The sequence below is a fragment of the Lithobates pipiens genome, unplaced genomic scaffold (assembly GCF_037356315.1).
Source record: "Lithobates pipiens isolate NorthernLeopardFrog02 unplaced genomic scaffold, aLitPip1_a1.2 Scaffold_23, whole genome shotgun sequence".
In the NCBI taxonomy this organism is placed as follows: domain Eukaryota; kingdom Metazoa; phylum Chordata; class Amphibia; order Anura; family Ranidae; genus Lithobates; species Lithobates pipiens.
In genome coordinates this window covers 156,256,772-156,328,860 of record NW_027507785.1, presented here as the reverse complement: position 1 = coordinate 156,328,860, position 72,089 = coordinate 156,256,772, and positions in this window count along the sequence as shown.

Genomic DNA, 72,089 nt, shown 5'->3' with positions numbered 1-72,089 from the left:
CCACAAGCCACCTGGGAGACACATCAAACATGTGGAAGAAGGTGCTCTGGTTAGATGAAACCAAAATCAAACCTTTTGCCCACAATGCAAAACTATATGTTTGGCGTAAAAGCAACACAGCTCATCACCCTCAACACACCATCCCCACTGTCAAACATGGTGGTGGCAGCATCATGGTTTGGGCCTGCTTTTCTTCAGCAGAGACAGGGAAGATGGTGAAAATTGAGGGGAGATGGATGCAGTCAAATACAGGACCATTCTGGATGAAAACCTGTTGGAGTCTGCAAAAGACCTGAAACTGGGACGGAGATTTATCTTCCAACAAGACAATGATCCCAAACATACAGCAAAATCTACAAAGGAATGGTTCACAAATAAACGTATCCAGGTGTTAGAATGGCCAAGTCAAAGTCCAGACCTGAATCCAATCGAGAATCTGTGGAAAGAGCTGAAAACTGCTGTTCACAAACGCTCTCCATCCAACCTCACTGAGCTCGAGCTGTTTTGCAAGGAAGAATGGGCAAGAATTTCAGTCTCTCGATGTGCAAAACTGATAGAGACATACCCCAAGCGACTTGCAGCTGTAATCGCAACAAAAGGTGGCTCTACAAAGTATTAATGCATAATAATTTTGCACGCCCCACTTTTCATTTTTTTATTAGTTAAAAAAGTTTCAAAAATCCAATAGATTTCGTTCGACTTCACAATTGTGTCCCACTTGTTGGTGATTCTTCACAAAAAATAAAATTTTTATATCTTTATGTTTGAAGCCTGAAATGTGGCAAAAGGTTGAAAAGTTCAAGGGGGCCGAATACTTTCGCAAGGCACTGTATATTCCAGAAAAGCGTAATGGCCATATGCAGAAATGAAAGAAATATTCTTATTGCGCAGATATCATAAAACTCAAAAAAATTATTCCATAAACCCAATACATGTAAACTCACATTTCATGAATAAATTACAAGCATAAAGATAAGAAAGTGACCAGCACTTCCTACACCAAGATGAAGGCCACTCCCAAACTGCTCAGCTCACTTTTAGCACGTCACTGGTCCCTCAATCAACCCAACGTTTCTTCACCATTGTGCATCTTCAGGGGAGTGGCCATGATGTGCAGTTTGAACCTTATATAGGGAGTAAATTAGAGATAATTACCGGAAATAATACGGGCGGTCCATGCAGCGGGAGCAGGCATCCACATAAACCCCAACTAACGGGCCTCGCATGCGCTCCATTTACCGGAAATTACGCCAAAGCAAACCAAGATAGAGAAAACAGAAATGAATATCTTCTCGCCTCACATCGGCCGGAAATGACCTATACCAAAACAAAATCCTCAACTAGCAATGCCACACCTCGGCAAAGTGGAACGCATAGTGCAATGCGTTCCACAGACAGGAAATAACAATTATACCAAATCAGAGGATTGCATTCTTATCCAAAAAGGGGAAAAAAAAACCTTCCAAGTAAACTCAGACAGGAAGCAATACAATATTAAAATTGAACCCAATATTATACTTAGTTTACTGGATCAATCATATTAATAGTTAAATATCACACTATGAAACCCAAAATGAAGGGCATAATATACTAAATGGGGGGAGGGACTGTGAGTACATCTGGAAGTCGGGAGTGGCGTCCCCTTGTGGTCAAATATCAAAATACAAAAAAATAACAATTTAAAAAATATATATAATTAGGCATACATAAACACACTTAATACATTTACATATGGTTAATATTATCAATGAATAATTCATACTAACATATTATCAACTATTATTGATGAAAGCATTGACATCCCATTCAATATTCATACCAAATGGGGTATAAGTCCGGGTCTTGATATATCCATTTGGTCTCTAGGCGTGAGACTTCCCGAACCATATTACTACCCCTCCAATGTCCACAAAACTTGTCAATGCCAAGGAAGGTAGTCCCTTCTGGGTTCCGATCGTGCTTCAAAGCATAGTGTTTAGAAAGGCTATGTTTAGAAAAGCCCCATTTAATATTTGATATTTTTCATTATATTTTTTATGTCATAGTACTGATTAGAGTAACCCGTGGCAACATTTTTTTTAAAAGAGTCATCTTGCTCTTTCGGTCTAACTACTAACAAGTCATCTCTGTTTCTTTCTAAAGCCTTATGAAATGCTTTGTCAACTTCCTCAACTTGATATCCCTTTTCTAGGAAGCGTGCTCTCAATGATGCTTCGTTATGAAATCATCAAGATTGGTGCAATTCCTCCTCAGCCTCAAAAATTGGCTCTTAGGAATTGATTCCAACCAGGCCTTATGATGGCAGCTTTTAACATCAATGAGCCCATTAAGGTCGGTTTCCTTAAAGTAAGTTGCTGTGACCACCTTATCATTGATAACTCTAATCCTTAGATCAAGAAAATGAATTTCTCTATTACTGGCTTCATGGGTTAGGAGGATACCCCTATTGTTGATATTCAAATCCTGAATGAAACCATTCAAGGATTCCAGGCTACCATCCCACAGGAGGAGGATGTTGTCTATATATCACCTCCAGAGTACCAGCACAGGTTTGGACTCTTGATAGATGACATCCTCCTCCCACTTGGCCATAAAAAGGTTTGCCATGCTTGGAGCAAACTTTGCCCCCATGGCGACACTCCTTCTCTGAACATAATAGGAGCCATCATACCAAAAATAATTTTGTTCCATAGCATAGTCAAGAAGCCTCATGATGAATGATCTTTGTTGAAAATGAAGAGTGTCTTGTTGTAAAAAATACTCCACAGCCTCCCTTCCATGCTGATGTGAAGTTATAGTATACAAAGATGAAACATCAGCAGTTGCCAGTATAAAGGTGTCTTTCCATTCAAGATGTTCAAATAAATTAATTATATATAAAGTTGCGCTGAATATACGTGAAATCTATAGTGTAAAGAGTAATGAAATCCAATATAGATTATATATAAAACATGAATCAAGAAAATACAGCAAATCGACAAATTTATTAGATTAAAAAAATATATACAGCAGACCAGAGGTATGACCCAAAATGGCCAGATTACAACAAATAAAAAAGAAATAAAATAAAAACCGATTAAATTAAGAACAAATATACACCCGTGCTGGGGGATATTCTAAACGTGGTAGTATCAGCATAAACAGCCCGACATGTTTCGTAATACCTTACGTCCTCCACCCCAGGAGGACGTAAGGTATTACGAAACATGTCGGGCTGTTTATGCTAAACAGAGAAAAAGGAAAAGGTCTGGTGTCCCCAGTGACACACTTCCATCCCTGTAACATATAAAAAAACAACAAAGGATTCGACCTGGGACTTTAAATGAAGTGGGTACTGTTTCCGCCAGTAAACATAACAGTAGTAAATATAGTATATGGTTTATTCAAATACAATTGTTTACATGGATAAATAACACCAACGGTTGCCAATTAAAAAAATACATAAAACAAGGAGTATTGGTACATAAATGTAGAAGTAGTACATGGTACACGGGCATCATACTACCCGACTAGTTTCGTGAGATCCAGCTCGCTCTTCAGGGGTGGATGTGTGTAACAATGTACCTAGGATGAACAAAAATATATATGTTTGGCAATATAGCATAGTATTAGTTATAAAGGCACAGGGTAGGAGGGGTTGTAGGCCCCCCCATACTTACCACTGAGCTTGGCCATGGCTCCAGGTATGCGGCCTCGAGACGGCGGCAGCAGATGCCTCCCCAGGGAGCTGAGGGGGCAGAATCAATTGGGACCCCACCCAGGGCCAAACGGAGAGCAGGCATGGCAAAGGTGTAGTGATGTATCCCTAGAGTCCTCATTGGTCGATAAAAGTATAGGCTGTGAACATAAGTATGTTTGTCAGGCATCTAAAGTAGTAGAGTAAAATCAATAGATATTGGTATAAAAATATGTATGCATGCATGAATGAAAGGCCTGAGCCAAAGGTTGTAGGGCCATGAAGATGGTTAGAAACCTAGGACAACAGAGGGGTACTACCAGGTGACAAAATGGACAAAGAAAGAGGGGAAAGAGGTGAACTACAATTGTCTGGGTAGTGATGTATCCCTAGAAACCTCATTAGTCCATAAAGCGTATAAGCTATAAACAAATATGTTTATCAGGCATCTAAAGTAGTAAAGTAAAATCAATGAGTATAGGCATACAGATATGTATAGCCAAGTAAGGCCTGGATCAAGGATGGTAGGGACATGGAGATGGTGGAAAACATAGGATAGCAAGGGGATACTAGCAGGTGACAAGATAAGAAAAGAGAAAGGAGAAAGATGGACTTGGAAGTGAGGTCTGGAAGTGATACTGGCAAAACCAGGAAGGTCTCATCAAACTTTTGAGAAGGACTGATTTCCCTGTTCTCTATTATTTGGGGACTTTAGTTATATCCAGGATTTTTTTCGTATAAGGACTTTTTTGATTGAATTGCTGTATTTTCTTGATTCATGTTTTATATATATGTATATCTTTAGGGGATTGCGCCTCCCACTCACTATTTATACTACCCCCTTCTCAATAGAATATGCTTAATAATACTTATATTCACTAAATAATCACTGTGCCCCCATATTATCCAAAATATATACACAAGACATTAATTTAAAATTGCAAAAAATATAGCGTCCTTATTGTGCGATATTTTAATTCGATTGCTCCAACTGTGCCATCTTAATCACCGATCATCTTCTAATCAAAAGTCCACTTGTGTCAACTAAAATAACCAAAACTGTGCCACCGTCACCAAAGCAGAATGGCCACTCACCAGATGTCCCAAATCAGTAAGCCTTCGGTTCATTCAACGGATAACCAATCCACAACGCACTCCTCCCGTTAGCAATTCCTCAACGTCCATATATTCATACAAAATTAAATGGAACCAATATAGTGTAAAATCGTTTTAACTTTAATGGAAAAATGAATAAAAAACGTATTGCACTCACATTTCAGTGGCACTAACGGTTGGTCTTCCAGGGGGGCAAATAGGATCTTTATGCACCTTTGGTAGGTAATAAATCACTGGCATCCTAGGGGCCACTGGTACCAAGAAGGCCTTTCCTTTTTTAGAGATTATTTTCTTTTGGAAGCCGGCCTCAACTATCTCAACTAATTCCTTCTTATAACCAACAGTGGGATTTCCCCTTAAAGGTAAATAGGTAGTTTGATCAGACAAGAGCCTTCTCATTTTAGTGTTATAGGCCTCCTTATCAAGTATAACAACCCCCCCCTCCCCCACCCTTATCTGCAGGATGAACCATGATGCCATCTCTATTTTTAAGCAACTCTAAACCTTTCTTAAAAGTATATTCTCGCCTATTCTTTTTAATTTGTAACAACTGAGGGAGGGGGTAATAAACGATGAGGACAATATAAACCCTATATCCCTCCTCCGATTACCACACAGAATCGGGTTGGTCCTCTTGGTGGCAGAGAGGGTCCATATACTGATAATAGATATTTTACTGAATATCCCAACAGTTGGGATAATGGTTTTTATCAGGAATATGGTCGGTTTCGTAGGACACCGATTAGGGATAATTGGTGGCAGGAATCTAGGTATTTACCAGCTCCTGGCTTCTCTGGTAGAGAGGGACAAATGGGGGGGGGGGGGGGGGGGTCCGGTAGGGGTACAAAATTTCAAAAGAAGCATAGACCAAAAAGGGGTACCAGAGGGGGAGGTGAATCCACACAAAAAAGGAGGCGTGCTTAAAAGATCCTACCTGAACTTGACAAAGCATTTTAAATGGCTTTGGAAAGAAATAGAGATGACTTATTGGTAGTTAGACCTAAGATGACGCTTTTAAATTTTCTTTTGTCGGGTTACTCTAATCAGTATCATGGCATAAAAAATATAATGGAAAAACACTGGAAGGTTCTCAGGGGTGATCATGTTTTGGGTTCCATTTTATCGGAACGACCTAAAGTCGGGTACTGAGGTGTTCCCCCTTTGAAACTACAGGTTGCGCCCAATAAAGTCAATCCACCTAAACAACTTCCTTTTTTTTCAGAGCATGGGGGGTTTCTGCCCGTGTATAAGGTGTTCAATTTGTAAACTAAATGCAAATACTAATAAAAGGACTGATTCTTTTCAATCAACCTTTACTCAAGAATCTTTTCAAATGAAACCCTTTATCACATGCTCCACTAAGTATGTGGTGTATGTGATAAAATGTACATGTTCAAAACAATACATTGGCAGGACCAAATGCATGCTCCATGTAAGACTTGAAGAGCATGTAGCAAATATTAAAAGGGGCTTTTCTAAACATAGCCTTTCTAAATACTATGCTTTGAAGTACGAACGGAACCCAGAAGGGACTACCTTCCTTGGCATTGACAAGTTTTGTGGACATTGGAGGGGTAGTAATATGGTTCGGGAAGTCTCACGCCTAGAGACCAAATGGATATATCAAGACCCGGACTTATACCCCATTTGGTATGAATATTGAATGGGATGTCAATGCTTTTATCAATAATAGTTGATAATATGTTAGTATGAATTATTCATTGATAATATTAACCATATGTAAATGTATTAAGTGTGTTTATGTATGCCTAATTATATTTAAGAAATGTTTATTTTTATTTTTTTGTATTTTGATATTTGGCCACAAGGGGACGCCACTCCCGACTTCCAGACGTACTCACAGTCCCTCCCCCCATTTAGTATATTATGCCCTTCATTTTGGGCTTCATAGTGTGATATTTAACTATTAATATGATTGATCCGGTAAACTAAGTATAATATTGGGTTCAATCTTATTATTTTGTTGCTTCCTGTCTGAGTTTACTTGGAAGTTTTTTTTTCCCCCTTTTTAGATAAGAATGCATTCCTCTGATTTGGTATAATTGTTATTTCCTGTCTGTGGAACGCATTGCACTATGCGTTCCACTTTGCCGAGGTGCGGCAGAGCTAGTTGAGGATTTTGTTTTGGTATAGGTAATTTCCATCCGATGTGAGGCGATAAGATATTCACTTCCGTTTTCTCCATCTGCGTTCCGGACGTATGTCATGGCGTAATTTCCAGGAATTGGAGCTCCCGCGATGTTGGCTAGCCGCGGTTCATGCGGACGTTTTGCTTTGGTGTCATTTCCTGTAAATGGAGCGCACACGAGAGGCCCGTTAGTTGGGGTTTATGTGGATGCCTGCTCCCGCTGCATGGACTATTATTTCTGGTAATTATCTCTAATTTACACCCTATATAAGGTTCAAACTGCACGTCATGGCCACGCCCCTGAAGATGCACAATGGTGACAAAACGTTGGGTTGATTGAGGGACCAGTGACGTGCTAAAAGTGAGCTGAGGAGTTCGGGAGTGGCCTTCATCTTGGTGTAGGAAGTGCTGGTCACTTTCTTATCTTTATGCTTGTAAGTTATTCATGAAATGTGAGTTTACATGTATTGGGTTTATGGAATAATTTTTTTGACTTTTATGATATCTGTGCAATGAGAATATTTCTTTCATTTCTGCATATGGCCATTACCCTTTTTTGGACTATATCTATTGAGATGTGATTGAGCTGAGATCCGCATACGTGCTATTTGATGATATATTTGGATGAGAGATTCTCTGTTGGATTGTTAAGTCAATCTCAGTGGGAGGAAACCCCGGACCTGAACGTATATGGTTGTGATTTATGTGCATGATTAAATGCACTGATGGTAAAGTCAGTGTGATTGGGTGCTGGTGATGGTCTTCTTCTCTCATCTTTTGGACAAGCACAGATGAACTTTCTTTTAATCGCTGAGATTTCACTGTGAATTAACATATATGAACTTTTTTCTTTATGTTTGTTTTATCTATTTAAGTGCTACACTGAACCTTTTGAATATTTTGTATTGCATCCAACAATATTGTGTTAGCAGCTACTTTCTTTCCTTTAAGCTTTATAGCTCAACAAATTTTCTTCTTTTATTTGCTCACAGTAGTGCCTTGAATTGGGTTTATGGCGATCTATGGTTTCCAACCTTCCATGTTGCCTGACTCATTTGTTCTGTAGAGTATTCCTGCTTTAGAGGAGCATCTCCATAGTCTTCGTTCCACTTGGGCACAGGTCCAGGAGGCTTTGCAACATGCTAATGATAGGTACAGACTCCATGCTGACTGCAGACGCCTGCCTGCTCCTTTCTACCAGGTTTGGGACAGGGTCTGGCCTTCATCTCGCAACCTCTGACTTTGTGTTCACTCTTTGAAGTTTGCACCTCGGTTTATTGGGCCTTTCCGTGTTCTTTACAGTATTAACCCAGTAGCTTACACATTAGACCTTCCTTATAATATTGGTATGGTATTTCAAATGTATTTCATGTCTCCTTATTAAAACCTTTGGACTGCAACAGCTTTACCACCTTGGTGCCTCGACTTCACCCTGTACAGGTTGAGAACCATGAGGAGTATGAAGTACAGTCCATTGTTGACCTCCGTAGGTTCCATGGGCGCATACAGTACCTGGTGCTTTGGAAAGGGTAAGGTCCGGAGGAACGCTCTTGGGTCTCATTCTCGGAAGTACATGCCCCTGTCCTCCTTCTTGGTTTCCATAGACATTTTCTCCTCAAGCCTGGTGGTCCTCTGAGTGGGAGGGTTCCTTCTCAAAGCTGGCCGCTCAGCTGTCGGCTAATTGCCAGCTCCTATCGCTCCACAGTGACTCACTTGTTGTTGATATCCTGCTCGTCAGTCCTGCTTACTTAAGCCATCCAGTCCAGATGATCTCTGCCTTCCCCTTGGTCACATCTCTAGAGAGGCTCTCCTGTGTTCCTATTAAAGATTTTCTTGCCTGACATTCCTTCTGGTCCAGATCCTGCTTTTTGTTCTACTACGCTCATCTCTGGCTCCCTGACATTTTGGCTTGTCTGACTATCCGTTCTGGTTTCTGAACTATGGCTATTTTTTGACTATGTTTACTCTGTTTACCTTTTTTTATTATTATTGAACAAGCGTCATTTAACTGTACTTCTGTCTCTGATTCATGGTTTCTGACACTTATATAGTAGCGCAGAAGTAATTTTCACTTTTTTCTTATATAAGGATCATACTTTGCCTCAAAACTACCCCCCGATTTCCCTACTTAATACAGATTTAAATCTCTGCACTAAAATTCTTGCCAATCTGTTAAAATGTTCCTTCCTTCAATAATTCACCTTGACCAAATGGGATTTATAGTTGGGCATGAGGCCAGGCATAATTCTATTGGGGTGATCCAGCTTGCACATTGGGCCCATATGCACAATCACCTTCCCCACTACATGATACGTTATACCAATGCTGAGAAAACATTTGATTGGAGCTTTCTTAGGGCCATATTGGAGAGATTGAGCCTCAGTCCCCATATGTTTAGCTGGATTATGGCACTAGGCCACTTCCAAGGTTAGTGTCAACATTGCTCTTTCTTCAGTGTTCCCCATCTGGAATGGCACAAGACAGAGGTGTCCTCTTTCACCACTCTTGTTTGCCCTGGCTCTGGAACTGTTGATCTAGAAAATACAAGCTCATCTAAGCATTAAGGGTATTCGAGTGGGCATTGTGGAGCATAAGTTCTCAGCCTATGCTTATGACATTCTTTTTCCTGCCACTTGACCCCCTTGTCTCGCTGCCTAATCTGCTGGTGTAACTAAACGATTATGGCCAGGTGTCCAACTTTAAGATAAATTGCACAAAGTCTGAGATTTGTGGGTGCGTTTTCCTTCACTTGGGCACCTACCTCCCTGAAATACTTGGGAATCCGACTTACAAGTCATCTGAATTCTCTGTATACCCATAATTATGCTCGCTTTGCTTGGTAAAATCCACCATGATTTACAATCTTGGAAGCTATCACTCCGGAGCAGAGGCTAGTTGCCACTTTGCAGTACTTGGCGACGGGGAGAAGCCTTCAGGACCTCACGTTCTCAACAGGCATCTCCCTCCAGGCTCTGGGGATCATTACCCCAGAGACCTGTTCTGCCATCATTCAGGTCCTGCAGAAGGACTATATTAGACCCCTTTCACACTGGGGCGTGTTTCAGGCGTTTTTCCGGTGCTTTAGCGTTAAAAAAAGCGCCTGTAAAGCGCTTGAAAGAAGCCTCATATGCAGTCCCAATGGGAAAGCCCAAGTGCTTTAAGAGCCCTTTCACAATGTCAGCGCCCGAAAAACGCTGGTAAAGCGCCGCTTAAACTAGCAGCGCTTTACCAGCGTTTTTCGAGCGTTATTGGGGCGTTTTTAACCCCTGTTAGTGGCCAAATAAAGGGTTAAAAGCGCCCACAAAACGCTGCTGCCAATAGCGTTTTTCAGGCGTTTTTCAGGCGTTTTACAGGCGCTTCCCATTGATTTCAATGGGAAGGGGCGCTTTAGGAGCGTTGTATTCACCGCTCCAAAAGCGCTGCAAAGAAGCTGCTTGCAGGACTTTTTTTGACGCCCTGCCAGCGCAGCGCCTCAGTGTGAAAGCACTCGGGCTTTTACATTGGGATTGCAGTTGTAGCTTCTTTCAGGCGCTTTTTTTAATGCTAAAGCACCTGAAAAACGCCCCAGTGTGAAAGGAATCTCGGTGTGAAAGCACTCGGGCTTTTACATTGGGATTGCAGTTGCGGCTTCTTTCAGGTGCTTTTTTTAACGCTAAAGCGCATGAAAAACGCCTGAAAAACGCCCCAGTGTGAAAGGGGTCTTAAGGTAAGATTAATCCTTTAAGATCAAATTTTATTGTATTTAATGTTTGCTAATGTATTGTATTTCTTTCCTTAATGAATGTCCCCTTCGTCCTCATGCATGCTGTAATATTTGAATGCTCCTTTTGTGTCCTTCATGCATATTTGCCTTCACTAACTCCATATCCACCTAGTCTAGTCACTTAGGTGTCCGTTTATGAAGCAGTGATCAGCGGTGATCGCCGCTGATCACAGCCCATAAACAGTTTATGAACCAGAGATAATCAGGGGAGAAGTGCTTGAATATGTTCTCCCACCAATTATCTCCGCGCACTGAGAATTCTCATAGACTGACACAGTAACAGCCAGTTTATGAAGCTGCGATCCGAGGGCTTCACTGGTGATCTGTGGCAGAATTCACACTCCCCGATTCACCAACTCAGAGGTGGAGAATCGGGGAGTGAAGAGAGAATCTTCAAACTTAAGGATCATCTGTAGGAATATGGAAAATCTATCCTTCAGAAAAAGGAGAGAAAATACTGGCAGGATAAGAATGCCTTCAGTGAAAATCGGGCATACAAATGGAATACAAATAAAAATAAGAACAATAGTACTAATAAGGGTTTCCCAAAAACTCAAGAGAAAAAAGATTACAATTCTGATACACCCTCCAATGCCTCCTCTTCTTCAGCTTCTTCTCATGTAGAGGGATCACTGTGAAAGAGGAAAGGTCCTTTTGCCAAATTACACGAGCTGGATGGAGAAGTACAACAGGCGACTAAAAAATGCCCTACTGAAGTACAACCATGGCATACATCTCGTGGTGGCAAAAATAGTGGTACACCTAGAAACCCCCGTGGGGATAGTGATTCCACAAGAAGCCACCACCCAGATAAAGGCAAAAATGCAAAAGGTACTAAAGATTTGGGAGCAGTTCCCAAAACTCAGAGACAACTTGATGATTTTTTTAGACAAAACAGTTCCAACACAAGTATCAATTCCATCATCGACACAGGACCCGAATTCGGTGCCACTGCCGGTGAAGGAAAATCTAATATTATTAACCTATCATCACACATACTCACACCAGCTGAAAGTCATGTACTTTCACTTGGATTATCATTCTGTCCTAATAAATCGTGTGACAATTTTGAAATCATTAAGGATATCCACTTATTTGCGAGAAAGTTGCTCTTCAGAAGTATGTATAAAAAACAATCTGCCCAACAGGAAGTTGTTACTCCAAACTTGACCGCGGCCGATTTTAGGGCTTTACATGACCTCAATCAGCTCCTTCAGGAAAATGAGTCCTGTATGGACATTTGGGATAAGGACGTAGATAGTGAGGATAGTACTGAGGATATTCACCAGGAATGTCCTCAACCAAAAAAGGTGTTAAAAAAGAAATCCAATAAATTTCCTCCATTGAATTCCAATCCGGCCCTAGGGCTATTTGTAAAATTAACCACTAGGGAAATTCAAGCAATTCGGAAAGAGAAACATACATGGATCCAAAAATCTGAGTGTTGAACAATTGAATGCATTAAAATCCCTTAAAAATAACGTATAAATAACCATCAAGGGTTCAGATAAAGGTGGAAACATTGTCCTTATGGAGAATTCGATGTATAAAGCCATGTGTTTAAAAATTATGAAGAATCGTAAATGTTACCAGAAAATTTCTGCTCGTATGATTGAGAAATTCAACCAGGATTTCTATGACTTGGTTGATGAAGCCCACATGACTGGAGCCATTACCATATGTTGGAGTACATACGTACTAAACACCCTAGAATCCCTACAATGTATGCATTGCCGAAGGTTCATAAAGATATTTAAAAAAAACAATCATCAGTAATGATTGTAGAAGGTATTTTTTACTATGTCTAAGTTTGTTTTCTCATTGTTGGAGGCAATGTGTGATACCATTGTGGTGCCTGGTTGGTTCAAACACTTCTTCACAAATGTTTTAAATGTTCATGTTCATGTCGATATACTCCAATCCATCTGATGGCAACCAGCAAGATCCTTTGTCTATCGGACCCCAGACAGCTGTGTAGGTCCTTTTATGCCGCATTCCTGTCACAGGGAAGCCCACTGGGGGGAGGGGACTCTGTTTTTTCCCCTCTTTTGCCCCTCCTGGGCGGCCCGTGTTGTGCCACTGTGACAACACTTTGTGTGGTTGTCCCCTGGTTCACCTCGGGTATTTTTTCCTGTGTCAGGTGGTGTTAGTCTGGCCCTGAGGTATGAGCATGACACCAGAATGGTATGTTCTGGAGTGGTATGTCATGCTCTCACCTCAAATGCTCTAATGTATCCCTCATTGGGGTTGGTCCCATGGGGGGTTTTGGCTATCCAAGGGTCTCCTGAATGGAGACTTTACCTCTTAGTGTACATTCTTTCAAGCCCTTGTGAGGTTTTTTTTTTTTTTGGAGGTCCAGCACACAAGTGAGGAGAAGGATATGTATATCCCGAGTTGTCTGGGGTTGGTTCCCCTCCTCCCCCCTGTTTTTGGGATGAGGGAAAATCCATTTGAAAAATAGGGACCACGTCAGGCATCGCCAATGTTTTTTCTCGGCGATGCGGGGTGTTTTGGGTTCCCTTTTAAATAGGGTTTATTACTTTGGTTGAGCCTTAATGGTCACCTTTGGCCCACATATACTCCAAAATGACCGGTTTGGTTTTTTTCCCCCCTCTTCTTTCCAAAATTGGGGGAAGTTTTAGATGTGGGACCCCCACATCGTGTTAACATTGCCCTTTGGTGTGGCGGGGTGTTTGGGTTCTTCTCGATGGGAGGTGGAGTATGTGGGGGGGGGCCTTGGTGGTCACTTTTGGCTTGATCTTTGGCCCTTTTAGTTACAGAAGTCTTTTGGTTGGGTGACACTGCTGTTCCTTTTTTGGTTTGTGCAGAAGAGTGTAACTGTTGGGTCACTTCCGGTTCCGGATGGATTGAGATCACTTCCGGTTCCAGGGAGGCGGGGCAGGGGCTACTTCCGGTCCCGGACGGATGCATCATCCCTGGAATATGGTTGGCCAGATTGTTGGTCACCTGTGTGATGACGCTATGGCCCGGAACGAAGTGTCAGCAATGGTGGTATTCATCCCCCACTGCGGTGACACCTGGGTCTTTTTGGATGTCAGACTAAAAGTGATGCCATCATAAGTGGACGGCTAAGAGTGGTACAGATTTCTTTATTGTTTGAAGGGGTTAATACAATACATATAATTTTCTTTTTTTATATTTTAGGGGTTGCATGTATCCTCTTTGTTGTGGGTGTTTTTTTCCTCCTGAGTCTTCCTACTCACATTTGGTATCTACACAGCTGGCAGGGCTTTGAAGAGGGGTAATTTTTGGCGCCATTTCCCTCCTGGGGCTATTTAAGGCAGACGCCAGAAGCCTGGGAGATGCTGGTCTCACTGATGTTTCTTTTGGGGACATCGATCGATTTGAGGGTCTCCTTTCCTGCACATTAGGCTCTTAATGCCCCGAACTGTAGGATATAATATTCCACACCTCATATAATGTAAGTACTTTTTGGTATAGTCTTGATTATTTGAAATTATTTTTCTCTTTTTTTTTTTTTTTTTTTGATGTAATTTAGAATTTCTTTATTGTTATCATTTTCTAGATCCTATGGGCTCTTCTTGCCTTGATATACGACTGTACATCAGGGTTTGGTGACATCAATAGCGAAACGTTTTTATTCATCTATCAAAGAGTCTTTTTTGACTCGTGGGCTTTTTTTGCAGTATATATCTTGAGAAATCTATATAAAGCTGTCAGATTGGGGTGAGAGACAATTGTGACTGGGACCAGAAGGTGGCTATGTGAGTAGTTTAGCCTGGATATTATGTATGTATTGGTTTTTCTTGATTTATATATTTTTTTCAAGGTGTTGAGTTGATATTTTGTGCTTCCAGAGAGTGGCTTCCCTGATGATAATTTTTGTAACAATCGAAACGCGTTGGTAAAGCCACTCTTTGTTGCTCTACTGTTGTACATATTGCATGTTATATTGTGTTTAACATTTCTGTATAAAGATTTGTGTATTGAAAATCTTTGTGTATTAATAAATATATTGTTTGTCATCATATAATATCTTATGACATTGCCTTTAAAATCCCACCTGCCTGAGGTATTTCAATAGTTTGCATATTTAGGGATGATGGCAATAACATGCCGTTCTAAATGAGTTCATATATTTTTCGTGAAGAGAGAATCTGGGGGGATTTGAGGAGGAAAGAGCAAGATTTTTAACTTCCTTATACCTCGTTCAGACCCCCCAACACTGTAACCACGTCCCCCTGTCATATTTATGTGTATACATATATATATATATATATATATATATATATATATATACATATATACATATATATATATATATATATATATATATATATATATATATTGTGTGTGTGTGTATATACATGTGTATATAATGTGTGTGTGTGTATATGTATGTGTATATGTATATATATATATATAATGTAGGGGACTCTTTATTTTACTAGCATTAACCACGCCGTCTATCAGTGTATTATCACTGCTTAATAAACTGACATCTCTGTGTTTCTGTGATTTTCTAGTACTGTAATCTCGCAAGGTCTCACGAGATTCCAGTATTAGGGGCTGTTCTCCAGTGTTGGAAGCGTTTGTAGATCTCTTCACTCCTCCGAAGGTGAAGCGATCTACTCTGCTTCATAAACAGGCATGCAAAGGAGAAAGATCTCCTCTGTGAATGCCGGAGAATGAAGCAGTAAATAGATTTCACTGCTTCATAAACGGACACCTTAACAATGTATTCTGTCAGCTCCATTGTAGTGCTTAACCCTAACCCCCCCCCCCCCTTAAAATGTGTCCAAATGGTATCTATATCCTTGAATAAATCACTAAAATGTTTCCAAATGGTCTGTGTGTCCTTAAATTTATTTTTAATCCCCCCCTTAAATTGTATCAATGGGCCATCAGAGGGGGTGAGGAATCTAATAAGTGGGCCTTATATTTTAGTCTTTAAATAATACTTAAAAATAAATGTTCTACTGATGTTGGGCAAGAATGTTTTTTGTGTAATGTTCTTGCAATGTTATATGTAAAAGTACTTATATATATATTTTTTTTGTTTGACTCCCCAGTTTCCTTCAACGCCACAGGAATGGCAGACTGTGGCATCCCATTTTGCCACCTGTTGGGACTTTCCCAACTGTGGAGGGGCTATAGATGGGAAGCATGTCCACATTGTGCCACCATCCCATTCGTGGTCATACTATTTTAACTATAAGGGGTTTCATGGTATCGTGTTAATGGTGGTGGTGTCTGGACAATATGAATTTCTGTATGTGGACGTAGGGAAGAATGGCCAGATGGAGATTGGAGGAGTCTTCGCCCAGATGGAGTTCTACCAGTGTCTCCAGAGTGGTGGACTCGGATTGCCACCTGATACGGATAACGTGAAAGGACTCCCCTTTGTCTTCATTGCAGATGAAGCCTTCGGCCTGGACGAGCAAAGTAGATGTGCCTTTCGTAAATAACCTCCAATGTCTAATTCTTTAGTAATAAAAAAATGATCAGATAAAATCTAGAAATGTATTTATTGTTGCTTTTCTTTTTGGCTGTCTACTAGGTTCTCCTAGTGCACTTGTAGTGCCAAGTGTATTTTCCTTTAGTAAATAAGCCCATTGTCACTGTAACCACCAAATTTCAAAACTGGTATTGAGCATTGAAAGAAGAAGCCACACGTTGTTGATTAGCAAACTTTTTAATATGTGCACATTCACATGTGCATTTATACATTTGTTTTATAACAATATATATAGATTTTTTTTTACAAACAGGCATGTTTTAAAACATACACACAACTCTGGAACTTACAAAGTTCAACATCTATAAAATGAAGGCAATATCAGAAATTATAGTGTCAAAAATGTCTTGATATTGCCATAAATCAGATGGGGTGATGTCACCCCTGTAAAAGCCAAATTTTGAAGATGCACACAAATTGGGATTCCAAATGGGTAATATAAACATGTGCTATATCCCATCATGGGGGATCAATGGATGTGTTTTGTGGGTGTAATCCCTTTCTCTCACCTACTAGCGTTATGATGAAGGGGTTGCACCCACAAAACGCATATGGCAGATAGCACATGTTGACACACCCTGTGCATCTTCAAAATTAGCTTTTAAAATGTAAAAAAGTTTATTTTATTTCTAATAATGTAAATTTCTCCATTCCACATCATAATGTCATGGATGAGCCTTTGGGCGCTGTCACTAGTGAAAAGTTCAGCTTGCTGTTCCACAACTAGCACATCACCTAAAAATTGGTTAAAAAACATGTACCGTATATACTCGAGTATAAGCCGAGATTTTCAGCCTCTTTTTTGAGGCTGAAAGTGCCCCCCTCGGCTTATACTCGAGTCATCGCTGTCTGCCTGCTCGATCAGCGTGTCGAGCAGACAGACAGCGGCCATTCTATAATTCAAAAGCCGCGCCTCCAGCTCCGCCTTCGCCTGTGATAGGCGGAACACTGAATTTCCCAGCAGCCTGTGTTCCGCCTATCACGGACATCGTCTCATCCTCGTACTACGGACGAGGATGAGACGATGTCCGTGATAGGCGGAACACAGGCTGCTGGGAAATTCAGTGTTCCGCCTATCACAGGCGAAGGCGGAGGCGCGGCTTTTGAATTTTACAATGGCCGCCGAGGCGCCGACGAAGAGCGGCGATCCTGGCAAGGCACGGGACGGAGGCAAGGCAAGGCACGGCACGGCACGGGACGGGACGGAGGCAAGGCACGACACGGGACGGAGGCAAGGCACGGCACGGCACGGGACGGAGGCAAGGAGGCAAGGCACGGGACGGAGGCTCGGGACACAGGCTCGGGACACAGGTAGGCTGGACACACACACACACACACACACACACACACACACACACACACACACACACACACACACACATGGACACACACACACAGGGATGGATGGATGGAGACACACACACACAGGGATGGATGGATACACACACACAGGGATGGATGGATGGATGGAGACACACACACACAGGGATGGATGGATGGATGGATGGAGACACACACACACAGGGATGGATGGATGGATGGAGACACACACACACAGGGATGGATGGATGGATGGACACACACACACACAGGGATGGATGGATGGATGGACACACACACACACAGGGATGGATGGATGGATGGACACACACACACACAGGGATGGATGGACGGACACACAGGGATGGACGGACACACAGGGATGGACGGACACACAGGGATGGACGGACACACACACAGGGATGGACAGGCATGTCTCACCCTCGGCTTATACACGAGTCAATAAGTTTGCCAGTTTTTTTGGGGGTAAATTGGGGGCCTCGGCTTATATTCGGGTCGGCCTATACTCGAGTATATACGGTATTACAAATTTGCAGGCATACATAGATTACCTGATGATGGGGTGTCAGACACTCACCTGTTTGGGTGACAATCTCACTTCCTCCACCTGTCCTTCCTCCAGATCCTCGTGGGTGCTTGGGCTGATTTTCCCTTCTTGGTGATGTGGGAGGTCCCTGGTGACCTCTGAGTGGTGTCCTCTGAGTCTTTTCTCCCCCATGAGAATGAAACAAAAGGTATACTTAGCACACAGATATTTGAGTCCAGAAATAGGAATATGAAACATTGCTTAGAAGTGGTGTACAATTGTCTGTTTGGGAAGAGATCCAAGTTGAAGACCCTTTTAACCAAGCCGCAATACTTACTTTTTTTTGCCCAAGTTTCACAGATGGAGACACCCCAAGTATCCCCTGGAGCCCTTGTGTGGGTTACCCCAAAAAATGTTCTCTGGTGTCCCACATTAGTGCTCCTGAGTCCAGATGTGTAAACAGCTGCCTAGTGTCCTCTCCTTACGTTCCACTGAATGAAGTTTTCTATTCATTCTAGTTTCAAAGATATCTAGACAACAATGTCCTAAACTTCTTTTAATAAGACAAATTAGAAAAGACAAAAATGTTGTTTAAACCCTGTATCAACTAAATACACCGTATATTTTCAAACACTGTTTCCTACAAACGATTACTGTGTCCATGAACATGAAAATAGCCATTTAAAAGTGTACAATAGTAAAGAAAAGCACATGGAGCAGCATGCAAGTTAATAATCAGAATATGAGCACACGACAAGTACTTACTTTTTTGAAGCACTTTCTTTATTCTTCTGAACTGATCCTGCTCCCCCAGTTTAAGGTCCGACCAGCGTTTCTTTAATTGGTCTTTGGAGCGTTGTACCCAAAAATTCTGATGCAGAGTCTTCACAACTTTTAACATGATTTTGGCCTTGCGCAAATTCGGATGGGTGTACGGTCCATGCTTCCCATCATAATCGATGTGCTCCATCTCCAGCATTTCTTCATCGGCCATATAGGAGGCCTTAAATCCCCTCTTCCCGGATCGGGGCTCTTTGGGCTCTAGGCTTTCCTTGTTACTGGAATAATTTCCAACCACCTGCTGTGTCTCCGCCATGTTGAACATCAGGGGCGGATGACGCAGGCGGAGTTTCACGCATGCGCAGTGTATATAAAGCTAACACACATGCGCCGTATGTGCGCGGAGGAAAGAGGAATGGAAGTTGCGAGCGTCTGAAACTAAGATAATTTTTTAACAATTTTGGAACATCACTGGCCTATATGGCTTAAAGATTGAGGCCTATGTTGGGATAAGATTATGAAAGTTTAGGCTAACATTAGTGTTTTTGTCTTGTGTATTGTCTTACAGAAAATATGAATAATAAGTTTAAGGAACCTGAATTTATGTTCCAATTTATTGACAAGAACAGGGAGATGAGGAATCTGTGGGATGTGAAACACAAGGTTTATTACAACAAACAAGTAAGGAAGGCAACGTTAGAGCAACTTCTGACATTTGTGCAGACTTGGATCCCAGAAGCAACCATGAAGTTTTTGGAAATTAAAATTGTACAGAAAGGAGCACAATAAGATCCAGGCTTCCCTCAGATCAGGAGCATCAGCAGATGATGTATACAGTGCTGGACTTACCATTGGGCTTGACTGGGCTCAAGCCCATGGGCCCGCCCAATAGGGGGCCCCACAGGCCCCGCTGAGATACATAGCCAAGTGTACTTGGCTCAGCTCCACTCACAGTCACGCCCAGTCCCGTCCTAGATGGACATAATACAGGGACTGTGCGTGGCGGTGCCATTTTTAAACTTCAAGACTGCAATGACAAGGCTGCAAATGACAAGGCTGCAAATGACAGTGGGGCAAGGCTGCAAATGACAAGATTACACTGACAAGGCTGCAAATGACACTGACAAGGCTGCAATGACACTGGACAAGGCTGCAGATGGATGGGCAAGGCAGCAGATGAACACTGATAAGGCTGCATTGATGGGCATTTAAATGTAAGTTTTTTCCTTAAACTTCCCTCCTAAACTTGGGGTGCATGTTATACGCCGGCGCATGTTATACACCGATAAATAGGTTATGTATAGAAGGTAAGGCCCAAAAGTGACCACCCTAAGTCCTGCCCTGGATGTATATGTACCCAAGCTGTGGTACTTCCAAAAACTGCATTTTCTTGATGACCAGACTGAAGCCAGGGAATCTCTTTCGACCCTTCCCTCCACCCTTCCCTGCAGCCTTCCCTCCACCTCAGCAGAGGCTGACAAGGGACAACCTGGGCCTTCCATCCAGGAAGAAGCGGACGCGCCCAGCTTGAGCCAGGTATATTATTTTTCTACATATTTAGTGTCCTAATATTAATGATGTTAACTAGATGTTATAATTGATTACCTATTAATGATTTTATCCAAAAAATTATGTATACATATCAGTTGATAGTAGTGGGCAAAAATGTTTGTCACCAGCTTGAAAAAATGCTGGGATCAGAATGAGACTCTTTTATATGTATTAACATTGAATTTTCAAGTCATGAGCTGAAAATTGTGTGTGATTGATGAACCAAAAACTAAAACTATGTCCCTTTTTTATACACAGGATAAGCTCAGCCAGGAGGAAGGGGTGGAAAGTGTCAGGCAGGAGGAGGCTGGGCCCAGTGACAGCCAGGAGGAGACCGTGTCCACGGTGATTATATCTGCTTATACAGGCCAGTCATATAGGTCTCAGCAAGGGATAAGTTGCTATTACAACAGTTTGAGCCAGAATATTCAAAACATGTGGTAGAATCCCTACAGCCTGCTGTGTAGAGCAATCTGTAATCAATCTGCAATCAAGTTCAGAGCCATCCACCATCTTGTGAAAGCACATTGGTCGCACAAGCTTACTGCACTTCATCTGAGAATACTGAGACTGTTTCTCTGCATTGAACTGTGTTGCCCCATCTGTCTGAGCTGCTGTTTGTTTTCTTAAAGAGACCGTAACCATTTTTTGCAAAACTTGAAAAAATGTCTAGACAATGCTCTGAGCACTTCTTCATCACTGAATCTACACAGATACATCATGCCTCTGACCACACAGATGTGCAGAGAGCAGATTCTGCAAATATCGCAGAGCAAAGTGTAAGACTAAAACAAACAGTAATACCAACACAGAAACTTAGATAAAAGTACAAAACCACTAGAAATGAGCTCTCCAGCAATCTGTCAAATCTATGGGACAGATCTACATACCGCATGTCAGTTTTGCCACACTTTAGTGATAAAGCGACTGAATTAAGAGACTGTATAGATCACTTATCTACAGCGTACCAACGCTACCAGCAGCTGTCTGCTAAATACTCAGATTTCTTATGGGACTCTAATATAGAGGGCTCTTTAGCAGAACTAACCAAGACTGATGAACTAAACCAACAAAGAGATCTCTTAGTGCAAGATGCCAAGGATAAGGCAGAACTCCGCATTGCTCAACTGCAAGAGACCAGATCTCATAAATCCACATCTACTAAGCTCACAGCACATTCTTCTAGAACTTCTCGCTGTAGAAGCTTAATATTAAGCGACAAGATAAGAGAGGCTCGTGCAAGTCTGGCAGCAAATAAAATGCGAAATTTCTTTGCCAGAAAGAAAACGGAAGTTCAAAGCAAAATCTTTCAAGCAGAGATAACAGCTTGCCAAGCAGAGATGGAAGCTCAAAGCAAAACCCTTCAAGCAGTGATGACAGCTCGCCAAGCAGAGATGGAAATTCAAAGAAAAGCTCGCCAAGCAGAGATGGATGCTCAAAGCAAAACTCTTGAAGCAGAGATGGCAGCTCACCAAGCAAAGGCAGAATCCCAAATAAAGATTCTGCAAACTGAAAGGGAGGAAGCAGCTGCCCTAGCAAGGCTAAAGGTCCTTGAACAAGAAATGGGAGAAAGTACTAACTCAGACTGTTCTATTCCAGCAGAAGTGGAAGATCCAATTGAACACACCAGTGAATATGTACTAAGGTAGGGTTTTCAATGATACAGAATCATCTCCTGTACCATCTACTAATTTTACTGTTCGAACTCTCAACACAGAGACCTCCAACCTGCACAAGTCTGAGCTTCTTCAAGTCCACAAAACAAGTGCATTCATACAGCAAGGGGTCTCATGAGTTACTTTGGCACCAAAGAGTGAGAGGTCAGACCTGTCTGACTTCACCAGATATATGATTCATTGTAAGCTCATTAACATTGGCCTCTCAAGGTTTTACGACTGTCCAGAGAACTATAGAGCTTGGCGATCAACCTTCAAAGCTTCTATTGCTGATCTCAACCTTACTGCCAAGGAGGAACTTGATTTGCTTATTAAGCGGGTAGGGCCAGAATCTGCAGATTGTGTTAAAAGACTGAGAGCAGTACATGTTGACTACCCAGATACAGGTCTTGCTGCTGCATGAGCAAGACTTGAGCAAACCTATGGTAGCTCTGAAACCATATAAAGCACTCTATTCAAGAGACTGCAAAACTCTCCAAAAATAGTTAGCAAAGATCATCACAAGCTGCAAGAACTAAGCGACCTCCTCACGGAGCTAGAATTGGCAAAGGCAGACCCTCAGCTACCTGGGCTGAGCTATCTAGACCCCGCTCAAGATGTGAATCCAGTGGTGTCTAAACTGCCATACCACCTACAAGAGAAATGGGCACAGCAGGGCTCAAGATATAAAAGAGGCTATAATTTATCTTTCCCTCCATTCTCATATTTTTGCAGGTTCATCAGTGAACGAGAAATGATCCCAGCTTCAGCTTCAGTGAATCTACTTTGCCTGCATCATCATCTTTATCATCAAGGTAAGTAAAACCTTGGACAGAGGGGTGTTGGTGGACGTGGTATACTTGGATTTTGCAAAAGCGTTCGATACAGTTCCGCACACATGGCTCATGTGTAAGGTAAAGTCTTCAGGTTTGGAAATATCAGTTTGTAAATGGATAGAAAACTGGCTAAAAGACAGAATTCAGAGAGTAGTGGTTAATGATTCTTACTCCGAATGGTCTAAGGTTATCAGTGGTGTACCCCAAGGTTCAGTGCTGGGACCCTTACTTTTTAATATCTTTATAAATGATATTGGGTCTGGGATCAAAAGTAACATTTCCGTCTTTGCAGATGACACCAAGCTATGCAGTGGAATAACGTCCTTACAGGATGTCTCCAATTTACAAGCCGACCTCAATGCTCTGTATAATTGGGCGACTATGTGGCAGATGAGGTTTAATGTTGAGAAATGTAAAGTTATGCACTTGGGGGCTAAGACTATGCATGCATCATACATGCTAGGGGGAGTACAACTGGGGGAATCCATAGTAGGAGAAGGATCTGGGGGTTTTGGTAGAGCATAAGCTCAATAATAGCATGCAACGCCAAGCTGCGGTTTCCAAAGCGAGAAAAGTCCTTTCCTGTATTAAGAGAGGTATGGACTCCAGAGAGAGAGCGAGATCATTTTGCCCCTGTTCAAATCATTAGTAAGACCTCATCTGGAATATGCAGTTAAGTTTTGGGCACCAGTTCTCAAAAAGAATATTGGGGAACTGGAGAAAGTGCAGAGAAGGGCAACCAAACTGATAAGAGGCATGGAGGAACTCAGCTATGAGGAGAGATTAGAGGAACTGAATTTATTCACTCTTGATAAGAGGAGATTAAGGGGGGATATGATAAACATGTACAAATATATAAGGGGTCCATATAGTGAACTTGGTGTCGAGTTATTCACTTTACAGTCAACAAAGAGGACAAGGGGGCACTCTTTACGTCTAGAGGGAAAGAGATTTCATCTCCAAATATAGAAAGGTTTCTTCACAGTAAGAGCTGTGAAAATGTGGAATAGACTCCCTGCAGAGGTGGTTCTGGCCAGCTCAGTGGATTACTTTAAGAAAGGCCTGGAATATAATTGGGTACTAACATTTATAGGTAAAGTTGATCTGGGGAAAATCCGATTGCCTCTCGGGGGATCAGGAAGGAATTTTTTTCCCCTGCTTTAGCAAATTGGATCATGCTCTGCTGGGGTTTTTTGCCTTCCTCTGGATCAACTGTGGGTATAGAATTGGATATATGGAATTGTATGATATTATTATATACATTTTTTTTTTGTGGTTGAACTGGATGGACTTGTGTCTTTTTTCAACCTGACTAACTATGTAACTATGTATCTATGTAAGGTATGATAACAAGGCAGCTAAATGTGGAGATTTAATAGAGCAGTATCTGTAAAAAAGATAGACATCTCACCTCCCGGGATCATCTCCCTCCCACCATAGTGATCCTGGTGATAGAGATAAAGATCCAAATCGTCAGTGCCCTATTCACAGAATGTAGTAGTGATAAACACGTTACAGTTATGCATCCTGCTCCACTTCCAGACAGTCCACAGCAGCCATCTACATTGAACCCTGTATCAACTCATGGCGGGGGGGGGGGGGGGGGGATCAACAAAGCCATGCTCCAGCCACTATAATTGTTTCTGGAGCCACAAATGCTGTGCCAAGGTATGTCTAGTCAAATATATCCAAAGGATCAAGCTGAGAAAGCTACCAGGATATATGCCATAATAGATGAGCAGAGCAACAGGTCCCTGGTCAAGCCTGAATTTCTTGAGATCTTTGGTATAAAGGGACATGCAATGCCATATACTCTCAACACCTGTTCTGGTCGTGTAGAAACCTCTGGCAGGGTTCATGATCTCCCATATCAAGGAAAAGAAAGGCATACCCTTACCAACATTAGTTGAGTGTGACCAAATACCAGACAACAGGGAAAAAATTCCTACTCCAGAAGCTGCATATCACTATCCCCACTTAATTCACCTGGTTTCCGAGATTCCTCCAATGGACGTGGATGCTGAAATCTTATTCTTGCTGGGAAGAGACATTCTCAGAGTACATAAAGTGAGGCAGCAGTGCAATGGATCTGACAACGACCCATATGCACAAAGACTTGATTCCTAGATTGTAAGCTGTAACGAGCAGGGCCCTCTGATCCAGGGGCGGATCCAGAGTCTAGTCTCGGGAGGGGCACTTCTATAAAATATGTTTTTTTGGGGGCAATTTTTATGGGAAATGGCTGGTATTGGCACTTCAATCATTACGGCACCATGGCTGTTATGGTGTCAGTATGATTGAAGCGCATTATTTCTATTAATACATTGTAATATAAAATTAAATGGTTCAACTCACCATAATGCAGAATCAATGGGAGCCCTGAGGGTGTCTTTAGCCATGTCGCCTGCCACCAAACGCGGATTGTCACTTGCCACGTCACTTCTCACCAAATGCGGATTGTTACTTGCCACCTCACCTGCCACACATTGCAGATTGCCACTTGCCACATCACTTGTCACCAAATGTGGATTGTTAATTGCCACGTAGCCTGCCACACATTGTGGATTGTCACTTGCGGCGTCACCTGCCACACATTGCGGATTGCCACTTGCCACGTCACCTGCCACCAGATGCGGATTGCCACATAGCCTGCCACACATTGCAGATTGCCACTTGCCACGTAGTCTGCCACACATTGCGGATTGTCACTTGCCACGTCACCTGCCACACATTGCTGATTGTCATTTGCCACGTGGGCTGAGCGGTACGCTACTTATCACCTCGTGTTTGTGGCGGATTCCAGGAGAACGGGTCTGTCCGCGTGCGTCCGGCCGGCGCTACGGACTTAAGGCTTATTTTCTTTTACACACTTGTAAGTGTATTTTTACTTTTTTTATCCTCATAATAAAAGGGTTTTACACTATTTCGAGTTCTATTTTTCCCTTTATGATTTTGATGCCCCTGCCTCTGAGTCCTCCCTCTGGACCTCTGAGTTAAGCGTCCGGGAGTGAGTCTCCTTCCCAAGATCTTTTGGAGCAGTGGAACCAGGAGGACATCGAGGAACCCCCCCTTGGCTGGAAGTGGTGTCTATTTTCATAAGTCTCGTGTGACCCTCTGTAGTGGGGGGTCATGCCTATCTGGTAAGCAGCAAACCTTATCGTATGTTGGTGGTGGATTGAACACAACTTTTTCCATTTTGGACCTAGTGGTGAACCTCTACGAATATTGCGGTTTATCTTTAGAGGATTTTTATTTACAGCTCTACGTCAACCATTCTGGTGGCTCCTATACACGGACTTATTGTTTATACACTGGGTGTTTATGTTTTTCATTTTTTATGTATTTATAGGTTTATGCTATGGAATTTTACTGTATGTGTTAAATTGCAGTGGTTCGATTTTGGGTTTTGAGATATTAACACATGTGTGTTTTATATCACGTATGTATATAGGGCTGCCATACCCTGTATAATATTTATTCCAATATTATTGCACAATTAGTCGTTTGTATTTGTTTAGCGCGGCTTATGATTTTTCGTTTTACCTATTCTGTATTTATGTGACACAGTGAAGCCGCAGCTGAATATCTATACTATACAAGAAATTCACATAATTTTTTATATATCCTTTTTATATATCTTTTTCACCTTAGCGCAGTTTTCCCCCTTTTTTTTCATTTGCCACGTAGCCTGTCACACATTGCTGATTGCCACTTGCCACGTAGCCTGCCACACATTGCGGATTGTCACTTGCCATGTCACCTGCCACACATTGCGGATTGCCACTTGCCACGTCACCTGCCACACATTGAGGATCGTCACTTGCCACGTCACCTGCCACACATTGCAGATTACCACTTGCCACGTCACCTGCCACCAGATGCGGATTGCCACATTGCCTGCCACACATTGCGGATTGCCACTTGCCACGTCACCTGCCACACATTGCAGATTGTCACTTGCCATGTAGCCTGCCACACATTGCGGATTGTCACTTGCCACGTCGCCTGCCACACATTGTGGATTGCCACTTGCCACGTCACCTGCCACACGTTGCGGATTGCCACGTAGCCTGCCACACATTGCGGATTGCCACTTGCCACGTCACCTGCCACACATTGCTGATTGTCACTTGCCACATAGCCTGCCACACATTGCGGATTGTCACTTGCCACCTCGCCTGCCACACATTGCGGATTGCCACTTGCCACGTCACCTGCCACACATTGCGGATTGCCACTTGTCATGTAGCCTGCCACACATTGCGGATTGTCACCTACTGTGTCACTTTTCTGCTAAGGTGTTCTTTTGTTGAGTCCAGAGTGAAGATAGGCAGCAGAGAGATGATGTAATCTCTCTGCTGCACACAGCTTCCCGCACAGTGAGGGCGGAACTGGAGGGATGCAGGGCAGTGAGAGATGATGTAATCTCCCTGCTCCCCTGCCCGCTGGCTTCCTGATTGGCCAACAGCCCTCCTAAGCCACCCAGCTGCCCCCCCTCACCCGTCCACTCAGCGCAGTCACCTGCGGAACCAGCCACACTGGCACCCGCGGAACCAAGCGCGGGTACCCACGGAACCGGCCGCGCTGGTATCCGCAGAACTGGCTGCGCTGGTACCCGTGGAACCGGCCGCTCTGGCACCCGCTGGCCATATTCTCGGAGGGGGAAATTGCCCCGTTGCCCCCCCCGAATCCGCCGCTGCTCTGATCCCTCCTGTATTGTAAGTGTACTGTCTGCCCTCATGTTGTAAAGTGCTGCTCAAACTGTTGGCTCTATATAAATTCTGTATAATAATAATAATAATAATAATAATCTAGCCTGGGTAATAGTGGGTAATGTAGGCTTGAATAGAATGAGCACACCATCTATGATTAACTCCTTCAAGACTCATGTGCTAAAAAATGGGCATGCATCTCACTTTAGACAATGCCCTCATCATTATGAAGTAAAGGAGGAACCTCTTGACATCATCCAGGTATCTGATGTTACTCCCATCCCCTGTGATAACAACTTAGGTAGCACAGTGTTTTGTACTACATGGCGACAGAATAGCCTTATCAGTAGAAGACAGAGAGTTAAGCGCAATAATGGACAGTGAATTCTTCAAATCTAACAGCTGTGTTGCACCTTACCTCTTCGTGCTACAAGAGTCAGACTTTCAAATAATTGTGAACAAGCTTTATCCAGATTCAACTTACTTCAGCGAATACTAAACAACAGGCCTGAAATTAAGGAACATTTCATTGCATTTATTAAAAGGATCTTTAACAATGATTACACCAAGCCAGCTCCACCTCTTCTTGAACAAGACAAGTGCTGGTATCTGCCTTTCTTTGGAGTGTATCATCCATGTAAACCAAAGCAAATCCAGGTAGTGTTTGACTCCAGTGCCAAGCATCAAGCCGTATTCCTGAATGATGTTCTTCTCACTGGTCCTAACCTAACCAATAACCTTGTTGGAGTACTTGTATGGTTCAGAAGAGAGCCAGTTGCCATAACTGCTGAACAAATGTTCCATTGCTTTATAGTATGAGAAGACCATAGGAATGTAGTAAGATGTCTGTGGCACCATGACAACAACATAAACAATGAAGTGATTGAATACCGCATGAAAGTACATGTGTTCAGAAACAGTCCCTCACCTGCTGTTGCAACATATGGTCTACGAAGGACTGCTCTTGATGGTGAAAAGGAATATAGTGCAGATGCTCCAAACTTTGTTGAGAGAGACTTCTACGTGGATGATAGACTCAATTCCTTACCCACAGATGAACAAGCTTTAGACCTGCTCCAAAGGACTCAAGGTATTATTTCTGAGGCTAATCTCAGACTTCATAAGATTGCCTCAAACAGTGCTACTGTGATGAAAGCCTTTCAGCCTGGAGATCATGCTACAGGATTTAAAGATTTAAATCTGGGAATGGACTTGCCTCCTGTTCAGAGAAGTCTGGGTTTACAATGGAACTTATTTAAAGACACCTTTGGCTTTCAAGTCATCTCCGCAGACAAGCCATTCACCAAATGTGGTATTCTGTCAGTGGTGAACAGTCTATCCGATCCACTGGGATTTGTCGCTCCCATCACTATACATGGTAAATTTTTATTAGGATAGCTATAAGAGACTATTCAAGATTGGGATGCTTCACTACCATCAGACAAAAAGTCAAGGTTGGAGTCCTGGAATCAATCTCTAAGAGACTCTCTCAATCAAGCCCATATAGGGTTTCTGTTTTACAAAGCTAAGTTAGCACATAAGCCTGAGTACACAATTCCCAGGCTTGAACTTTGTGGGACTGTGCTAGCTGTAAAAAAATTGCAGATTATATACTGCGTGAGCTAGACATTCAAATAGAGGACATCAAATTCTACACAGATAGCAAAGTTGTTTTGGGCTACATATACAATCCGGCAATGTGCTTTTATGTCTATGTCAGCAACCGTGTAGAAAGAATCAGAAAATCCTCAAGGCCTGAACCATGGCATCATGTTCCATCAGAACTTATTCCTGCAGATCATGCCACCAGACCTATGCCTGCAAGTGTCTTTGCAAATTCTTCTTGGTTAACAGGACCTGAATTCCTGCTGGAAGGTCTTCAGTCTTCTAGATCCTGACACGATTCGCTCTGAATTTAAGACTATTGTCACCAGATTTGAACAAAGATTCATCTTGAGTTCTCAACGCTTTGAACGTTTCTCCAAGTGGACAAGGCTTGTATGCACCATTGCAAGGTTAGTCCATATTGCTTGCTGTTATCATCTATGCTGCCCAACTGCATCCGATGCGGCGAACTAAGAGGGAAACATCAGCAAATGTCAGATTTGGCAGCTGATCGATTAAGTACTGAACCACCTTTCACTCACGTTGGTCTAGATGTTTTTGGGCCATATATGGTAACAGCATGCAGAACCCGAGGTGGCAAAGCAAATAGCAAATGATGGGCAGTGCTGGTCACCTACATGAGTGTGCATGCGGTACAGATTGTATCCTCTTCATTCTTTCCACATGGGTGGTTCATGGGAGAGAATGATAGTCATTACACGTAGGATACTGGACCCTATGTTGATGGACTTGAACTCCACAAGTCTTACTCATGAGAGTTTAACCATCTTTCTGGCAGAAGTGTCTGCCATAATCAATTCAAGACCAATTGTTCCAATGTCTACAGATTCAGAGTCCCCAACCATCTTTACTCCAGTTACCCTTCTTATCCAGAATATTGGGTCTGTTCTGATTCCACCTGGAGACTTTAAAGCAGGGAGCCTATACCATGAGCAATGGAAGCGAGTACAACATCTTGCCAACTGCTTATGGAATCGTTGGAAGATGGAGTATCTTTCTCTTCTGCAAGGATGTAGAAAATGGCAACATCTGAACCCTAACCTCCAAGTTGGAGACCTCGTTCTGCTCAAGGGCCAGCAAGCCAAAAGAATCAAGTGGCCCATTGGACTCATCGTAAAGACCCTCCCTAGTGATGATGGTATGGTACATAAGGTAGAGGTGAAGTTTGCCAGATATCATAGTTATGTTAATGTTAATATATTTGGTTATTATACTGACATCTTGTGGTTATTTTGGTTGTAGCATTATCCTTTTCTTTATTTCCTGTGTCCCCTCCCACATTATGATGCACTTCCTTTTCCTGTTCCTTCACTGTCTTGGTAGAACAGAGATGGCCGCTTCTGTATAGGCCACATCCAATCTGCTCGCATCATGGAACACATTGTGTCACGTACCTGCTATCAGAGCCAATCGTAGATGGAGACCTCTGTAAGCTCTTGTACATACAGTCGGATATTCCGACGGAAAATGTCCGATTGGACCATGTTGTCAGATAATCCGACCGTGTGTGGGCTCCATCGGACTGTTATCCGACCGACAAAGTTTGAGAGCTGGCTATAAAATTTTCCGACAACATGATCCGATGCATGTCAGTTCCAATCGTGTGTAGCCTAGTCCAATGGACAAGGTGCCACGCATGCTCAGAATAAATTCTGAGACGGAAGTGTTCGGTCAGGTAAAACTACCGTTTGTAATAGATATAGCACATTCGTCACGCTGCAATGTTAAAAATTCTTTAATGCAGCGCATTCTCTTTTTCTTTAGAATGCTACAAGAATGAAGTTGTTTTGCTGGTCATATTCACACACACTTCTCCAAAACCTATTTCTTTATTCTTTTTCCTCATTTCATGAATACAATATTTTAATTCGTCACATCTCCCCAATCATTTTTTTTTCTTTTTTAAATTTTGTGGTTGGTTTTTTTAATCAAGATCTCCTTTTTTGACAGTTTGCTCATCTTCGTAGTTTTTGTTGGTGTGTTTTGTGTGTCAACTTACCACAACACCATTATTATCTTTTTATTTTATTGTTTTCTTTTTTAATCTCTAGGAGGTTGTTTGGTGTTGGTTCCCCTTGTTATTAATTTGACTTTGTCTTTTTGAAATGTCCCTACCTACTCACAAATAAACTGTCCTTTTTGAAGTAAAACACATAGGCAAGTATTTCTTGAACCCAAAAAAACTTTATTTAGGTGTCAGAAACAAATAAAGAGGGATGCAGCGCTGGAGAAACTGGGGAAATTAGCGAAGCCTGATGCCGCGTACACACGAGCGGACTGTATGGCGTACTTAGTCCGCCAAAACACATTTCAGCGGACAGTCCGCTCGTGTGTGGGCTTCAGCAGACTTTTTCAGCGTGCAGTCCGGCGTACTAAGAATTTCGTTTTTTTCGAAATTCTGTCCGTCGTACTCGCATTTCGGCGGACAATCCGGCCGTGTGTATGCCAGTCCGCCGTACTTTTGAGTACGCCCGGAGAAAAGTCCGCTCATTTCGAGCGGGTCTCCAGGTAGGCGGGGCCCGCGAAGGAGACGTCGCTGGCCCCGCCGCCTGGTATGGAAAAAATCGAAAAAAAATCGAAAAAAAATCGGCGTGGGGGTCCCCCCCAAGTCCACAACAGACCCTTGTCCGAGCACGCTACCCGGCCGGCCAGGAAAGGGGGCGAGCGAGCGCGGCCCCCCCACCCCAAAGCACCTTGTCCCCATGTTGATGAGGACAAGGGCCTCTTCCCGACAACCCTGGCTGTTGGTTGTCGGGGTCTGCGGGCGGGGGGCTTATCGTTTGCTCGCCCCCCTTTCCTGGCCGGCCGGGTAGCGTGCTCAGGCAAAGTCTGTTGTGGACTTTGGGGGGGATCCCCACGCCGATTTTTTTCGGCGTTGGGATTCCCCTTTAAGTCCATACCAGGCGGCGGGGCCAGCGACGTTTCCTTCGCGGGCCCCGCCTACCTGGAGACCCGCTCGAAATGAGCGGACTTTCCTCCGCGTGTGTGGGCGAGTCCGTTCATTTCAAAAGTAGGGTGGATAGTACGGCGGACTTAGTACGCCGTATTAGTCCGCTCAAAAAGTGGTGTGTGTGGGCAAGTAGCCCTGCTCGGAAAGTCCGACGGACAGTCTGGTGTACTTTTCGGCCAGACTAAGTACGTCATACAGTTTGACCGTGTGTACGCGGCATGAGGAGTACATATTTAAGGGAGAACAATCTGGTCCTGAAGTCCAAGAAATCCGGAACAGCAGCAGATGATATCTATGTCCCCAGGCTGTGGTCCTACAAGAGCATGCATCTTCTGTCAGACCAGACTGAACCCAGGCCATCACTCTCTGGTCTTCCTTCCATGCTTCCCTCCAGGCTGTGGCTGTGATGCTGGAGGTGTGGCAGAAGGAGGAGGAGCATGGTCCAAATCAGACAAGTGTGTTATTTGTGTGATTTGGCCCTTCAACCCCTTATTGAGTGTGTGGATAATAAGCTCCTCGCACATGAGGTGTTGCCCCTCCTCCATTTGCTGGAGTTTGCATGCAGCCAAGGCGGAAAAGGCCTCTTGATATGTGGGGGTGGCTTCGAGGGCCGCTGAAGCCTCCACCATTAAGTTCAGAGCCGACTCCTCCTCATCCCCCCCCCTTTCTGGTCCTTTTGGGTGGAAGGCGGAGGGGAGGGACCTGGGATTGAGTCAGGCTCCTAGACCTGCCCACCTCTTGGCTGCCACTTACCCCTGCCTCCTCCTGGCTGCCATGTTCCACAGTCACCTCCTGGCTGCTGCATTCCACACCCTCCTCCTGGCTGAGTATGAAAAAGGGACCTAGTTTTAGTTTTTGGTTCATCAAACACACACAATTTTCAGCTCTTGACTGTTGCAAATTGTTAACAAATAGAAAAAACTATCATTCTGAGCCCATTCTTGGCCCAAATGTTTTGGCCACTACTGTCTATTGATATGTGAAACACTTTCTAAAATCAGCAATTATTGAGCAAAAATCAAGTTAACATCATTCATTTTTACTCCAAAAATATGTAGAACAATACTATACCTGGCGCAAGCTGTGCTCCTCCAGTTCTTCCTGCCTGGAAGGCCCAGGTTGGGCATCGGAAGACTCAGCAGGGGTGGAATGAAGCGTAGAAGGAAGTGTGGAAGGAAGAGTAGAGAGGGATTCCCTGACCACAGCCTGCTCTGATAGAAAATGCATCCTCTCATAGTACCACAGCTTGGGGACATAAACTTCATCTGTTGCTGTTCCAGTTTGCATGGACTTCAGCACCTTCTTGCGCTCCCTCAGATATGTACTCCTCAGGGTATCCAATTTTATTTTTTAAATAGGTGATGTCTGCCCTGGGGACCACCGGCTTCACAAACTCCATCAGTTTCTCCATCGCTGCCTGCCTCTTTAATTTGTTACTGTAGTGGGGATGTGTAGCTTGCCACAGACAGGGCAGCTTCCTGTACTTGTCAATGAACAGGGGGAGAAAGCTGTGGTCGTTAAACCAATCCATATTATCTGCAAGACACAACACAAGACAAACCCTAAAGTCAGGCTAAACTCTCCTAATCTTGTCCCAATACAGGCCTCAATCTAGAAGCAGTATAGGCTTGTGATGTACTAAGTTTAAAATTGTACCTTCGTTTGAACAACCGGCGCATCAGCTTCTCCCTCTGCTCACAGATCATACGCACGACACACGCGTGTTGTGTTTTATATACAGTGCGCATGCGTGAAACTCCGCCCGACGTTCTTTCTAGTCTATTCCCCACCCATTCTCTTTTGGCGCAGTGGGGAGAGCACATGGCGGAGATACAGCAGCGGCATGATCAGAATTCTACTAACGAGGAGGAGGATGAGTAAAGCCTGGAGCCTGAAACGTCCCGATCCCGGAGAAGATTTTAGGCCTCAAATATGTCTTTTGGAGAGATGTTGGAGATGGTGGACATATTGAAGAGGAACGACTATGATGGGAAGTATGGACCTTACTCAAACCCAAATGTCAGAAAGGCCAAGATCATGACTAAAGTTGTGAAGAGTCTTCAGAAGAATTTTGGGGTACGGCGATCCAAGGGCCAACTAAGGAAATGCTGGTTAGACCTGAAACTGAGGGAGCACGATCAGTACAGAAGGATCAAGCGAGTTCTTCAAAAAAATAAGTAGTTGTGGTGTTTTCATATTATTATTATTCCTTGCATACTGCTCCATGTGCTTTGATTTAATGTTGTACAATTTAAAATGGGCACTTTCATGTTCATGTGTTCAATCGTTCATAATAAACATTGTTCGTTAGCCCACTCTAAAAACGATGTTTTGCCAAGTTGCACTTGACTACATTTGTTCACACAACAGTTAAGTATTCCAGCTTTAGAAAGTGCAGGCATACATTGATTAGCTTCAGGTAAGCTAATTAATGTATGTCTGCATATTTATAATACATGGTGTGTTGTTTTTGGTTTCTTTTTAGGTGATGTGGATGTTGTGGAAGAAGAATTGCATTTTACCAGTGAAAGTGCCCAGATCCTCATTGGGGAGATAATGGGGTGCAATCGCAATTTAGAGAATATCCAGAAAAACATCAATGATGGTAAGCAAAAAATGAAGAACATCATTGATGTTTTAGGGAGAGTCTAAAACACCCAAAACTAGCTAGCATCCATTTTAATTTTTCAAAAACACTTTTATATTTTTAGAAAAGCCAAATTTGGAAGATGCACACAGTGTGTCAACATGTACTATCTCCCATCATGGGGGATCAATGTACGCGTTTTGTGGGTGCAACCCCTTCCTTGCTACTAAAGTGGCTGAGATGAAGGGGTTGCACCAACAAAACACGTACATTGATACCCCATGATGGGACATAGCACATGTTAACATTAGGCATGGGAACAGGAGGAAACTGGCCACTTTTTGATTCTCAATTTGTGTGCATCTTCCAAATTTGGATTTTCCAGGGGTGACACCACATCCGATGAAGGCAATATCAGCACAGTTTGTACATACTCATGTCTGATATTGTCTTCACTTTTCAAAGTTGAACTTTGTAATTTCCTGTGTTCTGTATGTTATGCTTTAAAATACATGCCTGTTTACACAAAAACGGCAAGTTAGAAAAATGTTACCAAAAATAATGTTTTATATACACCAAATATGTTGGTTTGTTGTTAAACCCTTTTCTAAATGCACATGTGAATGTGCTTTAAGTAAAAAGTTAAATTATCAACAATGTGTGGCTTCCCTTTTCAATGCGCAAAAGCAGTATTTATAGTAAAATTGTTGTTTTCTGTGGCAATGGGTGGTATTTACTAAAGGCAAATCCACTTTGCACTCCAAGTGCAGTTTCAGGTGCACTTTTGCAGTGCAGTTGTAGTACATAGTGGATTTGCCTTTAGTAAATAACACCCACAGTGATTGTCACGTACCTAGTAGTTGAGCCTGGAATGCAGGGAGCGGCCCCTCGTATCCCCTGGCTAATGAACCCCTGGAGATGGAGAAAGGTATTCAAAAGTTCAGGGGGCACAAGTGCCTGGCGGATTAAGACCGGTCCGGATAAGCAGCAGGGCACCGACAGCGAGTAGGTAGAGCTGATGGTACTTGACTGTAGCAGGCAGGCACAAGTGGGTAGACTGGCAGGCAGGTGGACGTCAGGAAATACAGGAACCCCAACAGGTAAGCAGGAACAGCAGGGTCAGGTGCAGGCCGGGTCAGCAGGAATCGATCAGCAAGGTACAAGAGGATGAGGCAGAGACGTGGTCAGACAAGCAGAGGTCGTAGGCAGGCAGCAACGGATCAGGGTCAAGGAACAAGCCGGGTATCAGGAACCAAAGTAACAGGTACAGGTACAGGAAGCAAGGTCACGGACACGCTGTAGACTGGACAGCACAGATGGAAGGGAGCAAGTGCCTTAAGAAGACCTTAGGGCGCCAAAACGGTCGTACGACGGGTCAGCGCGCCCCCCGCGAGTAGACGTGCGCCCGTTCGTGACCCCACGTGCGTGCATGCGTGCGCTCGTTCATGTTGACGCGAGTGCGTTCGTTAGCTTTAGCGCGCGTCAAGGGGAAACGACGGGTTCTCCACGGCAGGTTTCTACGGGTAAGTCTCCTGTGTACGGCCGAAACGCCAGAGTGATCGTGACATTGCCCCCCCCCAAGGGGCAGCCTCCGGATGCCCAACTGAGCCAACTTATTCGGGTGGGAATTCTTGAAGGCACGGATGAGTCTCTTGGCATGAATGTTAGCTTCTGGCTCCCAGGAGTTTTCCTCGGGTCCGTACCCCTTCCACTTGACTAAGAATTGGACCTGGTTCTTTCTCTTCCTACAGTCCAGAATGGCCTCGATTTCAAACTCAATCTCCCCATTGACCAACACGGGTTCCGGGGGACTGGAGATCCTGTCAGCGAAGAGGTCCGTGACTGCGGGTTTGAGAAGCGATACATGGAACACTGGATGAATTCGGAAAGATTCAGGAAGTTTGAGTTCAAACGCCACGTCATTTAATTTCCTCTTGATCGGGAAGGGACCCACGAATTTCGGGCCCAACTTCTTGGAGGGACAGGACAGTCTAAGATTCAAGGTGGACAACCAGACCCGATCCCCAACCTTAAGATCCAGCTCCCCTCTTCTCCTTCTGTCGAAGACTTCCTTGTTATGCTCCTGTGACTTGGCCAGGGTTTCTTGTAAGAGCTTGTTATTTTCTTCAAAGAAGTTAAGTTTCTTCTGAACCGCTGGTACCGAACACTCGGGAAGACTGCCAGACAAAAACAACGGGTGGAACCCGAAGTTCGCATAAAAAGGGGACTGCTTGGTGGCCGAGTGGATTGTGTTATTGTAAGCGAACTCAGCCATCGGTAATAGAGAGACCCAGTCGTCTTGGGAGAAGGACGAAAAACAGCGAAGGTACTGTTCCAGTGTCTGATTCGTCCTCTCGGTCTGACCGTTGGTCTGCGGGTGGTAGGCTGAGGACATGCAAAGATCGATCTTCAGAGTTCCACAGAGCGCCCTCCAAAATCTTGAGGTGAACTGCACCCCCCTATCAGATGTGATGTTGGCGGGAATGCCATGAAGTCTCACAATTTCTTTAACAAAGGCGTTAGCTGTCTCTGCGGCTGAGGGGGTGCCCTTCATGGGCAAGAAGTGAGCCATCTTAGTGAGTCTGTCGACTACGACAAAGATCGTTGAATGGTTCTCCGAAGGGGGGAGTTCGACGATAAAATCCATGGAGATCATCCTCCATGGTCTATCAGGAACAGGTAGCGGTCTTAGTAGACCCCAGGATCTTGACTTGTCGCCCTTACTCCGAATACAGGTGGCACAGGCCTGTACATACCTCTTGCAGTCGTCCTTCATCCGTGGCCACCAGAATGTACGCCTGAGTAATTCCAGGGTTTTGAATACCCCAAAGTGGCCAGCCAGAGGATGGTCATGACAGGAGGCCAGAACCAGGGTCCGAACTGTCTGGGGGACAAAGATCCTGTTCCCATGCCACAGAAGGTCATCGTTGGAGGACAACGGGGCACCGGGTGGAGGTGTAGCGCCTATGGAGGCCCGCTTGACCTGAGACACCACATCTCCCTGGAGTAGAAGAAAGTTCCCAGCAGAAAGGATGGTATCGGTAGGTGGCGAGTTTTCCGGCTGACTAAACATGCGGGATAAAGCGTCTGGCTTAGTATTCTTGGATCCGGGACGGTAAGTGATGTGGAATACAAATCTTGAGAAAAAGAGTGCCCACCTGGCCTGACGAGGCTTCAATCTCTTAGCTGTCTTTAAATATTCCAAGTTTTTGTGGTCGGTATAGACCAGGATTGGATGGATAGCCCCCTCCAGCAGGTAGCGCCACTCCTCGAGTGCAGACTTAATTGCTAAAAGCTCACGATCACCGACGTCGTAATTTCTTTCGGCCTCTGACAATTTGCGAGAGAAGAAAGCAACCGGATGGAGTAAGGACTTGGGTCCCTGCCTCTGGGAAAGTATAGCTCCGACTGCTATTTCTGAAGCGTCAACTTCGAGGGTATACGGTAGAGCGGGATCGGGGTGCTTCAGGACCGAGGCCGAGACAAACAAATCCTTCAGAGTCTTGAAGGCCTCTTGTGCTTCGGGGGTCCAACGGAACCTTTGGCCCTGCTTGGTCAGCCCGGTAATGGGGGCGATAATAGAAGAGAATCCCTTTATGAACTTACAAAAGAAGTTAGCGAAGCCCACAAATCGCTGAACTCCCTTCCTATCGGAGGGGGCAGGCCAGTCCTGGATTGCGGAGATCTTCTGGGGATCCATCTCTACCCCTCTAACCGAGATGACCAGGCCGAGGAACTGAATACTCTCCTGCTCGAAAAAACATTTTTCGGGCTTGGCGTACAAACCGTGGAGGCGGAGACGGGTCAGAACCTTCTTAACATGTTCCCGGTGGATGGCTAGAGTGGAGGAAAAGATTAAGATGTCATCCAGGTAAATAATTACAAACAAATCAAGATAATCTCTAAAAATGTCATTGACAAAATGCTGGAACGTGGCTGGGGCATTACACAACCCGAATGGCATCACTAAGTATTCGTAGTGCCCGAAGCGGGTACGGAAGGCTGTTTTCCATTCATCACTCTTTCTGATACGGACGAGGTTGTAGGCACCCCGAAGATCCAGCTTTGTGAACAACTTGGCGGAACCCAGTCTTTGAAAAAGTTCAGGTACTAACGGCAGGGGGTAGCGATTTTTAATGGTGATCTTGTTTAGAGCCCGATAGTCCACACATGGGCGCAGGGAGTGGTCTTTCTTTTCCACGAAGAAAATCCCAGCGCCAGCTGGGGAGGTAGAGGGTCGGATAAATCCTTTTTCAAGGTTATCATCCAAGTAGGACTTCAGGGTACTCAGTTCAGACTCGGATAGAGGGAAGATTCTTCCGAAGGGGATTTCTGCCCCCGGGAGCAGTTCTATAGGGCAATCATATGGCCTATGGGGAGGAAGAGTCTCTGCCCCCTTCTTGCTGAAGACATCTAGAAAAGCATGGTATTCCTTAGGTACAGCTTGTCGGGTTTCATCATCCGATTCCAGACAGAGAAGGGCCGAGGAGTCCCCGTTGGGAGTCGGGCAGCAATGCTGGAGACAGTAGTCCGAGGGGAATTCAATTATTCCGGTGGCCCAATCAATGCGTGGGTTGTGTGCCTTCAACCAAGGCATACCTAGAATGATGGGGAACAGAGGAGACTGGATGACGTCTAGGCAAAGGAGTTCTTGGTGAGTTCCGGCGATGACAGCGGATAGGGGGCTAGTCTCCCGGGTCACTGGTCCTGATCCCAAGGTAGACCCGTCAGCCAGGTATACCGAGAGCCCCTTCTCTCTCGGTCTAAGGGGAATCCTGTTCTTTCGGGCGAAGGACGAGTCTACCAAGCCACTGCATGCCCCGGAGTCAATAACTGCGTGGGTTGAAACAGTCCTTCCTGGAAGCTGTAAAAGAACAGGAACAGCCAGATGAGAGGTGTTATCAGACAACACAGGTGAGGGAACAGGTGGAACAAGGAGGCACTTACGCATCTTAGCTGGGCAAGAGCGAACAAAGTGCCCTGGTTCTCCGCAGTACAGACAGAGATTGTTGACCCGGCGACGTTGACGTTCTTCTGGAGTCAGAGGTGGACGGAGTAGCCCCAGCTGCATAGGTTCCGGGGTGTCCAATGTGGATGCGACTGGAACAGGAGGAGTTGGGTGACTAGGCACCCGTGGTAGCATCCAGATCGGGCGAGTAGTTGTGGAAGAACGTTCTTGGCGGCGCTCCCTCAAACGCCGGTCAATTTGGACAGAGGTGTCTATCAGGGCTTCCAGAGTCTCAGGGACACCCACATGTGCCAACTCATCCTTCAGAGCCTCGGAGAGGCCCATGCGGAACTGATACCGCAGGGCCGCGTTGTTCCAGTCTGTGTCTGCGCTCCATCGTCGGAACTCTGAGACGTAGTCCTCCACAGGCCTGCGGCCTTGTTGCAGGGCATGTAAGGCTGCTTCTGCGGTTGCAGCGAGTTGGGGATCCTCATAGAGTCTGGACATTGCCTGGAAGAAGGTATTCATGGAGTCTAAGGATGGGTCCTTCCGTTCCAACAAACGGTGTGCCCAGGCCTGGGGTTCATCTGTTAGCAGTGAGATGACAAATCCCACCTTCGTCGCCTCAAGGGAGAAGGTCCTAGGTTGCAGGGCGAAATAGAGTTCGCAGGAGTTGCGGAAGGCCCTGAACTTGTTCCGGTCTCCCGCGAATCATTCCGGAGTTGGGACCCTGGGTTCGGGTGGCAACATCACGACTGACAGTGGAGCATGGGCCCCTGGAGCAACTGGTGCAGAAGCGGATAGCGCCCGGACTTGTTCCTCCAGTCTACCGTAGCCTTCCTGTAAACTCTTAACTGCCTGAGTAAGGCCGGCCAGGTGGTGGCAGAGCTCGTCCATGGGGGAGGCTCCCTGCGCAGGCTCGGACATGGCTGTCCAGTACTTTCACGTACCTAGTAGTTGAGCCTGGAATGCAGGGAGCGGCCCCTCGTATCCCCTGGCTAATGAACCCCTGGAGATGGAGACAGGTATTCAAAAGTTCAGTTCTAAATGCACATGTGAATGTGCTTTAAGTAAAAAGTTAAATTATCAACAATGTGTGGCTTCCTTTTTCAATGCGCAAAAGCAGTATTTATAGTAAAATTGTTGTTTTCTGTGGCAATGGGTGGTATTTACTAAAGGCAAATCCACTTTGCACTCCAAGTGCAGTTTCAGGTGCACTTTTGCAGTGCAGTTGTAGTACATAGTGGATTTGCCTTTAGTAAATAACACCCACAGTGATTGTCACGTACCTAGTAGTTGAGCCTGGAATGCAGGGAGCGGCCCCTCGTATCCCCTGGCTAATGAACCCCTGGAGATGGAGACAGGTATTCAAAAGTTCAGGGGGCACAAGTGCCTGGCGGATTAAGACCGGTCCGGATAAGCAGCAGGGCACCGACAGCGAGTAGGTAGAGCTGATGGTACTTGACTGTAGCAGGCAGGCACAAGTGGGTAGACTGGCAGGCAGGTGGACGTCAGGAAATACAGGAACCCCAACAGGTAAGCAGGAACAGCAGGGTCAGGTGCAGGCCGGGTCAGCAGGAATCGATCAGCAAGGTACAAGAGGATGAGGCAGAGACGTGGTCAGACAAGCAGAGGTCGTAGGCAGGCAGCAACGGATCAGGGTCAAGGAACAAGCCGGGTATCAGGAACCAAAGTAACAGGTACAGGTACAGGAAGCAAGGTCACGGACACGCTGTAGACTGGACAGCACGGATGGAAGGGAGCAAGTGCCTTAAGAAGACCTTAGGGCGCCAAAACGGTCGTACGACGGGTCAGCGCGCCCCCGCGAGTAGACGTGCGCCCGTTCGTGACCCCACGTGCGTGCGTGCGCTCATTCATGTTGACGCGAGTGCGTTCGTTAGCTTTAGCGCGCGTCAAGGGGAAACGACGGGTTCTCCACGACAGGTTTCTACGGGTAAGTCTCCTGTGTACGGCCGAAACGCCAGAGTGATCGTGACAGTGATGTTTAAATTTCCCCAATCATGCCATTTTCATGACCCCACATATTGCTGCCATGGTGCTGAAAATGAGCAATATTTTTGTCAGTAATGTACTACATACATTAACAACAAAAACAAGATGTGTGTGTGTAGCAGACCCACAACATAATAAGATTATCTGAAGAAGAGTCTGTCACCTCATCTCACTCTGAAATTGGGTTTGCACTGTTGTAGAAAAAGGCCCCAAAAAAAACACAAATGAAACCTAGGAGACACCTAAAACAAAGCCAAGCAGTGAGTGAAAACAAAGATTATTGGAGTTTCAAAGAAAAATGTATTAAAAAAATGCCTCTCAGACACTGTCTGGCATATCAATGGCCCCCCTACCCACAAAGTACTCCACATAGCTTGATCTGACCTCGCCGGCGCTTTGGGGGGGGGGGGGGCAAGCCAGGACGACCAGCTTCAAGGGCCATCAGGTTGATATTTTCCAGCAAGTCTGCATCAGGCCCAACTGAGGCCACATAGTTTGCTGAGTTTTTTTTTCAAATTGTGCAGAATGCAGCACAAAAGCACAATATGATTGAGTTTATATTCCGCCATGTGGATTGGAGTCAAAAATAGGCAGAACCGGCTGGCCATTATCCCGAAAGTGTTCTCCACTACTCTTCTGGCTCTGGCCAGCTGCAAATTAAAGATCCTCTGATCCGGGGTGAGGGTCCTCATTGGGAAAGGCTGCATCAGATAGTTTGCCAGAGCAAACGCCTCATCCGCGACAAAAACAAAGGGGAGTCCTTCAACATTCTCCTCTGGAGGTGGTAAGCCCAGACTGCCACTCTGGAGATGCCAGTAGAACTCCGTCCGCGCGAACACTCCACCATCCAACATACGGCCATTTTTCCCCACGTCCACATACAGGAAGTCATATGTCGCTGACACCACCGCCAGCATCACGATACTATTAAACCCCTTGTAATTATAATAGTAGGACCCCGAGTTGGGGGGTGGGACGACGTGGACACGTTTCCCATCAATTGCACCCCCCACAATTGGGAAAGTCACAACGGCTGGCAAAGTGGGAAGCCACAGTCTGCCATTTCTGTGGCATTGAAGGAAACTGTGGAGTCAAACAAGAAAAAAAAATTTGTCATTTTGCACATCAACATTGCAAGCAAATTAGACACAAACATTTTTGGCCAAGATCAGTATAACATTTTTGGAAATTAGTATTTAAAGCCAAAAGTATAAGGTACCCTTATCAGATTCCTCACCCCCCCCCCCCCATCTGTTGGCCCATTGCAAAAAATTAGGGGGGGGGGGAATGTTTTAGACAGGTAACCCTCTCCACTTCATTGAGAGCTGAATGCATAAAAAATGTGTGATACTTTGGCCAGCCCCTCCTTACTTAGCCCACCGGACAGGTAAGAAGTGTCATAATACAAAAAAAAGGAACAAATGGAAGCACATTTTGACATTCTGCTATTACCTATCAAGATAATAAGAGGAGAAAAAAAACTTTAAACTGTAGCATTTGAAAGTACTGAGGTAGTCCCTTGCACTACATGCTTTGGTAAATTCATCCATAAATCTGACCAGAAAAAAGGTAGGTATAGTGTGTATTGGGTTTGGCAGAGTCAGCAGATAGAGGATTGCTATCAGCTGGCCTAGCAGTTGGGGGGAGGAACTCTGCATGAATTTAAGCACACACATAACATTTGTACACATTTTAGGGGAAAGCAATACTATGGAGATCAGCAGAAAAAGCCCAAAGGGTTCCGCACGTGGTCCTGAACTTCCCTTTTCTAGTCCCGTTGTACGCAGTTTTCATCACCGTGTTCTTGTCGACCGGAAATTCTGAAACTTTGTCCGACCGTGTGGATGCAACACCACTTCCGGACTAAATCCGTCTGAATTTATCAGACGGATTTTGTGGTCGAAATGTCGGACCGTGTGTAAAAGGGCTTACAGCTCTGGCTTGGGGACCACTGGGGTTGTAACAGTGGTATAGGAGTGCAGCGAGGTAGAAGTGCTTGTATGATCCGTGGTAGCTGGTACAGATGAGTAGAGAAGATCCACCGGATGGACTGTACTGTAGAGGCAGTAGGAAGCGGTGGCAACAGGTGTGGGCCAGCGACCCCTCGATCTAGGCAGGAACTGGATCAGGACTAGACTGGAGCTAGGTGAAACAAGCCGGGTCAAACACAGGTAATCAGGTAGTAATACAACAGGCAGAGAGTAGTCAGTAGGCAAGCAGTGGTTCGGCAACAAAGGGTCAGCAGGTTCAGGAATAACAGAATCAAGGCAGGCTGGGTCACGAGAGGAGAAGGCAGTAGTAGTCAGACGAAGCAGGATCAGATAACAGCAGGTACAGGATCGGACTCAGGTAAAGCTGCAGATCAGACAGCACTGTACTGGAGCAGCTGTTGTCTTTTTAAATTGGAACTGGCGCCAAGCTGAGTTTCTGCATGCGCGCGCCTGCCACGTGCTTCTGCGCATGTTCACGCGCCGCTGCCCAGTGCGGCTCTTTATCGCAGGAACACATGTGCGCACGCACGCCCGTGCACCTGCCTTGTCACAGGGTATGCCTTACATTGCCCCCCCCCAAGGGCAGCCTCTGGATGCCCAACAGGCCCTTCTTTTCAGGGTGAGCGAGAAAAAAGGCACAAACTAACCTTCTTGCATGGATATTGCATGCAGATTCCCAAGAATTATCCTCCAGGCCATATCCTTTCCATTTAACCAGAAATTGAACCTGATTTTGCCTTCTCCTGCAATCCAGGATAGCCTCCACTTCAAACTTCTCATTCCCATCAATCAGAACAGGTTCCGGTGGCTTAAGTCCTCTTTCAGGGAAGAGATCAGGTACTGCAGATTTTAGTAGTGAAACATGAAATATAGGGTGTATTTTAAAGGTGTCAGGTAAAGAAAATTCATATGATACCTCATTTAACCTCCTCTTCATCGGGAAGGGACCAGTAAATTTGGGTGCCAACTTTTTTGACTGACATTTTAACTTAAGATTGGTTGTAGAAAGCCATACCTGATCACCCAGCTATAGATTCAGTTCTCCTCTCCTTTTCTTGTCAAAAGCCTTCTTGTTATCAGCTTGTGCTTTGGTCATTGCTTCCTGCAAGATCCTGTTGTTGTGGTTGAGGAAATCCATGGTATCTTGCACTGCCGGAACTGTAGACTCTGAAATGAAATCAGGCAGAAATGATAAATGGAAACCATAATTAGAAAAGAAAAGGGATTGACCTGTAGTTGAGTGACTGGCATTGTAGGCAAATTCTGCTAGTGGCAGTAAAGAAACCCAATCATCCTGAGCAAAGGATGTGAAACACTGAATGTACTGTTCGAGCGTTTGGTTAGTCCTCTCTGTTTGCCCAGTGGTTTGGGGATGGTATGCTGAGGATAATGTCAACTCAATTTTCAATGCTTCACATAAGGCTTTCCAGAAATGTGAGGTGAATTGTACACCATGATCAGACGTGATGTTTGCAGGGACCCCATGCAACCTAACAATCTCCTTAATGAACACTCGCCGTCTCCATGGCAGATAGGGTACTCTTTAAGGGCAAGAAATGGGCCATCTTGGTTAATCGGTCCACTACTACAAAGATTGCCGTGCATCCCTCGGCAGGTGGAAGTTCCAATATAAAGTCCATGGAGATCATCCGCCATGGTTTATCAGGAATGGGTAGTGGTTTCAGCTGTCTTGTTCTGAAGGCAGAGTATGAGTTCACATATTTTTTACAGAATGCTTCTAGATCAGGCCACCAAAATGTACGTTGTACAAGTTCAAGAATCTTATGTATGCCGAAATGACCTGTCAGCGGATGGTCATGAAACATCTTCAAGACTCCTATTTGCACACTCTCAGGAACAAAAAATTTGTTTTCTCTCCAAAGCAGACCATCTCTAGAGGTTAGCATGACTCCAGGGGGACTGAGGATGTTCATGGAAGCTTGTTTGATTTGAGACAGTTTGCAAAAGGAGGAAGTTCCCTGTAGGTAGGATGGTATCCAGTGTTGATAAGTCCTTGGGATCAACGTACATACAGGAAAGTACGTCCAGTTTTGTGTAGTTTGATCCAGGTCAGTATGTTATATGGAAGGAAAAACTAGTGAAAAACATGGCCCATCGAGCTTTCTTTCTATGGCCATTATATATTAGTATGGGATGGTTAGCACCCTCCAACAAATATCTCCACTCCTTCAGTGCTGTTTTGATGGCCAATAGTTCACAATCTCCTACATCATAATTTCTCTCTGCCGGAGAAAGTTTCAGTGAGAAGAAGGCCATAGGGTGCATTAAGGCCTTAATTCCTTGACGTTGGGAGACTGCCCCCACTGCTGTTTCGGAGGCGTCTACTTTGAGGATATAGGGTAAGGACAGATTAGGATGGCTGAGGATAGGAGCCGAGGTGAAGAGTTTCTTTAGCGTTTTGAAGGCGCTCTGATTATGGCTCTGATTATGGCAGAGAACCCTTTAATGAATTTTCTATAAAAGTTCACAAAACCTACAAAGCGTTGTACCCATTTTTTGTCTGTGGGTACAGGCCATTCCAGTATGGCAAATACTTTTTGGGGATCCATTTCAATTCCTGCTGTAGAAATTACTAATCCCAAGAACCGAATGCTCTGCCACTCAAATTCACTCTTCTCCGGTTTTGCATACTGCTTGTGTTGACCGAGTCGGTCTAGAAGAATACTGACATGCTCTCGATGTTGATCATGGGAACCAGAGAAGATTAAGATATCATCCAAGTAGACAATTGCGAAGATACCCAGTCATTAATAAAATGTTGGAAGGTGGCAGGGGCATTGCAAAGCCCAAAGGGCATGACCAGATACTCGAAGTGCCCGAATCTGGTGCGAAAGGCCATCTTCCACTCCTCACCCTTTCGAATACGTAAAAAGTTATAGGCACCTCTTAAGTCCAGTTTGGTAAAAATAAGTGCAGATCTCAGTCTCTGGAATAACTCAGTCATTAGGGGCAGAGGATAGCGGTTCTTCACCGTAATTTTATTTAATTCCCTATAATCCACACAAGGATGGAGAGAGGGGTCTTTCTTGGATATGAAGAATATCCCTGCTCCTGCCAGGGAGGTGGATGGGTGGATAAACCCTTTCTTGAGGTTATCATTAACATATTCTTTCAAAGCCTCTTGTTCCAGTTCTGATAATGGGAATACATGTCCAAACGGAATCGCAGCTCTGGGCAAAAGGTCAATAGGACAGTCATATGGGCGGTGGAATGGTAAGTTATCTGCTCCTTGTTTGCTAAAGACATCAGGGTACTGATGATAGGCTTTAAGTACAGATTGAAGAACATCTTGATCAGAGTCCACACAGAGTAGGGTTGCCGGTATGCTTACAGGTTCTGGCAGGCAATGCCTTTGATAATATGTTTAGAAGAGCTTGATCTCCCTGGACAACCAGTTAGTCTGGGGGTTATGGGCCTGGAGCCAAGGTAGACCCAGGATGACAGAAAACAAGGGGGAAGTGATAGCATCAAGGCTCAATAGTTCCTTATGTTGGGATGAAGAAGTAATGGGCAAAGGAGATGTTTCTTGTGTTAATGGTCCAGATCTGATACGTGAGCCGTCAGCTAAAAAGACAGACAGTGCATGCGTTTTTGGTCGCAAAGGAATATGCTGCTGAGAGTCCACAATAGCATTAACGGGAACAGTTCTTCCTGGAAGCTGGACCAACAGAGGAAGAGTAAGGTGGTTTGCCTGGGAAGGTGTGTGTGGAGTGTGTGGCAACCGAGGTGAGCCAGGAGGGGACTGACCAGGTAACCGATGCTCGAGTGCCTGTCTGTGCTGAGTACAAACCTGTAGACCAGAGCCCCAGGGCATACTGGGGCAATTAGCTGAAGTCTGGTATGGCCTACATAGGAATGTTGCGGTCTGTAGACGGTGATGTATGCTCGGCCTGCTAACGTTTGCACTGTCAGCAAACTCAACGTTTTAGTGACCTTGTCTGCATAGGTGAAGGGTAGTTCTTTGAAGACATAGTGTAATGCAGAGACACATATGACAGTAACTAACGCCTGGTAAGCATGTCAAATTATGTACATGAAGTAAACGTATAATGAAGGGGGTGCTGTAGAATGATTTGACAGAACAACCCGTTAACTACACGCCCTAGTAGTGAGGTCCTGGTATGGATCGAGACTTGGTGAGGGTGACATAAGTGTACCATGTATATTCCTTTTACCTGAAACAAACTGTCTCACCCTTGTCATGCAACTGGCCCTGGTGAAGATGTGAACTCTATTGTTCTCACTTTTTTAATTTATTTTTTTACCTGGGGGGATAACATCCAACCTGGTGCAGGATGGAACCTGAAATTGAAAATAATGAGTGGCTTGCATGCCACTGGAGATGAATGGCCAACTGAGTGCTGCTACATGTTTGTGTGGCTGACTGTGTGCCACTGTATTGTAGTTGCAATGATTTCAAGAAGTTAAGCTTGTATGTGTGCCTTGCACATAGGTGTGTGCCACAAGATGTTTTGTGCTACTGGAGACGTGGTTGCGAGGTGGCAAGTGTCTCAATGAATTGCAAGTGTCTGTGCTGCAAGAGACGTGGATACAGAAACTGCAAGTGTCCATGCTGCAGGAGATGTGGTAGGAATGGGTTACAAGTGTCAGGGTTGCTGGAGACATGGTTGCGTGGTTGCAAGTGTCTCAATGGTTTACAAGTGCCTGTACGGCAGGAGACGTGGTCACATAGAGTGCAAGTATCTGTGTTGATATGAACAAATAAGCAATTTCTCCTGCACTCGTGAAGGCGGTGTTGGTATAGAATGGTAATACTTTCAAGTGATGGAAAATAGAGAATGATCATGCGTGTCCCACTGCCTAAACTGACCAGGGGTGGTCTGAAGAAGGCTAAGTGATCTAACACTTGAATCAAGATGATATCATTTATTCATATTAAAAATAGATGGATACATACAAAAAACTTTCTACATAATCATAAAAACTGGGTTACAAAATATACACATTAAAAGTTAAAATTTAGACATGCCCATGCAAGGGCAAGTGCTCAAAGGTAGGCTGACATGTTTCAAGGGGTTCCCTCCTCATCAGAGCCTTGGAAAACGAGAAAGAGCCTGTACAATGTGGTAGACCAACATAGAGTAGAATGGCTAATTGGGAGGTGTATCAAATGGTAAGTGATGGATTCTCCTTTGCTCTACAACTGTCCACATCCAAGTGCTCTAGATAGAATAAACACCAAACATATGTATGGTGAAGAGCGCATATATAGAAAGTGTTGCAATTGTATACTACACAATGCAGACCAGAGACATATAATTAAAGTGTTAAATTGTAAAACGGTTAAAATGTTAAAATATGAAATAATTGAAGTTTTAAAAACATTAGACAATAAAGCCCTAAAACACCATTACAAGCCATTATAATTGTTAAAATTTGTAGTTTTTCTTAAGGTATTAAATTGTTGGAAAGGAGTTCACCAGGCACAGTTGCAGTTTGAGCGTAAGTGTAAATAAACAATATACAAATGCACAAACACACACGTAAATGCATGTGTATACACGTATACACAGCACACAGCATATACAGACAAATGCGTATGCACACAAATACACATACATGTACATGTATACACACATGTAGAAAACACGCATATTCTACAGGATGAAAGTAGCCAGTGTACATTTGGTGGTGACAGTGTACATTTGGTGCTGTAAGAAGTGTTTAAATGAAAGTGTGGGCGTGTTTGAGAGCCAAAGGTGGGCGAGTCCATACAATATTAGACCTAGGAGGTGGGTGGATCTCTCTATGTAGGTGTGGCAGTGCATTCCAGAGGCCATTCATGTGCCCAGTGCTGGCCTAGCCGGACGGTGGTCCACAGGGAGCCTGGCCACTGATAGCTGGTTTGACTGTGCACGTGAGAGATGGGCTGCACTGAATGGCGATCATATGATTAGTGTGTAAGAACCAGGAAGCAACCATGTCACTCCCTGGAACGCACACCATCACTGATGTCGGTGGGGCCATGAATGACACTTGAGAAGGTGACCAACCCAGTCAGTGGTGCATAGCCTGAAGTTTCCCCTGCCAGAATAATGATAGCCTGCTGGGTGCAAATGCAATTGGCAACTGAGGGAAAAATGGAAAATGCAAACAAATAAATAATGAGTGTTAGTAATAAAAAGAGTAAGGTGACCAGATTTTCAAAATGACATTCGGGGACATATTTTTTATTTATTTTTTATTGGCAAATGGTAAACTATTTTATAAGCATATTTTCCTCAAATTATATATGCAGTGTATGTGTATGTGGTATGTGTATGTGTATGGGTATGATATATACAATATTTCTCACATTTTGTCCATGAGATAAAAAAAAGAAATACTTCATACCACTGTCTAGGGCACTGTGCATTACAGGGCTCCATTCATACCACCCTCCAGAGCACTGTGTACTTTACAGGCCTCCTCTCAGAGCACTGTGTAGCCCCCCAGTCTGCACAATCCCCCCCCCCGCATAGTCTGCACGATCCCCCCTGCCCAGTCTGCAAAATTTCTCCCCCCATCAACACAACCCCCTCCGCCCCCAGTCAGCACAATCCCCCCTCCCCCAGTCTGCACAATCCCCCCAGTCTGCACAATCCCTCCCCAGTCTGCACAATCCTCCCCAATCTGCACAACCCCCCACCCCCCAGTCTGCAGAACTCCCCCCAGTCAGCACAATCCCCCCAGTCTGCACAACCCAATTAGTCTGCACAACCCCCCCCCCCCAGTCTGCACAATCCTCCCCAGTCTGCACAACCCCCCCCCCCCCCCCAGTCAGCACAATCCCCCCTAGTCAGCACAATGCCCCCAGTCTGCACAATCCCCCCTCAGTCTGCACAACCCCCCAGTCAGCACAATCTCCCCCCCAGTATGCACAATTCCCCCCCCCCCTGCCAGGTCTGCAAAATCTCCCCCATCAGCACAATCCCCCCATCAGTACAATCCACCCCCAGTCTGCACAATGCCCCTCCAGACTGCACAACACCCCCCAGTTAGCACAATCCCACCAGTCTGCACCGCCCCCACCAGTCTGCACAACCCCTGCCAGTCAGTCAGAACAAACCCCCCATCAGCACAATCCCCCCCCCCCCAATCTGCACAATCCCCCCCAGTCTGCACAATCCCCCTCCCCAGTCTGCACAATCCCCCTCCCCAGTCTGCACAGTACCCCCCCTGTCTGCACAATCCCCCCCAGTCAGCACAACCCTCCCAGTCTGCACAGGGAGGAAAACAAAATGAGAAGGGAAAGAAGCAAAGAGGTCTGGTGAGAGCTGTTTATGGAGAGGATGGCTCACTCACCAATTATGCCCCCCCGGCTGGTTTTCACAAGTAGGCTGAGCACAGTAGAGCAGAGTGTGGGCGGGGTTGGGCGGACACCAATTCGAGGCGGGTTGTCTGATTGGACAGGCGGTGGAGTGAGGGAGGAGCCAGGAAGTGCTGATGGGATGGGTAACAGGCGCTACAGCACGACTCCCAGAGCTAAAATGCAGAAGCGCCTTAGACTAAGCAGCCGAAAATAGTGCCATGGCTGCTGCCATGCCAATCCGGGGACAAAACTGGGGACATTGGTAATATATTGGAATGGGGTAATTGGCGCTACCTGATAAATAATCCTATATCTTAAATTGTAAACTGTTTTAGTTAAACACAGTGGAAATTAAGGGTTCCAGGGACTCATCTACTTGTTGTTATACAGTATAATACCTTCATATACCTATACTATGTCTGTATCACAATGGTCATTTATATAGAGAAGATCAGTGATATTCAATTGTGTATAATAAATTTTTGTGATTGATTATAATTAATATTCCATAATAAAGTGCATTGTAATAATAAAGTGCTCAATAAAAAAGTGCAATGAGTGCTTATGTACCCTGTATGTGCTACAGTATAGTGCGCCCTATTGGACCATTAGTAATAGAACGACCAAAATATTTTGGTTAAGATAAATGAAAATAAAAATAAAAATAAAGGTAAAAAAAGGGGGAAATCAAAAAACAAGTTGTACAAAAGAAAAAAATCAAGCCTTACGAAAAATACAATAATAAAAAATCAGCAAACAGGACAATTTAAATGAAGTTAATGCCCACAGAAAACATGTAGTTCTTTGATTGTGCAAATCCAGCAGAGAATATTTTCATAAAGTGACTTTCGTGCTCATATAATCTTCAAGTGACTCGTGTGTTCCCCCACAAGGGTCCCCACTCACCAAATATCCACACCCCTGCAGGGGTAATGTGCATATAAATCAATTCCTTTAGGTATATCACAGCTCCAAATACCATGCGATTCCAGGAGTCAGACCCAAGAGAGGTATGTTCCTTCTTTATAAATCTCACTCTCAATGATCTCCAATATTTTTCCTCATAAAAAACAATAAAAAATGGCTTCCATAGTGTAGTAATTGGAACAAAGCATTTTTATTAAAGTGGTTGTAAACCCTTACAAACCACTTTGACCTACAGGTAAGCCTAGATTAAGGCTTACCTGTAGGTCCAAGCAATATCTCCTAAACCTATATGGTTTAGGAGATATTTGCCCGAAAACGGGCACCACTGTCTACGGTGCATGCGCCGTAGACAGCGGCACGCAGGCGCACTGAGCGCGGCAGTTCCAAGAATGGAGCTGCCGCATTTGTCGACTCCCGTGCGCATGCGCGGGAGTGACGTCATCGCGGCTTCGCCGAATGACAGCGGCGGAGCTGCGAGACGCCACCAGCAAGATGGATGCGGCGGACTACAGGGGACAGTGGCGACTTCGCTGGCTCCTGTGTTAGGTAAGTGACACATAATGGGCTACTATGCGATGCATAGTAGTCCATTATGCTTTACCTTTGCAGGGAAAAAAAGAGGAAGTAAACTCATCAGGGTTTACTTCCTCTTTAAGCGTAATCACAAAAAACTAATTCAGCAGCAAAAATTAAAAAATAAATAAAAATAGAACAGTCCAGATATTTCAATATTGAAAGTTGGTGAAACAATAAGTTTCCATATATAAAATTATATTTTAAAGCCAAAAAGAAATATAAAAATTATAAAAAATAAGAATTAAAAAACACTCTCCTCTTATACAGGAAAAAAAAGAGAAATCGTTCCCTCAGCTCATATGTTCATTTTAATGGAAAGGCACTATTTATTCCAGTATAGCAATCCAGATACTTTATATATCCATAATGAGCGGGGCCATAAAATTCCAAGTTTCCCAAACAGAGGAGAAAAAAACACAGTAGTCACCTTGACTAGTGTATCTATTCAGAGCCGGCCGGTGGATACACAGCGTGCGCTTCAGCTGCGTTCCACACGCTCGAGCTACCCAGGAGTGACGTAGTGTGCGTGACACCATTGTTACTGGGGACATATTCAGTCTGGGGAGAGCGTCTCCAATCCGGGGACTGTCCTCGGAAAACGGAGACGTCTGGTCAGTCTAAAAAAGATGGAATGATGGATATAGCCGCAGATGGATATGAAAATTATGGACACTGCTGGACTATTTTAAGATATATCTTTTAGTGGTGATGATATAATTCAAATGTAATTTATTAATGGTGATTACTGGAATAAAAAAGAGATGCATGAAGTGTATCGGGCTTCATGAGCATGTAACTACTGGAAACACAGATAGATTTAGATGTATATAAATCAATGATGCAAAGATACATATAAATGTAAATATAAGTGTAGGAAAAGCATATATAACTGACCAATGGTGGGCTAAATGGGGGGGGTTAAAGAAAGACAGAGAGAGAGGGGGGAAGGGAAAGAGAATGTTTGATGTTAGAGACAGAAGCACTGCCCTGCCGTCAATATGCTGTATGCCGGGGCAGAAAGTGGTTAAATACCGACCGGGGTTCTCCCATAATTTCAGGCCACCATATTGGCCTTATTATATATATATATATATATATATATATATATATATATATATATACAGTATCGGTGTACAGTATATAATACAGTACAAACAGTGTACAGTATTACAGTGCAAGCAGTGTACAGTATTACAGTGCAAGCAGTGTACAGTATATAATAAATTGCACTCAGTGCACAGTATATAATACAGTGCAGTCTGTGTTGTACTGTATATAGTACAGTGCAGTCAGTGTAGAATATATAAGTGCAGGCAGTGTACAGTATATAATACAGTGCAGTCGGTGTTGTACAGTATATAATACAGTGCAGTCGGTCTACAGCAGGCATGTCCAAAGTCCGGCCCGCGGTCCGGTTTTGAACGGCCCGGCTGGTTATTTAAACATATACATCTTTTGTGGCCCCCGGAGATCTTCCAGTACCTGGGCCACAAAAGATATATAGTCCGGCTGCCTCGGAGGGAGGAGGGAGGACGAGTGCCATGCACACAGGAGGAGAATTTCCTGTTTACACGGCAGCTGTAATAGGAAGTCTCATCTCTGCCATTGGACGACTGTTCTGTCCATCAGAGGAGGCGGGACTTTCTCTTAAAGAGGTCGTTGTGTAAACAGGAAATTCTCCTGCAGGATGTCTTTGGCGCTCGTCCTGCCCTCCATGGCTGCACTGATGGTAATGGTGGCTGCATTCCTGGCAATTGCAATTGTGGGGCTGCATTCCTGGCAATGGTGAGTACATTCCTGTCAATGGTGGCTGCATTCCTGGCAATGGTAGGGCTGCATTCCTGGCAATGGTGGCTGCATTCCTGGCAATGGTGGGGCTGCATTCCTGGCAATGGTGGCTGCATTCCTGGCAATGGTGGGTGCATTCCTGGCAATGGTGGGTGCATTCTTGGCAATGGTGGGTGCATTCCTGGCAATGGTGGGGCTGCATTCCTGGCAATGGTGACTGAATTCCTGACAATGGTGGGCGCTGCGTTCCTGGCAATTGTGGGTCTGCAGATGGGCACTGACCCTTATTTTGCTTCACAGTTCTTTATTTAAAAAAATTTTTTCCTGAAGCTTCCCTCTTAAAGTGAAGGTGCGTGTTATACGCCAATAAATACGGTGTATCCAAATAATACACTTGAGTTCATCTCTTCACCACACACAGCCACAAAGGCAAGAGAATTCTTGTTGGGCAGTGTGACCGAATTTGAATGGTTCAAAGAATGTCAGGCAAAATGGTCAGCCCTCACGCATGTTCAGTTCATCAAATCTGGCCCTCTTTGAAAAAAGTTTGGACACAGGGACAGTGTCACTGATGCATGCACTGTCACTGCTCACCATCCTTGTGGCCTCCTCAAATGGTGACAGGGCAGTGGATGCATCCCTGATCATGGCCCACTGGCGTGGGGAAAAAAACCAAGCTCCCCTGACCCTGTCCAGGTGCCGTATTCGCACAGGTACTCATTGATGGCCCTCTGCTGCATGTGCAGCCACTGCAGCATGGCCAATGTTGAGATCCACCTGGTGGGCATGCCACAAATGAGGCGGTTCTTGGGCAGGTTGCATTCATTTTGGAGTCAGCCAGCTGAGCACTGCCATTATATGACCAGCGGAAATGCACACAGTTTTTCCTGGCCTGCCTCGGGACATCCTGTAAGCCTGGGCACCTGCTCAAGAACCACTGCACCACCAAGTTAAGGACGTGAGCCACACAGGGCACATCGGTCAGCTGTCCCTGTCAGAGGGCGGAGAGGAGGTTGGTGCCATTGTCACAAACCACCATTCCTGGCTTAAGCTGGCGGGGCGCCAACCACCTCTCAGCCTGCCCTTTCAGAGCTGACAGAATTTCTGCCCCAGTGTGGCTCCTGTCCCCCAAGCATACCAGCGCAAGCACTGCATGCCATCTTTTTGCCTGCGTACTTGCGTAGCCCCTTGAACGCCTACGGAGCACCGCTGGTTCCAAGGACAAAGCACAGGAAGAGGCCATGGAGGAAGAAGAAGAGGAGGGGTGGAAGAGAGAGGTGTGTCAGAATCACCAGTAGTAGCATTTTGGAGCCGTGGTGGTGGAGCAACCTCCAACACTACTGCACCTTGTCCTGCATACTTCCCAGCTGCCAGAAGAGTCACCCAATGCGCCGTGAAATATAGGTAATGTCCCTGTCCATGCCTGCTGGACCATGAGTAATATGCACATTACCACTGACTGCCCTGTCCAGCGAGGCCAAGACATTGCCTTCCACATGCCGGTAGAGAGCCGGAATCGCCTTCCATGCAAAAAATGGCATTTGGGAACCTGTCACTGAGGTACCGCACATTCCACAAACTCATGGAAGGGGGCATAGTCTACCAAATGAAAAGGCAGCAGTTGAAGTGCTAGCAATTTAGCCAAGATAGCATTCAACCACTGGGGCAAGTGGATGGCTGGGAGTGAACTTCTTTTGACGGTGCAGCAGCTGGGGCAGGGAAATTTGCCTGGTACAATCGGACACCGGTGTACCGATAGCAGTTTGCCCGCAAGTGCTTGGCTGTGACACACCTAATTCTACACCTTCATTCCTCTCAGTGCAGGTTTCAGAGAGGACTGAAGGTATAGTGGGGTTGGAGATCCCAGCTGATGAGGAGCAAGGAGAAGTCCGTTTTGTTCTTTGGTGTGGGTCTTTTAGGTACGCTTACCAACAAACTGCATGGAAGGTTGACATATGTCTGGTCAAACATGTGGTGCCCAAGCGGCTGATGTTTTGGCCATGCGAGATACGCTTGAGACATATGTTGCAAATAGCAGCTGCACTCATCTCAAAAAAGGCCCACACCAAAGAACTTTTGAAATAATGTGCAGAGGCAGCGTCTTGCACATGCGGAGCTCTGCGGTGTGATGCAGTTTGTATGCTGCCCTTAAGCTGGCCTCTGGAGGGAATCCTGCCTCGTTGGAGATGTGCCTCCTCCTCCTCTCTCCTATCAGGCACCCACCTAAAGTCAGTGACCTCATTATCCCCTCCCTCCTCATCACTGGAGCAAACCTGGCAGGATGCTGCAGCTGGGGGAACATGACTGCCAGATTGCTGTCCTTCTTGGGCATCTCCTCTCTCTGGGATTACGTTACTGCCTTCCTCTAGCTGGGTATCATCATCAGAGCCTTCAAAACGCTGGGCATCCTCATGGAGCATGTAGTATTATTAGTATGAGAACACCAGCAATTGGGGTAGCTTTATGTGCACACTGTGCAGAGTACACAGTACACCAACTGTAATTACTGCAGCTGCCTGCGGTATAGGATCAGCAGAACACCAGCAATTGGGGTAGCTTTAGGCGCACACTGTGCAGATGACACAATACACCGACTGTAATTACTGCAGCTGCCTGCCTGAGGTATAGGGTCTGCAGCACAACAGCAATTGGGTTAGCTTTAAGTGCACACTGTGCAGATGACACAGTACACTGACTGTAATTACTGCAGCTGCCTGCGGTATAGGATCAGCAGAACACCAGCAATTGGGGTGAAAGAACCCAATGTCTCCCTTTCTGGCTGTTTGTTGACCTCCCGTAATAGGTGGTCAATGCTCTCTGGTAAGGGCACATCTTGATTACTGGTGGTGGTCTCAAAAGGTGGAGGAAGTTGGTGACACAGCAGTCAAAATTCACTTATTTATGTCACGTTTGTGACTCCTTGGATTCACTTGATGTTTCATTTTCATCTTATTATTTGCGTTTTATTTAGCGCAACATATTTTTTATTCATTGGTGTACAGTATATAATACAGTGCAGATGGTGTACACAGTATATGCATCCCACCCTCTGCTTGAGTACTTTTGTCATACACCGCTTCTGGACCTTCAGATATCAGATATTACAGCCCATATATTTTAAGAGCCAGACGAGACTAATTACACAGCTTAAACATGAACTATTTTATTTGAGATATCATACAAATTTATACACCAGGATGACAATACAACCTCTAACCAGAAACCTAATTAACCTGAGCTAATTAACGAATCGTTTAACCAGACTTTGTGACTCAGAGCAATGTTAGCCTTGTCATCACCTAGCTCCCTGACTATACAATACATATTATCATAAATATAAACACAGGACACCTTCTCCTAATACCTAATAACTATCCGCCTCCTACATTGTACAGAAGCCAACGTGATCAGCTCTTTCAATTAACATGTCCATTTAAAAAAAAAAGAAATAACAGGAATAGTCATTATATATATCATGGGAGATATTGTGGATAAATATTACTGTTCCATTTTAAGATCCGTATAATTATAAATATAAAAGCTACTGTCCAGTAGAACAAAGGAAAGCATTTAAAACCAGGAGCTCTGTATCCAGGGCTGCCATCGGTGAAGGACAGAATCCATGTTCCAAAGTCTGTGAAAAAAAGCAAAGGAAGAGGCGCCTCTGGGTGTAGAGACAACATACACTTTAATTATAAAAATGTATTTAATACAGGCAACTCACATTTTGGATGTGATCTATGAGCATTCAGTCACTTTAAAAGCTGAGCATGGATGTGGTCATCTGATAGTCCGTCAAGCTGAGGCGCTGTAGCCGCTAGCGGGCAGGAAGTGGCACAGACGCCGGCCGTGGAGCGCAGTTCAAAGCAGAACGAAGTCTGGAGCGCCGGCGGAGAGAGATGACATCATGAGGTGGGTGCGACCGGGTTCGTGAGCGTACAGGCTGAGGTTGTTTGACAGCTGCAGGAGATGTGGTTTCCTTTTCACTATTGCTAATCTGTTTGGTGGGAAGGAATTATTCTGGTCTCAGATCTATCCTTGTGTGGTGCCCCCTTATACCTGATTCAGTGGTTCATCAGCACCTACCCAGCAATGTCCTGAGTAAGCATTTTGCGAAACGAGTTAACAAGAGCGCATGGAGAAGTTCATGAACTCTACCCATTGATATATTGTGTACAGTATTTTGTGTCCACATGGATTTTATCTATATCTATATCTCCATGCCTATCCCATTTGGTATCTGTTGATCCTGGCAGTCAGTAGAGTGTTCTTGTTTGTCAAATGTAATTTTAACTAGTATATTTGTAATAAAGATTTATATTTTTTAACATATTACTGCCTCATGTTGTGCCCACAAAAGCCGCCTTGTTTTTAATAGAGTTGCTTCAACTCATTCAATCTTTTTTACACATTCCATTGTGATTGGCTTATCTGCGTTATCAGTGTGGAATAAAAATCTGCGCTCTCTTCCTGATACTTACTGGTACTGGCAAAGTGGTTTATAGAAGTTGGGAAATGTCTTCAAAGTTAAAAAAAATTTTTTTAAATGTAACTAGCTACCAAATTCTATAGCCTGATATCTACTGTATATGCTGTTGCTGAGTCTGTCTATGAAAATCATACTGTTCCATAATACCAGCACCTGGAAGGGACCAGCCCTGATTTTATGTAGCACAGGCAAATTTCTGCATCCCCAGCAGCCCTCTAGATGTGAGATATAAAAAATTAGATGGAAGTTTAAAAAAAGTAATTCCTGCAGTTTTGCTTTAAAGCAGACCTGTGGTTTTCCCATGTGTGACAAGGTTTGTGTTAATTTACCAAAATATATAGCCTTTACTTTCTCACCAATCAGTTTAGCTGTGGGAAATGCAAAAAACACCCAATGCTTGCAACCACTTTAAGGTTTAAGCCCCATACACACTATCAGATTGTCTGCTGATTTTTTCCATCAGATTTACCAAAACCATATAATATGAGGTCAAACCTTAGGGGTTTCAATGTGTATGCAATCAGGCAGGCCCTTGTACTACATGGTTTTGGTAAACCTGAAGGAAAAAATCAGCACACAATCTGATAGTGTGTATGGGGCTTTAGAAGCACTTTAAGGCCTCATGCACACAGGACCTATTTTTTTAACTCTCATAGGAGCCAGCAGCGTTTTTGTTGAAAAAATGCATGACCCTTGTAAAAGGGTCAAACGCTTTTATAAGCTTTTAGGAGCTTTTACAGGCATCAAGCTCTTGGGCTTTTATATTTTCTGGCCAATGAAATTAATGATTGATTCTGGCCATTGAAATTAATTAATTCTCAAGCATTAGCGTTTAGGTGCATTTAGCAGCTTCTAGCAGCTTTTAGTAGCGTCAAACATTTTTTCTGCCCAAACTCTGCTGCTCCTGGATGCACTGGCAGTGGGGTTTTTTTCATGCTCCTGCCACTAAACACTGCTAAAAACCTATGTGTGCATGACCACATAGGCTAACATGGAAGGGAATTTAGAGGCAGGAATAACGCCCCTAGAAGCAGCTGTAAAAAATATCCAGTGTGGAAGAGGCCTAAAGTGTCTGTAAACCAGTACATATACCCAGTGATATGACTAGCATTAGGTGATACATAGATATGGAATAGGGATGAGCTTCCTGTTCGGGTCAAACATGGGTTTGACTCGAATATTATCTGTTCACTCGTTCGTGCAAAAACGAACATTATGGCCCGTTCGTGCCAAATTTGAGCAGCGCGTAACAGGCCATAATGTACTGCGGGAGTGCAGTGCATTGCTGTCTGATGATTGGCCAAGCATGCACTATGACCCGCATGCTTTGGTCAATCACAGTGCCATCAGCAAAGAGAGCCATAATTGGCCAAAGGCAGGGTGCCTTTGGCCAATTATGGCTCAGGAGGTTAAGTCCCCGCCCCACACTATATAAGGCCGCCTGCACGTCGGCCCTGTGTAGTGTGTTGCTAGTGTTGACTGAGAGAGTGTCATTTAATTTAGATTGAGCAGGCAGATTATTCAGTTAGCTGTAGTGTATTTATTATATATATACATCCAGGCTTGTATATATATATATATATATATATATATATATATATATATATATATATATATATATATATATATGGCGCTGATATTTTTGCCAACTAATGCTTTAATATGTAAACCTATGGACGGGTACCCATGATCACCCTGTACTAAATTGCATGCTGGGTAGGCTATAAATGGACACACACGGACATTTTCTCTTCTGGACACATGGCCTGCCTGTAAGGAGGAGGGCTCCAGAGAGCGCGACCTACAGACACTGCGGAGCGCAGCAAATACAGGCTCTGTTATTCATCTGATTGATGGAGAGACTGAGTGACCGGATTGGACCCATTCCATCTTGCAGAGCGGAGCGGTGTGATGGGGGCTGACCGGCTAGAAGCAAGACAGAGCACACCAGTGCTAAGCTGTACATCTCTTCAGATCCAGTTTGGTGAGAGAACTGTTGCCCACCGTTTATTACGCACTTGCACACACTTAGACTTCTACATGGTGTTGCTGGGACCTCTAGTCCCACAGAGGGAGATCTAAATAAGACTGAGCTCAGGCAGGCCTAAAGCCTACACCTTACCTCACCTTAACACTGTGTTGTGCTAGAGGCAATTACAAGTGGATTACCTTGTAAGAAAAGTTTTCAGCATTTCCTTCAAGTTAACCCTTACTACTCCACTATTGGATTACAAATTGTTACAAACACTAAAAGCTAGCAGAAGAAAGAAGATCAAAGACTGCATCTAGTACTGCAAGGCCTTGCATCTTTATTAACCACTTGCTTGCTGGGCACTTAAACCCCCCTCAGTCCCAGACCAATTTTCAGCTTTCAGCGCTGATGCACTTTGAATGACAATTGCGCGGGCATACAACACTGTACCCAAATGAAATTTTTATCATTTTTTTCCCACAAATAGAGCTTTCTTTTGGTGGTATTTAGTTACAGCTCGGAGTTTTATTTTTTGCTAAACAAACAAAAAAAGATGCAAAAAAAAAATCATGTTTTAATAGTTTGTTATAAAATTTTGCAAACGGGTCATTTTTCTCCTTCATTGAAGTGCGCTGATTAGGCGGCACTGATAGGCTGCATTGGTGGGCACTGATGGGCTGCATTGGTGGGCACTGATAGGCTGCATTGGTGGGCACTGATAGGCAGCACTGGTGGGCACTGATAGGCATAGTTAAGGCGGCACTAATAGGCACAGATAAGGCGGCACCGATGGGTACAGATAAGGCGGCACTGATGGGCAAAGATGGGCACAGATAAGATGGCACGAATGGGTGGCACGGATAAGTGGCACGGATGGGTGGCACGGATGGGCACTGATAGGTACCACTGATAGATGGGACTGATGGGCACTGATAGGTGGCACTGATAGGTGGCTCTGATAGGTGGCACTGCTGGGCACTGATGGGCGGCACTGCTGGGCACTGATGGGCGGCACTGGGGTGCAGCACCTTTGAGGCAGATTGTGGGCACTGTGGGTGGCACTGTTGGTGGCACTGTGGGTGGCACTGCTGGGTGGCACTGTGGGTGGCACTGTGGGTGGCACTGTGGGCACTATGGGCACTGCTGGGTGGCACTGACGGGGGGCACTTACTTTTATTCAGGATGGCACTGCAGGGGGCAGGTGGGCACTGGCAGGGGGCAGGTGGTCGCTTGCATTGCTGACTGATGTCCCGATCACGGCCGCCAGTGATCGGCTTTTTTTTTCTCCTCGCGCTGTCAGCGCGAGGAGGAATACTAGCCGATTACCGGCTCCGTTATATCACATGATCAGCTGTCATTGGCTGACAGCTGATCACGTGATAAGGGGTCGGGATCGACCCCTTGCACGGATCGGTGGACTTGCCGATCACAGAACGCGCCACGCGCGCCCCTCAGGGGGCGCGCAGGCCGCTCGTACACGGGACTATGTCTATTGACGTCGTCCCGGAAAAGGAGATCCGCGCTGTAGCCGTCATTTGGCTATAGCGCGGATCTCAAGTGGTTAAAGTAGAGGGAGCTCCCTTGTGGTTGTGTTGTGCCATATTTATCTACTGTCTGAACCTTCTGTACTGTCATGTTATGTTGATGTGATAGTGTAACTGCTGTAATAATTACTTTAAGCATAACCATTATAAAGATACTTTTTTTGGTTAAGTACTTTGGTATGGAATATTGATCATTTTCCAGCAGGTGGAACCATAGGATGTCCAGGTAATAACAAAGGTATACTGTTATTATATTGTATATTGTGGGATTATATTTCACCATTAGCTTCACACCAACTTTGCACCACAGCTGTGTTAAGGGGACTGAGCCAAGTCAGTGGGGGTTCACTAGCAGATTCAACAAATTCCAATTCAAATTCACCAGCTCCTCCTATATACATATATATATATATATATATACAGTCAGTCTCGTATATACAGTGGTGTGAAAAAGTGTTTGCCCCCTTCCTCATTTCCTGTTCCTTTGCATGTTTGTCACACTTAAGTGTTTTGGAACATCAAACCAATTTAAACAATAGTCAAGGACAACACAAGTAAACACAAAATGCAATTTGTAAATGAAGGTGTTTATTATTAAAGGTGAAAAAAAATCCAAACCATCATGGCCCTGTGTGAAAAAGTGATTGCCCCCTAAACCTAATAACTGGTTGGGCCACCCTTAGCAGCAACAACTGCAACCAAGCGTTTGCGATAACGTGCAATGAGGCTTTTACAGCGTCCTGGAGGAATTTTGGCCCACTCATCTTTGCAGAATTGTCCTAATTCAGTTACATTAGAGGGTTTTCGAGCATGAACGGCCTTTTTAAGGTCATACCACAACATCTCAATAGGATTCAGGTCAGGACTTTGGCTAGGCCACTCCAAAGTCTTCATTTTGTTTTTCTTCAGCCATTCGGTGGTGGACTTGCTGGTGTGTTTAGGATCATTGTCCTGCTGCAGAACCCAAGTTCGTTTCAGCTTGAGTACACGAACAGATGGTCGGACATTCTCCTTCAGGATCTCTTGGTAGACAGCAGAATTCATAGTTCCTTTTATCACGGCAAGTCTTCCAGGTCCTGAAGCAGCAAAACAGCCCCAGACCATCACACTACCACCACCATATTTTACTGTTGGTATAATGTTCTTTTTATGAAATGCAGTGTTCCTTCTACGCCAGATATACTTGGACACACACCTTCCAAAGAGTTCCACTTTTGTCTCATCGGTCCATAGAATGTTGTCCCAAAAGTCTTGGGGATCATCAAGATGTGTTGTGGAGAAATTGAGATGAGCTTTGATGTTCTTTTTGCTCAGCAGTGGTTTTCTCCTTGGAACTCTGCCATGCAGGCCATTTTTGCCCAGTCTTTTCCTGATGGTGGAGGCATGAACGCTGACCTTAACTGAGGCAAGTGAGGCCTGCAGTTCCTTGGACGTTGTTGTGGGGTCTTTTGTGACCTCTTGGATGAGTCGTCGCTGCGCTCTTGGGGTAATTTTGGGCGGCCGGCCACTCCTGGGAAGGTTCACCACTGTTCCATGTCTTCGCCATTTGTGGATAATGGCTCTCACTGTGGTTCGCTGGATTCCCAAAGCTTTGGAAATGGCTTTATAACCCTTTCCAGACTGATAGATCTCAATTACTTTCTTTCTCAATTCTTCCTGAATTTCTTTGGGTCTCGGCATGATGTGTAGCTTTTAAGGATCTTCTGGTGGACCTTACTGTGTCAAGCAGCTCCTATTTAAGTGATGCCTTGATTGTGAACAGGTGTGGCAATAATCAGGCCTGGGTGTGGCTAGAGAAATTGAACTCAGGTGTGGACAACCACAGTTATAGTATGTTTTAACAAGGGGGGCAATCACTTTTTCACACAGGGCCATGATGGTTTGGATTTTTTTTCACCTTTAATAATAAACACCTTCATTTACAAATTGCATTTTGTGTTTACTTGTGTTGTCCTTGACTATTGTTTAAATTGGTTTGATGTTCCGAAACACTTAAGTGTGACAAACATGCAAAGGAACAGGAAATGAGGAAGGGGGCAAACACTTTTTCACACCACTGTATATATATATATATATATATATATATATATATATATATATATATATATATATATCCACTGTATCCAGTTTAGCTATGACAGTTCATTCAGTTCATTTCTGGCTTAATGTTACTAATGTACTTTCAGGCAGACAGGTCATTCAGTGAGCTGCAGTACATAAACTATATATAAAGTCTCCTACATATATATCCACTGCATTCTAGTCTACCCAAGCCTATATCTGACTGCAGGCCATTGTTGGTGTACGTTTTCAAATATACTTTCAGGCAGGCAGGTGATTCAGTGATCTACAGTGCATAAAATATATATAAAGTCTCTAACATATATATCCACTGCATTCTAGTCTAGCCAAGCCTATATTGACTGCAGGCCATTGCTGGTATATGTTTTTAAATACACTTTCAGGCAGGCAGGTGATTCTGTGATCTGCAGTGCATTAAATATGTATACAGTCTCCTACATATATATATCCACTGCATTCTAGTCTAGCTAAGCCTATATCTGACTGCAGGCCATTCCTGGTATACGTTTTCAAATACACTTTCAGGCAGGTAGGCGATTCAGTGATCTGCAGTGCATAAAATATATACAGTCTCCTACATATATATCCACTGCATTCTAGTCTAGCCAAGCCTATATTGACTGCAGGCCATTGCTGGTGTATGTTTTCAAATACACTTTCAGGCAGGCAGGTGATTCCGTGATCTGCAGTGCATTAAATATGTATACAGTCTCCTACATATATATATATCCACTGCATTCTAGTCTAGCCAAGCCTATATCTGACTGCAGGCCTTGTGTACTTTTTCTAGTAAACTTCAGGCGGTGTTTTGCTAATAATATTTTACAGCATGTCTGGAAGGCCACCAAGGAGAGGCAGACGCTAACAGGCCACTAAAAGAGGGCAAGCAGGCTCTGTGTCTACAGTCAACAGTGCTGGTCATGGACACGGTGCATCCTCAGCACGTGGCCGTGGGGCATGCTTGACCTTTTTTCTGCAGCTGACCATGTTGATCCACAACATGCAGAAGAGTTGGTAGATTGGATAACTAATCCGTCCTCATCCTCCTCATCCTCTCTCACCCAGGTTCAGAGAAGTTTGCCTGCCAATGCAGCTGCCAAAATGGCCTATTCCATTGGCTCAATGTCATCAGTCACTTCTTCCCTAGCCCCACCATCATTCACAGAGGAGTCCCCCGAACCGTTAGACCACAGTATCGGGTACATGCTGCAGGAGGATGCGCAGTGTTTTGAAGGTACCATCCGATGATGGTACCCAGGTTGAGGAAGGCAGTAATGTGAGCCCAGAGAGAGGGGGTGCCCAAGAAGGACAAGAAACTGGCAGTCATGTTCCCCCAGCTGCAGCATACGGCAGCTTAAGGGCAGCCACCCGACTGCATCACACAGCATGTGCAGGGAGCTGTTAACTCCCTGCATATTTTGAAAAGTTCTTTGGTGTGGGCTTTTTTAATACGTGTGCAGCAGATTGCACCATTGCTGTTTGCAAAATATACAAACTGGATACACACTTCAAAATTCGCCAACTATGTGTATCATCACTGCGCCATATACAACCCTACCCCAGCTGCTACTTAAATATATGAATAAATAAACCAGAAGGTGAATAAAAAAATATATAAATGATCACATAAACCACCTTGTAGCGCTCGACTTGTAGAAAAAAATAATATATACAACAAAAAATATCATTAATTGCAATATTGTGTTTTCCCAAAGTCTATATAAATTCGCATATACAAAATCACTTATAATCAAAAAGCAAATAAATATAAATGCAAATGTGAAACAAAATAGTCCATAAGAAAAAATCTAAAGTGAAAAAAACTTTTCCTTGTGTGAAAATCAGTGTCCATATAATGAAAGCCTTCACCACACCCTCGGTGTTCGTGACCCCCCTCGTTGGAGCACTCACCAGCTGCAGCACTCAGCACTCTCGTGTTGAGCTAAATAAGCGTTTTAGATCTTTTTAGTGATGTCAGCAGATGTTCAGCAATCACTTGCAGTATAATTCCCTTAAGGTATCACTGGAATTCCCCCTCAAACCACCTCAGAGAAAAAGAGAGACTTTCCATAGTGTAACACTGTAAAAATCTTTTAATCTTGATAAAAGCCACTCATTATTGCACTCACATGAACATAACTTGAACGAAAGCACTTCAAAATCACTTCAATCCTCAGCAACAGGTTACTTTCCTCCAAGGCACTGGTGGTCACACTAGATACTGGCAGAATTAGCAGCACAAATACTGTCTCTAACTCTTACTTTCTGCTGTTTGGTACCTGACAGCGAAGCATAAAGTTTGAATCCAGCGCCACAATCTCCCAGTCCTCTCTCCTGTGTCAACTCCACCCTCCGCCTCAGGGGGCGTGGCTATCTGGCAACTATCTTTTGACATACTAAGCGTTACAGCTGAATGGTGGTTTGCGACAATGGCACCAACCTCCTCTCCACCCTCCAACAGGGACACTTGACCCATGTTCCCTATTTAGCTCACGTCCTTAATTTGGTGGTGCAGCAGTCCTTGTGCAGGTACCCAGGCTTACAGGATCTCCTGAGGCAGGCCAGGAAAGTCTGTGGGCATTTCTGCTGGTCATATAATGCCAGTGGTCAGCTGACTGACCTTCAAAAGGAATGCAACCTGCCCAAGAACTGCCTCATTTGTGGCATGCCCACCAGGTGGATCTCAACATTGGCCATGGTGCAGTGGCTGCACATGCAGCAGAGGGCCATCAATTAGTACCTGTGTGAGTATGGCACCAGAACAGGGTCAGAGGAGCTTGGCTTTTTTTCACCATGCCAGTGGCTACTGATCAAGGATGCATGCACTGTCCTGTCACCATTTGAGGAGGCCACGAGGATGGTGAGCAGTGACACTGCATGCATCAGTGATACTGTCCCTCTTGTCTTCCTGTTGGAGCACACGCTTCGTGGAATAAGGACAGGACACTTGGGGCAGAACAGAGGGAGGAAGAGGAGGATTTCCTTACCTCTCAAGGCCCCCTTTATCCAGACAGTATGCCTGTGGGCCCGCCGATCACACAGGAAGAGGAGAAGGAGGATGAGGATTGTGTCAGCATGGAGGTGGAGTCTGGCACTCAGAATCAGTAGCAGTCTTCAAGGGATCGTTTTCAGTCTCCAAAAATCCATGGACTTGTACCTGGCTGGGAGGAGGTGGCTGTGGATTGTGTCATCCTTAGAGACCCAGAGGACTTCGAATCGAATGTCTCAGCAAACCTTCGCTGCATGGCCTCCCTGATTCTGCAAAGCCTGTGAAAGGACCCTTGGATTCGTGGTATCAAGGAGAGGGATCATTACTGGCTGCCAACCCTTCTTGATCCACGTTACAAGGGTAAGGTTGCGGAACTTATCCAGCCTTCACAGAGGGAGTAGAGGATGAAACAACTTCAGGAGGCCTTGCAAAAAGGTTTGTGCAATGTGTTTCCAGAGCCTGGGAGGTTACAATTTCCTGGTCCTCCTGGGCAGTGTGTTGCTGAGGCTTCTGTCAGTCACAGAAGTGGTGGAGAAGGTGGCCATCTGACCGATGCGTTCAGACAATTCTTTAGTCTGCAGCCCCAAGGCCTGATCGGTTCCAGCAACCATTGCTAGCGTCTTATTTACATGTTGCAGGAATACCTAGGGGCAAGATCAGACTTGGAGACCTTTCCAACCGAAAATCCACTGGGTTACTGGGTCTTGAAGATGGATCACTGGCCAAAGCTTGCAGAATATGCAATTGAGCTGCTGGCGTTCTTTCTGAATGCACATTCAGTGCTTCTGGAGGCTTTTTTTACCGATCACAGAGTGTGCCTGTGCACAGACTCGGTTGATCGGCTCACCTTCATAAAAATGAATCAGTCTTGGATCACCAGCTACCAAGCACCTGATGCTGATGTAACCGATAAATTTTTCTATGAATGTGAGATCCCTTGAAGACTGCCTATGCTGAGTGACTATCCTGTTATGCTGAGTGACTATCCTATTACTCCTCAATAGGGATGAGCTTTGTGTTCGAGTCAAACACATGTTCGACTCAAACAGCGGCTGTTCACCTGTTCGGCGAAGCCAGAACTCTGTGGGCCGTTCGTGCCAAATTCGTGTGGGGCTCATGGCCCACAATGCACTGCGCCATCGCAGTGCATTGCTTGCTCATGATTGGCCAAGCATGCACTGTGACCCCGCATGCTTGGCCAATCACAGCACCGGCAGCTAGGAGAGCCATAATTGGCCACAGGCAGGATGCCTGTGGCCAATTATAGCTCAGAGTGTTTAGTACACGCCCAACACTATATAAGGCCGCCAGCATGGCGTCCTTGTGCAGTGTTCCAGCGTCTGCAGGAGTTAGTGGGTGTTGTGTGCCTTTAGCGCAGTATAAACCTGTATCTACCCTTTATTGCTGTTCTCCAATAGAGCCATCTTCAGGAGTTAGTGGGTGTTGTGTGCCTCCAGCGCAGTATACACCTGTATCTACCCTTTATTGCTGTTCTCTAGCCATCTGCAAGAGTTAGTGGGTGTTGTGTGCCTCCAGCGCAGTATACACCTGTATCTACCCTTTATTGCTGATTTTCTCTAATAGAGCCATCTGCAGGAGTTAGTGGGTGCTGTGTGCCTCCAGCGCAGTATACCCCTGTGTCTACCCTTTATTGCTGTTCTCTAATAGAGCCATCTGCAGGAGTTAGTATGTGTTGTGTGCCTCCAGCACAGCACAATATACACCTGTACCTACCCTTTATTGCTGGAGTTCTCTAATACAGCCATCTGCAGGAGTTAGTGGGTGTTGTGTGCCTCTTGCACAGCACAATATACACCTGTATCTACCCTTTATTGCTGTTCTCTAATAGAGCCATCTGCAGGAGTTAGTGGGTGTTGTGTGCCTCCAGCACAGCACAATATACACCTGCATCTACCCTTTATTGCTGGTGTTCTCTAATACAACCATCTGCAGGAGATAGTGGGTGTTATGTGCCTCCAGCGCAGTATACACCTGCATCTACCCTTTATTGCTGGTGTTCTCTAATACAGCCATCTGTAGGAGTTAGTGGGTGTTGTGTGCCTCCAGCACAGCACAGTATACACCTGTATCTACCCTTTATTGCTGGTGTAATCTAATATAGCCATCTGCAGGAGTTAGTGGGTGTTGTGTGCCTCCAGCACAGTATACACCTGTATCTACCCTTTATTGCTGGTGTTCTATCATACAGGCATCTGCAGGAGTTAGTGGGTGTTGTGTGCCTCCAGCACAATATACACTATCCAATTGCTGGTTTTCCCATCTCCCTGCAGGCCATTACTATGTCTGGAAGGCCAACAAGGAGAGGCAGACAGTCACAAGCCAATAAAAGAGGGCAAGCAGGCTCTGTGTCTAGAGACAACAGTGCTGGTCGTGGATGCAGTGCATTGTCATCAGCACGTGGCCATGGGACACGCTTGTCCTTCTTTTCGGCAGCTGGACATGTTGAACCACAACATGCCAACGACTTGGTAGAGTGGATGACCAAGCCCTCTTCATCCTCCTCATCCTCTCTCACCCAGTCTCAGGGTACTAGCAAAGCAGCTGCCAACGCATCGTCTTCCCTCGTCTCAATGTCATCATCAGTGACTCCTTCCCTAGACCCACCACGTCCTCCTGAGGAGTCTCCTGAACTCTTTGAGCACAGTGTTGGGTACATGCTCCAGGAGGATGCCCAGTGTTTTGTAGGCTCTGATGATGACACTCAGCTAGAGGAAGGCAGTAGCGTGAATGCAGAGAGAGGGGATGCTCAAGAAGGACAGCAATCTGGCAGTCATGTTCCACAAGCTGCAGCATAATGCCAGGTTTGCTAAAGCGATGAAGAGGGAGGGGATGATGAGGGCATTGACTCCACGTGGGTGCCTGGTAGGAGAGAGGAGGAGGAGGAGCAGGAGGAGGAGGAGGCACATGTCCAACGAGGCAGGATGCCCTCCGGGGGCCAGCTTAGGGGCAGCACACCGACTGAATCACACCGCAGAGCTCCGCCTGTGCAGGGCGCTGCCTCTGCGCGTTATTCTAAAAGTTCTTTGGTGTGGGTCTTTTATGAGACGAGTGCATCAGATCGCACCGCTGCTATTTGCAACATATGTCTCAAGCGTATCTCGCGTGGCCAAAACATCAGCCGCTTGGGCACCACATGCTTGACCAGACATATGTTGACCTGCCATGCAGCTCGTTGGCAAGCGTACCTCAAAGACCCACACCAAAGAACAAAGCGGACCTCTCCTTGCTCCTCATCAGCTGGCCTCTCCAACCCCCCTAGACCTTCAGTCCTCTCTGAAACCTGCTCTGAGAGGAATGAAGGTGTAGAATTAGGTGTGTCACAGCCAAGTGCTTCCAGGCACTCTGCTAGCAGTACACCCATGTCTGATTATAGCAGGCAAATGTCCCTGCCCCAGCTGCTGGACCAGCGAAAGAAGTTCACTCCCAGCCATCCACATGCCCAGTGGTTGAATGCTAGCTTGGCTAAATTGCTAGCACTTCAACTGCTGCCTTTTCAGTTGGTAGACTCGGCCCCCTTCCGTGTTCCTCAGTGGCAGGTCCCCAAACACCACTTTTTCTCACGGAAGGCGATTCCGGCTCTCTACCGGCATGTGGAAGGCAATGTCCTTGCCTCGCTGGACAGGGCGGTCAGCGGTAAGGTGTATATTACCGCTGACTCATGGTCCAGCAGGCATGGACAGGGACGTTACCTGTCTTTCACGGCCCATTGGGTCACTCTTCTGGCAGCTGGGAAGGATGCAGGACAAGGTGCAGTAGTGTTGGAGGTTGTTCCGCCACCACACCTCCAAAATGCTACTATTGGTTGTGACACACCTCTCTCCTCCACCCCCTCCTCTTCTTCTTCCTCCATGGCCTCTTCCAGTGCTCTGTCCTCAGAACCAGCGGTGCTCCGTAGGCGTTCCAGGGGCTACGCAAGTACGCAGGAAAAAACGATGCCATGCCGTGCTTGCGCTGGTTTGTTTGGGGGACAGGAGCCACACTGGGGCGGATGTTTTGTCAGCTCTGCAGGGGCAGGCCGAGAGGTGGTTGACGCCACGCCAGCTTAAGACAGGGATGATGGTTTGCGACAATGGCACCAACCTCCTCTCCGCCCTCCGACAGGGACAACTGACCCATGTGCCCTGTGTAGCTCACGTCCTTACCCTGGTGGTGCAGCGGTTCTTGGGCAGGTACCCGGGCTTACAGGATGTCCTGAAGCAGGCCAGGAAAGTCTGTGTGCATTTCCGCCAATCATTTAATGCCTGGCTGAGCTCCAAAAGGAGTTGAACCTGCCCAAGAACCGCCTTATATGTGAAATGCCCACCAGGTGGAACTCAACGTTGGCCATGCTGCAGCGGCTGTACATGCAGCAGAGGGCCATCAATGAGTACCTGTGCGACTACGGCACCAGGACAGGGTCAGGGGAGCTCGGTTTTTTCTGAGTACCTGTGCGACTACGGCACCAGGACAGGGTCAGGGGAGCTCGGTTTTTTCTCACCACGCCAGTGGGGCATGATCAGGGATGCATGCACTGTCCTGTCACCATTTGAGGAGGCCACAAGGATGGTGAGCAGTGACAGTGCATGCATCAGTGACACTGTACCTCTTTTCCACCTCTTGGAGCATACGCTGCGTGGAATAATGGACAGGGCACTTGAGGCAGAACAGA